This window comes from Helianthus annuus, chromosome 2, assembly GCF_002127325.2.
Source record: "Helianthus annuus cultivar XRQ/B chromosome 2, HanXRQr2.0-SUNRISE, whole genome shotgun sequence".
Classification (NCBI taxonomy): Eukaryota; Viridiplantae; Streptophyta; class Magnoliopsida; order Asterales; family Asteraceae; genus Helianthus; species Helianthus annuus.
In genome coordinates, this window is record NC_035434.2 from 167,702,194 (window position 1) to 167,774,282 (window position 72,089).

The window sequence follows — 72,089 nt, forward strand, 5'->3', positions numbered from 1 at the left end:
AATGTTTTCTTAGTAAAGAAATGAATACCATATGTTAAATCTTTTTTAATGGTAAGAAACGACGTGCCAACTATCGTGACATCGGGCGATGTGGCCAAGGTCGACTACTCGACCGCCGTCAGCCCCTTGGCTCTCCCCAGATGCAAGGAAACCCGACCTCCACACAACAGTAGAATAATCAGTAAAACCTCGCCTTCCATCTAAGTCGAACCGGCGCCACCCATATTCGCTCTTCACCTGGATGCCGTAGAAAATAATGAGGAGAGTGGGAATCAAACCTAGGTCACAAGAAACACCAATTCTTTCCCCAACCACTTCACTACTACCTCATTGGCTACCATATGTTAATTGAATTGGATGTTGTATTGCTGTATATCTTTATCTGCCAAGATGCTTATATATATCTATAAATACGAAACTTACATTTCCTGTACGTGAATATGTTTTAGTAATTTCAAGTTGAATATGTTAAAAAAAAAAATTAAATGTGTGAAAATACATTGACCCGACTCGCCATTTTTCTATTATCTTTTTGTGGTCATGATTACCTCAAAAACCTCATTTTAACTCTTAGTTTTACTAGTTGCAACGATAAGTTATCACTATTTACATGACACGACCAAAACCAAACATTCCGACGTTGAGTTTAGGCACATAAAAGCAGCGAGCAACCGACCCAGTGGAAAAAATGCTGGGCCCGCCACTTATGGCTAAGTTCCGTCGTTCCGACACTGTCACCGCCACCGGATACGTCGACTTATAGTGCCAATGTGTCTAACTTTTGATTTGAACAAGTAGAGATAACAAAACACAATACATAAATAAATTGAATTTTGAAGAAACTTTTCACTATTGTTCATCCTCTATATTTTGGCACTACATTCTTATCTCTATTAAAACTGCATTAATCATGATCTTCACTTCCCATTGTTTAACTACTTACCTACCTCTGACCAGTGGCGGACCCAGAAATTATTTGATGGGGGTGCGGATGAGGTGTTTAACCATATTTTCAAGGGGTGCGGTCAGGTTTTTTGCCTAAAATATACACTAAAATTTTTTTTTCAAGGGGTGCGGCCGCCCACCCTGGCTAAAGGGTAGGTCCGCCCCTGCCTCTGACAGCTTCTATATTCCCACTTTCACTTATAAGTGGACTGGAGGAACAGCATTAGATGATGATGAGGATGCAGTTTGGGTGTGTCTTGGCTGCGGACGTAAAACAATTTGCGAAACCATTTGCTGATCTAAAGTGTTGTTCTCATGTTGCCATCGTCTTTTTAATCTTATAATCTCAACGACAATTGAGCTGCCGCACATGGCAACCCCACACCCTGCAAATGTAGCAAGCAGAATCGACAAAACGGGCTGCACATGAACCTGAACACGCCATGCAAAAGACAACTACATAGTGAGTGTGTTTTCATATGTGTGTGAAAGAAATGGATGGGTGAGCTTTGTGGGATGCTTACCACGGAGTAGAAAATATGCGCAAAGGCTACGACAAAAGCGAACTGAATTGATGCGTATAGCCACACAAATCTTCTTCTAACTGTTAAAAGATTAAAATCTTATCAGAAGATTTACTTGTAACATTTGGTCCGTTTTGCGCATAAAGAGGAGTTGGCGTATTTTTTTTTTGTTGCCCCACGTGGAGACTTCCCAGGAGGTCACCCATCCTGGTACCGGTCTCACTCGAGCATGCTTAAGTGTGTAGTTCGTATTTCATAGGGGTGTAAACAAGCCCAGAGGCTCGAGAGCTACTCGTGATCGGCTCGGTTAAAAGCTCGAACGAGTCGAGCCTTAACGAGCCCGAGTCCGAGCTCGAGCCTGAAATAGAGCTCGTTTAGTTATCGAGCCTGAGCTCGAGCCTGAAATATAAAGCTCGGTTAGGCTCGCGAGCCCAAACGAGCCTAAACAGAATTTTAGTTTTTTATATATATAATATATAATAATGATGATGATAACATTGGTGAGCCGAGCTCGAGCCGAGCTTTGGCTCGCTTAATCGCTGTTGAAATGAGCTCAAGCCGAGCTTTTAGCTCATTTGAGGTTGTTCTCGAAATAGCTTGAGCCGAGCTCGAGCTTTGGGTTTTACTCGTGAGCCGAGCTCGAGCCTAGTCGGGCTCGGGCTCGGCTCGGCTCGTTTACACCCCTAGACTATTTCATCCACAACCATTGCGCCCAAAACGCACTGGTGATATTTGAGGTCCGGTAGATGAACTATGAACACCAAAGATTCACTACTTACCCATGGTTGAAGAGGTCATGGATGAAAGAAGGCCCAAAACACACGAAAACGGAAGAGAGAGCGCGATCGCACTCGTACCCATGTTCCCAACCTACATACAAAATGTGATTTTGTCAACATGCTAATATGCTTTTCAATAATCAGATAATTAGTTTTCTTGCGAGTCTTACGAGAAGCTGCTCAATGAAACAGAAGTATGCCAACATGCTAACGATAACAAGAATCGGCACTTCTTGCCACACCCTATAGACATCACTGCACAATTCAACGTGGACGCGGTTTTAGATCCTGACGCGTTAACTAAACTAAAAAAAAGTTGCAAAGAGTGGAAATCCGAATCATATGATTAACTTGCCCGTATCCGTTTATTTCCACGGGGCTAGATCTACTTGCACCAACGTTTCGGTTTATGACACTGCTCTGTATCCTTAGAAGTGTAACGGGTAGGTTCTCTACGTCTTGATGACACACATCACAAGTCTTGTTACCTTTGATGCTAAACCATTTTACAGCACAGTCTTTATGAGCTAACGCGAGTTCCCCTTTGCAACTGCATTCCATCTTCAAGGTTTCTCCGCCTTCACATAATTCAACTAAACATATCCTACAAACGGCTTCTTCTTCGGGTATGTCTTCGCCATCCTCATCTTCATTGTCTAAAAAATAATACAAAGTTGCTTAAATAAATCAAACAAATCATGTCATGTATGTAAATAGAGTAAAGTACACGGATGCTCCATGTGGTTTACCGAAATTATGGATTTGATCATAGCTTTTCAAAAGTACACAGATGGTCCCTGTGGTTTGCACCTTGTAACACATTTAGTCCCCAACTTTGACAAAATGCGTTAAAAAGTGCAAACGACAAGGACCATCCTTGCACTTTTGGCAAAGTTGGGGACTAACTGCGTTAAAAAGTGCAACCACTAGGACCATCCGTGTACTTTTGGAAAGCTAGGGACCAAATCCAAAATTTTGGTAAACCACATGGACCATCCGTGTACTTTACTCATGTAAATATGAATCAAAGATCCAGGATGTATTAGTTACCCGTGTCATGGGTTGGAGAAGGGGTTGGTAAAACGGTATTAGAATCTTTTACTCGTGGAGTTGAAGGAATCACGCGGAAAAAAGAATCCATTCGCTTGATACTTATATATTCGTTGAGAACTGGAACTGAGCGTGACCGAGCTATATGTCCTTGGACTTTAGTCTACAAACGAACCGCGTGACAAATATTTAAGTCTTTGAACAAAGGAGACTTTGGAGTTGTATCTAGGGCTGCAAACGAACCGAGCGTTCAGCGAACAATTCATGAATTGCTCGATGGGAAGTTCGTCTGTGTCCGTTTGTTTAATATATGAATGAACACGAAGAACACATTTCATTCGTTCAGTTAAATTAAATGAACAAAGATGAACAGAAGCCATGTTTGTTCATTTATGTTCATGAACGTTTGGTAGCGTGTTCGGTTATGTTCGTTTGTGTTCAATATTTCATTAGTGTTTTCAGTTTTTATATTTTATTGAAATACTTCAAATTCCAATAAACAAAAAATTAATAAGTATCAACGTATTTTATATTCAGTTCATGAACGCTTGTTAGTGTTCGTTTGTTTCCATTTGTGTTCATGAATGTTCATTTGCATTAATTGCCAAAATTACACAAACAAACACGAACACATTCATTTCCTCAAGGAACGAACACGAACACAAAATCTCGTTCGGTAAGCGTTCGTGAACACATATATTTTCTGAACAAACGAACACGGACAAGGTCTTGTTCGTGTTCGTTCAATTCGTTTGCAGCCCTAGTTGTATGCATTAGAAACAGACTTTGGGCAATTTTCAACATGTTCAAGACGCATTTTTCTTATTTGGCCCGTTTGAGATAAAACAAAATAGAAAATGACCCCTTTAAAGTAAACAGGTCGAAACTGCCACCTGACCACCTCTACACTCTACGGTCAACACGTAGAACTCAACGGGCCAAAAGTCAACATACCTCCAAATTAAGTGACCCACCAGAATTCCCAAGTACATATCCTTGATCCGATAGCGCAATGGGGGTAACAGGCAAAGAAGACGTCCTCTGGGGCGTAAACATTTTCGTAAGTGACCATGATCTCGGTATTGAACTCTTCTCATGCGTTACCGAAGCCAACGCTGCTGGAACCACATTACCATCAGTCCTTTCTGTATCCGGAACCGTATTCCTGTTCATAAAGTTCAGTTTTGGCAGTAAACTTTTCTTTGAAGATTTGGTTCTTGATGAACTACTAACAGAAGCTGCATTTGTTGTAGTTTCTGGCGGGCTTTGCGTTAGATTGAAGTTTACTTTCTTAGGAGTTGGAGTTGGTGTCGACGCGATCTTGATTTGAACAGATTCTTGAGATGAAGAGGGTTCTGATGTTGTTGTTGTTGTTCTTGATGGTATTTCAAGAAACAGATTTTGTTTTTTCCAGTTTTTCCCATTTGGTGTTTCGGTTGGATCGGTTGATATCTCTTCGTCAACCTGAAACGACGAAAAAATGCATCAGACGATTAAATCGATATATACTCCAAATGATGAGAGTGTTTAGCATTGTGTTATGAACGTATGAACATGAGTTCATGATCATTTTTTATCAGTGTTGTAAAAATCGCGACTAGTCGGCAATTAATCGCTAGTCGGCCAGTAACTAACTGAGTAATTTTTCGTTAATCAGCCAATTAATCGCTAGTCGGGCCTAGTCGGCCTAGTCGGACACCCAAAAATCGGCGATTCCGGCCAAATTCCGGCAAAAAACCTGTATATTCCGGCCATAACCTCTAAATTCCGGCCAATTTCCAACCAAACCCTGTGAATTCTAACAATAATCTTGTATACTTAAAAAAATGAGTTGAGTAAAAGTTAAAACCTAGCTACTTAAAATATATACCGATAAAAATGTGTATATGTATACATAAAACTGAAAATTACATATAAAAAACCCAATCCGATTAATCCCGATTAATCACGAGTAATCCCGAGTAGTCGCTAGTCCCCACCTCACCGGCCGACTAGCGACTAGCGAGTTCTCCAACCTTGGTTTTTATAGTTTAACTATAAATTGTCATTGATCAAGTGTTTGAAGTGAATTTTCTATTAGCAAAATGCAATGAAAACAATGTACAAAAACATCATTGCAATCCTCATATAGCATCCAAATAACTATATTATGAGCACAAAATTTGTTTCTTTATGGGTAACTGTAATTCTTTGGATTTATGATATAACTAAGGTTTTTATTTTCTAAGAAAAACATGAGTTTGAGCTCTTAGTTGTAGTCGATAGAGAAGAAAGCCTATGATGACCTCGATAAAAAGTTTTGGTTATGTCTACGAGTGCAAATGAGCCGAGCCAAGCCAAGCTTGAGCTCAATTAACTTATGAGAGCTCGGCTCGGTTCGAGCTTTGTTTTCAAAGCTCGAGCTCAGCTCGTTAGTAGTTTCTCAAGCTCGAGCCGAGCTTGGCTCAGGCTCGACTCGTTTATTATTAGTTAATATATTAAATAATAAAAATATAAGTAATAGACTGGTTTAGGCTCGAGAGCTCGATAAGTGAAGCTCGGTCTCGTGCAAGTTTACTAAATAAGCTTATTTTTAAGTTCGGGCTCGGCTCGGAAACAATTTTAAATAAACTCGACTCGGCTCGTTTACTAAACAACTTTAAATAAGGGGTAAATGTTATTGTATAATAATAACACTAATATCGCTCTAAAGTTCGACGAGCCCGACGAGCTTCACATTCTAGGCTCGAGCTTGGGCTTGATAAATAAACGAGCTTTGTTTCAGGCTCGAGTAGTTTCAAGCTTTTTCTCGAGCCGCTCGGCTCGTTTGCAATCCTAGTTATTTCACTGCACCCATAAGTAGTTTCATATAATATGGCATGATTCAGTGATTTGAATAAAGAAAAAAAAAACCTAAAGATTTCCGGGCATTGCGGTTAATAAAAAAAAAACACTATCTAGTACATATTCTTGTTTTGTTACAAGTAATATTTTGACTAGGATTATTTGATATCACATAATCATTTTCAAAACGCACCCTAAAGCTAACAACAAGGAAGTCGCCGCTCAGTGGCGGATGTAGTGTTATATTAGCGGTAGCACGGGCTACGGCTCAACCTCGTATTCTTAGTATAAAAATACCCTTCAACTCTGTCTACGTAGTGTAAAATTTTTGTTTTTTTTTTTCAGTTTTATACAAAAAATACCCTTGATCCTATTTTTTTTAATACCCCTAAATTTTTGGGCTAGATTGAATAAGGAAAAAAACCTAAAGATTTCCGGGCATTGCGGCTAATCAAAAAAAAAAAAAGAAAAAAAAAGAAAAAAAGCACTATCTAGTACATATTCTTGTTTTGTTACATATAATATTTTGATTAGGATTATTTGATATCACATAATCACTTTTAAAACGCAATACCAAACGCATCCTAAAGCTAACGACAAGGAAGTCGCCGCTCAGTGGCGGAGGTAGTGTTATATTAGGGGTAGCACGGGCTACGGCTCAACCTAGCATTCGTAGTGTAAAAATATCATTCAACTCCGTCTATGTAAAACTTTTGAAGACGATAACAAGAAAGATAACAAGAAAGTGAATGCTGTTGAAGACGAGGATCCTGAGGACGAAAACTACATATATAACACTACTGAGCGAAAAGTTCGGGGGGGGGGGGTCGGGTGCCCCTCCACGCCCCTTCTATACTTCGCCACTGTGGCTCGGGCTCGGCTCGTTTATTATCTATTAGTTAATATATTAAATAATAAAAATATAAGTAATAGACTCGTTTATGTTCGAGAGCTCGATAAGTGAAGCTCGGTCTCGTGCAAGTTTACTAAATAAGCTTATTTTTAGATTCGGGCTCGGCTCGTAAACAATTTTAAAGAAACTCGACTCGGCTCGTTTACTAAACAACTTTAAATAAGGGGTAAATGTTATTGTATAATAATAACACTAATATCGCTCTAAAGTTCGACGAGCCCGACGAGCTTCACATTCTAGGCTCGAGCTTGGGCTTGATAAATAAACGAGCTTTGTTTCAGGCTCGAGTAGTTTCAAGCTTTTTCTCGAGCCGCTCGGCTCGTTTGCAATCCTAGTTATTTCACTGCACCCATAAGTAGTTTCATATAATATGGCATGATTCAGTGATTTGAATAAAGAAAAAAAAAACCTACAGATTTCTGGGCATTGCGGTTAATAAAGAAAAAACACTATCTAGTACATATTCTTGTTTTGTTACAAGTAATATTTTGACTAGGATTATTTGATATCACATAATCACTTTCAAAACGCACCCTAAAGCTAACAACAAGGAAGTCGCCGCTCAGTGGCGGATGTAGTGTTATATTAGCGGTAGCACGGGCTACGGCTCAACCTCGTATTCTTAGTATAAAAATACCCTTCAACTCTGTCTACGTAGTGTAAAATTTTTGTTTTTTTTTTTTCAGTTTTATACAAAAAATACCCTTGATCCTATTTTTTTTAATACCCCTAAATTTTTGGGCTAGATTGAATAAAGAAAAAAACCTAAAGATTTCCGGGCATTGCGGCTAATCAAAAAAAAAAAAGAAAAAAGAAAAAAGAAAAAAAGCACTATCTAGTACATATTCTTGTTTTGTTACATGTAATATTTTGATTAGGATTATTTGATATCACATAATCACTTTCAAAACGCAATACCAAACGCATCCTAAAGCTAACGACAAGGAAGTCGCCGCTCAGTGGCGGAGGTAGTGTTATATTAGGGGTAGCACGGGCTACGGCTCAACCTAGCATTCGTAGTGTAAAAATATCATTCAACTCCGTCTATGTAAAACTTTTGTTTTTTTTTTTCAGTTTTATACAAAAAATACCCTTGATCCTAATCTTTTTAATACCCCTAAATTTTTGCGCTAGATCCGCCGCTGTCGCCGCTACCTTTTGAAATTCATAAACAACCCACATGTAAAAGCTAGTTTGAATTGCAAAAAGGAAACAACTTTTGGTTCTTTTTGCAGATTTGTTTGACAAATAAATGCAATCCAAATCATTCTACACTAAAATGAGTAATATCAAGCATATCACAACACAAATTTCAAGCTACATAAAGTAATCAATAGGATCCACAAGTGGGATTAAAAGTAAGATTACTTTCTTAATGTAAACAAGGATTAACCTTTTGTACTTGATTTACTCCCACATATCAGGAGCTTTTCACCAAAGATTGTTAGCAAAAAAGTCAAGTATAACATATCTTTCGCATATCTCGCATGAATCACCCTTGTTCTACCGAAGAGGGTTTCGAATTGTAACGTCTTTTGATTATTAAAGTTATGATTTCTTTGTATTTATAAGTGGAAATCATAAGTTGACATAACATGTGTTTGTTTGGTATATGTTGCAAGTGAAGTGCCAACATCATGTGTGTTCTTAAAGCAACCATCATGATTCATGAGGGATATAAGTCTTGAAACCAAAGTTTCAAACTAAATGATGAAAATTAGTTATAAAGATTTCAAAATTTAGAAGAAAAAAAAATTAAAATAATATCAAGAGAAAGAAAGTGTTTTTTGTCCATAGCCACTTTTGATAAAAGCATCAATTTGTTACATATGAGAAATTTCTTTATAAGGAATCTAAAAAGGTAACATGACCTAAAAAAAGACAACAACAAGTACAATTCACATGGCACTGAAATTAAGGAGTGAACCTAACTTCATTGACCTTCCTGCAAGTATATTTTTAAAATTAATAAAAAAATATTAATATGGGCGGAACCAGAAAGGGTTCGGGGTCGGGTAAATTTTTATTAGTTTTTATAGTTTGATCCTTAAATTATCGTCGGTAGAGTATTTAAAACGAATTTTCTATTGTAACCGGATTAAAAAGTTTTGGCTCATGATGCAAGCTTTAGCTTCTTTCATTTATTTATTTAAAAAACATGTATCATCTTTGGGCAAAATGCAATGAAAATAGTGTACAAAAACATCATTTCAATCCTCATAGAACATCCAAATAACCTTATTATGAGCACAAATTTTGCTTCTTTCAGATTATAATCACTATAATCAAACACTTGGCCAGCATGAAGCTTCAAGAAGTTGATATTAGAAACAAACATACCCATACGGCCCCACTGACGACCTCGGTAACCGTAACTTGTCAGATTTATGATATATAAAGTTTTTTTTAGAAAAACATAAGTTTGACACCTCGGTAACCGTTACAATATACCTTATGATGATCCCGATAAAAAAAGTTATAATTCTGTCACCCAGCGTGTGTATGCTAAAAACTTATATAAAGTTTTTTTTCCTTAGAAAAGCATAAATTTAACACATCGGTAACCGTTACTACATACTTTATGATGATCCCGATAAAAAAAAGTTATAATTCTGTCACTGTGTGTATGCTAAAAACTTATATAAAGTTTTTTTCCTTAGAAAAGCATAAGTTTAACACCTCGGTAACCGTTACTACATACCTTACGATGATCCCGATAAAATAAAAGTTATAATTCTGTCACCACTGTATGTATGCTAAAATCGTATAAAGATCATAACTTTAGCAATAATAATCTAGATTAAGAAAGACCCATAAATGATTTCATATAATAAGGCATAATTCAATGATTTGAACAAAGAAAAGACACCAACATCAAGAACATATGAATTAGTAAAACTGTAAGAAAGCAGGATAAAACAGTGAAAACCACCTTGTGAATTGGGATGACAACTTCTTGACTTTGTGATGAGCTTGAATCATGGTCTTGAGCTTGAGCTACAACCATGGTCATGTTATTCTCTTGATCAGAATTCATGTAAAGTTTTGAGATTTTTATTGGACACCAAGAAGTTGAAAACAAATATCTTGAAGAAAAATGGTTAAAGATGAAAGATAAAGAAAGAAAAGGAGGGTCTTTAATGGTTAAAACAAATATCACAGAGATGGTATGGTGGTATCATTTAAATCCTCATTATTTCTCTCACACACAATAAACACAGGAATGGGGACTACTTCAATACTCACATGCTTCTATGTCATGACTTTCTTGACATTAGTCAACATCCCCCCAACCCCCCCCCCCCCCCACACCAAAAAAAAAAACAAAAAAAAAAATTATAATAGAAATTTATATATACTTTTATTTTTCTATTTTATTTTTTTCATTTGTGTGCATTACTCAACTTTGATAATGATGTCACAATAGCTTAGTTGAGAATTCTGTTGTGTTACTTTCTTTTACCTAAACAAAGTTGAAATTGGACTACTTGTTACTTTTGAGTAACATGTGTAATAAGCAAGATTTCACTTTATTTAGTGGTTTTTAATTAATTGTTTTTTTATTTGTTCTTGAAGTTAGAAGTTAGAACAAACACAATTATGTATGTATGATTGACTTAATTAATTTGTAACTTTTCATAAAAAAGTGTTAATAAAAGAATGATAACTTAAATAAGAATTTAATGATATTTGGGACATGTCGGATAACTAATAGACTTTAATTATTATGGTTCATGTTTTGTTATAGTATGTTTTAAGGATTAACGACTTATGGGCTGTTTGGTAGCCTCTGAATGGTCATTAAGAGACTGTCTCTTAATGGAACCATTAAGAATTTTACCAATGAGAAGGTAGAAGAATGTGACATGTGATGATTTACCATTCAGATGTTACCTCTTAACCATTCAGACTTGAGGTTACCTCTTATTCATTCAGAGGTTTTAAACCATTAAGAGGTAGCATCTGAATGGTCATTAAGAGGGTACCAAACAGCCCCTTACTTATTAAGTGACGTTGAAACCGATCTAGTTTTAAACTTCTAGGATTCTAGATTGATTTCCATTTATATTATTGGATATATTTTTTTTTTTACAATGGATAATTGTGCCTCTATATAGATATTATATACTCGGTGCTAGTACAATGATAATGTTCATGAACCGTCCAAAAAAATGTGTCCAACGCTGATGGATAATCACGTAATTGCAAAACTTCTAGTCTCGTAAGCTATTTTTAAACTTTATGACGTATGACGTTTACCCGATATAGTAAAATATTATGATCTAATCCAAAACGGTGTCGGTTAAAGTGTCGAAAGCATCTTACTTGGTTACACAAGTAGCATAAAACGTGTATATTACTTTTTTTTTTTTGTGAATTTCACTAATATATATTATAGGTGATCTACCAACGATATTTTTTCCAAGTGATCAACTAGGTTATAACCCCGTGTATTACACGGGTTAGGGAAATAAAAAATCAAATAGTTAAGAACGAAGATTTGACAATTATAAAACGATATTTTTAAGACGCTTTTCTGATATCCAAACAAAATTTTGTGTCATGTATGATCAAAACTTGTGATGTTCGTCAAGTTTATAAATATAAAAGCATTTGAACCATCGATTAGAAGACAAACTGTATTATCGACTTTCTCACGAGTTTTAACAGTCATGTGAACATACATTTAATAACCTAACTTTTATTTAAATAATAGTGGTCTTAGTTTATTAGTTCTAAAAAAATTGTTGAAATGTCCAGTTAGGCATATAGCAATTAGTCAATTAGATAAACTTATAGCTACAAAATAAATAAATAATTTGTTAAGCAAGAAAATCGTTCCCTCCACCCTCGTTACGAAAATGCTCGGTATTTATTTCAATTATTAAATTATTAAGATATAATTTCTAACCTAGTAATTAATATAAATAAATAATAAGATATTTTAGGAAACTTTATATGTGATTTCTTAAATGTTTGAAGCATATATTAAATTTAATAATTTAAATTAAATGATAATTATCTGCAATTAAGGATTTAAGATATAATTTCTAACCCAGTAATTAATATAAATAAATAATAAGATATTTTATGGAACTTTATCCGTAATTTCTTAAATGTTTGAAACATATATTAAATTTAATAATTTAAAATAAATAATATTTATCTACATTTAAGGAATTTAGATTAATTTATAACTTAGTAATTAGTATATATAAATAATAAGATATTTTATGAAACTTTATCCTTAATTTCTTAAATGTTTGAAACATATATTAAATTTAATAATTTAAATTAAATGATAATTATCTGCAATTAAAGAATTAAGATATAATTTCTTACCTAGTAATTAATATAAATAAATAATAAGATATTTTATGGAACTTTATCAGTAATTTCTTAAATGTTTGAAACATATATTAAATTTAATAATTTAAAATAAATAATAATTATCTACAATTAAGGAATTACGATAAATTTCTAACTTAGTAATTAATATAAATAAATAATAAGATATTTTATGAAACTTTATTCGTAATTTCTTAAATGTTTGAAACATATATTAAATTAATTAATATTAAATAATAATTATCTACAATTAAGGATGGTCTAGAATAATGACAAGTGTCCTTTCATTGGTTTCTTTTATTATAGTAGATAGATTATGTATAGTTGGTTAATAAAAACAAAATTGAGCAACCAAATGAACTATAATCTATCTATTTGTTATCTTGTGATAATAGCTAATGAATATATAAAATTTAGTATATAATTAAGAAAAGAAGTTATGAGAAGAAAAGGTAGAATAAGGACACAAGAAATATATGAATGATAGTGATGGAACTTGGCATGGTGTCATGGTGTTAGAGAACAAATCAATATTGGGATTTTTGTGAATGATTAAAAATTTGATACTAATCGACTGTTTCAGGACAAAGTCAAATCCCATGATAATATAACTATATATTGTGAATGTATGATGTATCATGCACAGATGCACTTGTGCCATGAATACAACGTATGAACCCCAATCACATCCTCTTGGCGAGTCTGTTCGGGATCCAGATCCGGTAAACCTAGAGGTGCATGGGGATGGTACAATGCATGAGGATAATAATTGCATGGGTAATGACAGTGTGGCGGCTGAATTGTCTGGTGGTGGCCCACAAATTCTGGAAGAGAGAAGGAATGCTTTTTTGGATAATAATAAAGTTGTGGGCTCATCTCCTGCAATTGGGCTTGGTAAAAGATCCAGAGAAGTTCGAAGCCCACCATCAACTGGGTCTATGCAAGGACCTCCTATGAGAAATTTCAATCACGACTTTGAGTCTGGGGATACATCCTTCGACCTTAATCGCCCTGTCTCCTCCCCAAGGTGCTCAGTGTCTAGGAGATCGGTTGACAAGGATAACCCTGGGTCGAGATCGCCGCAAGTGGAATCCAATCAGCGGTTTTCGGATAAAAATCTACATAGGGATCAGAGTGGAGCTGTACAGGGAGCAGCGATCCTGGAGGACCTCAGTATTAGGGAGGAGATTCGAGCAACGGTGTCGGTCGGATCAAAGATTGGCATCAATCTGAATGGTTTCGAGGAAGCAACTAAGGTTAGTATTCTTGGAGAAGGTGCTAAAAATTGTGCCCAATGAATTTTCTTTCTATCAATATTAGGGGTATACGGGATTCCCGTAAAAGTGACTGGGTTAGGGGTTTGAAGACGACATACGGGATACATTTTTTAGCTATCCAAGAAACCAAAGTGGATGAATCGGCGAAATTTATGTTTAATTGTTTCTGGGGGCGGTCAGTATATAGATTGGAACTAGTAAATGCAGAGGGTCGATCTGGGGGCCTGGCCTGCCTTTGGAACCCGGCTGTGTTCTCTTGTGATAATGTGGTAAAAAATCGATTCTACCTAATCGTATCGGGCTTTATGTGTCAATCGGGAACTCGAATCAATTTGGTCAATGTATATGCATCTAATGATCCTGGTGTTCGAAGAAGTATCTGGGCAAATCTGGTGGAAATTAAAAACTCCATACAAGGATTGTGGGTATTTATGGGCGACTTCAACGAGGTTAGAGATGTGTCGGAAAGATGTAATTCGGAATTTGTTGCAGCTAATGCGGAGGCTTTCAATCACTTTATTCTGTCAGCGGGTCTTAGCGAATATAATATGGGGGGTGGTAAGTTCACTTATATATCCGATCGTGGAGATAAGTTGAGCAAGTTAGACCGATTCCTTGTCTGTCTAGGTTTTATGGAGAGGTGGCCAACAGCTTCAGTTCAGGTCCTGAACCGTGATGCTTCAGACCATAGACCAATATTACTCTCTACAACACCAACGGATTTCGGGCACATACCGTTTAGATGCTTTAATTCATGGTTGGAGCTTCCGGGTTTTATGGAGATGGTACATCATATTAGTCACAATTTCACTTTCAATGGTCCGGCAGATGTGGCTTTATCAGTAAAGTTGAGATGGCTTAAAAACAACATCAAGGTTTGGCTGAAATGGGAGCGGGAGCGGACCAATGGTGTGTATCTGGAAAAAAAGAATAGGATCCAATGCCTTGAAATAATTGCGGAGGAGAGGGCTTTGGGCGACGAAGAACTTACGGAAAGAGCTGATTGTATCAATGTCGTTTTGGATTTGGATCGACGGAAACAAATGGATGCAAGACAGAAATCTCGGGTTAGGTGGGCAATCGAAGGAGATGAAAATTCAGCCTATTATCACAATATTATAAACTCGAATATTAGTAATAATCGTGTCAATGGCCTTCTCATTGATGGAGTTTGGGTGACTAACCCGGTGGAGATCAAAGAAAATTTTTTCGAGTTCTTTTCTCAACAATTCGTGGAACCTATGTCTTCTAGGCCTCCCATTATTTGCAATCATCTGGCGTCTCTCACAGAATCTGAAGCAAGCTCATTGGTTGCACCGTTTTCTAACCAGGAAATTAAGAAAGCTATCTGGGATTGCGTGGGGGACCGTGCGCCTGGCCCAGACGGTTTCAACTTTAAGTTCATAAAGAGGAATTGGGATCTTTTTCAAAATGACTTTATCAGGATATTTCAGGAATTCTTCACCAAAGAGTCCATTAGCAGATGCTGTACGTCATCCTTTTTGGCTTTGATACCGAAAGTTAAAGACCCGGCTTCTCCTGCGGACTTCCGTCCTATCAGTTTGATCGGTGTTATTAATAAAGCAATTTCTAAAGTGTTGGTTAATCGATTAAAAATGGTTATCGGGAGGCTAATTTCGGAAGAACAATCAGCGTTTTTGGCCGGGAGGAATATTACGGATGGCCCCCTAATCCTGAACGAAGCCATAGCATGGATGAAAAAGGCGAAAAAAACGGGTATGATTTTTAAAGTAGACATTAATAAAGCGTATGACTCGTTAAATTGGAATTTCTTGGAATCCGTGATGATACAAATGAATTTCCCTGTTAAGTGGCGAAAATGGATCATGGCTACTCTTGATTCGGCAAGGGCCTCGGTACTGGTAAATGGGTCACCGACGATGGAATTCAAGTACGCTCGTGGATTACGTCAAGGGGACCCGTTGTCCCCGTTCTTATTTGTTATAGCTATGGAGGCACTCACAGGAATCATGAAAAAGGCTATATCCGAAGGTATTTTCGAAGGCCTTAGGTGCACGAACGACGGTCCACTCCTTTCACATCTTATCTATGCGGACGATGTCATTTTCCTCGGTAAATGGTCATTTGGAAATGCACTAAATCTGCGTAGAATTCTAAGATGTTTTTTCTTGGTCTCGGGCTTAAAAGTGAATCTAGCTAAGTGCTCCGTGTTCGGTGTGGGGATAAATGATGAAGAGGTCGAGTTAATGGCGGATTGTATGAATAGTAAAAAAGGATCGCTTCCGTTCAAACATTTGGGATTGACCGTAGGTGCGAACATGAATCTTATTCGTAACTGGAAATCGGTGATTGATATTTTTAAGTCCCGGTTGTCCATTTGGAAGGCCAAAAGTTTATCTTACGGTGGTCGAATCACATTGATTAAATCAGTGTTGAACTCTTTACCAACGTATTTTTTCTCGTTGTACAAAGCACCGGCGAAGGTAATCGATGAGTTGGAAAGGATTAGAAGATCTTTCTTTTGGAGCGGATCGGATGAAAACTCATACACGAGTTGGATGGCATGGGAAAAGGTTATCGCCCCTATTGAATATGGTGGTCTTGGATTTGGTTCACTCCGTGATGCCAATTTAGCAATGTTGTCGAAATGGTGGTGGCGGTTTAAAACGGATAAAGACGGTCTTTGGAGAAGAGTCATATGGTCGGTTCATCATAGTGAGAGATCATGGTCTCCTATCCCAGCAAGAATTTCCGTTCCCGGTCCGTGGAAACAAATAGTTAGCGTCCAAACGCCCCTTAATTCAGTTGGTATAAGTCTCCCCGATCTCATTTGGTGTGAAGTGGGCTCTGAATCAAAGGCATTGTTTTGGTTGGATTACTGGATTGGTACACAGCCTCTTTATATCATGTTTCCACTTTTATTTGCTCTTGAAGTTGATAAATTGTGTAGAGTTTCACAAAGGGTAGTTTGGGAATCTTGGGGTGCCAGCTTCATGTGGTTATGGAAAAGATCCTTGAATTTAGATGATGAAGTATATGAGCTACAAAACCTTATTGACATGCTTAACCTGTTTCGTCCGCGTGCTGGGCCAGATGTGTGGATATGGAAACCGATGCCTACCTATGGTTTCTCGGTGGCTGCCATAAAAAATGCAGCGGCAACCTTTAACAGGTCCGTTCCCGAATTCTCATTTTTTTGGAATAACTTGGTGCCAAAAAAAGTGGGTATTGTTTCGTGGCGAGCATTGTCAGAACGGTTGCCAACTAAATCGGCATTGGCGGCTCGGAATATAGATATTGGGAGTTCTGGATGTCCACTGTGTAACGAACACTCCGAATCCAGTGAGCATTTATTTGTGGCTTGCCACTTTTCACAGGCAATTTGGCTCGGGATTGCACAATGGTGCAAAATCGCTCCTTTGATCATGTTTAGCCTTAAGGACGTATTGGATATTCGCTACGCTGTCTCGGGGTCGAAGAGAAAAAAGAAGATTATTAATGCCATTTTTCAAGTGGTGATTTGGAGTATTTGGAGGTTGAGAAACGAGGTCATATTCCGACAGGTTGACCCAAACATGTCAAGGGTGATAGAAGAAACAAAATCTATGTCGTACTTGTGGATTAAAAATAGGCAAAAAGCTTCGAGTTGGTCTTGGAATGAGTGGAGGAATTTTAGTTTTGTTATGTAGCTGGCTTGGATTAATTGTGAATTGTATTTGGTGTTTGTAAATTTGGTGTCTAGCATCTTGCTAGTTTGGTAATAAAATTTTTTTTCTGTTGGCCGTTCAAAAAAAAAAAACATCCTCTTATTATTGCAATCACCACTCTCGAGAATACTCTCCATATTTTAATTCTTTGACTGGAGGGTGTGGTTGGAATCCCTAGGGGTTTTATCAGACCACATGCGACACATAGGAGCCACGTCAGCTAAGGTGCTTTATCACGCCCCCTTTAATTTGCAGGATGTAGATAGAACCCCCGTCATCATTACCTAATTATTTATTTATTTATATATTTATTTTTTTAATATAAAATGGCAATTTTAATAACTAGAAAATTAAAAAAAACATAATTTCATTAAAAAAATAAAAACACTACAAAGTCATTAAAAAACACAAGATACTAGAAAAAAACACAGCATACTAGAAAAAAAAAACTACATATATTTTGCCCGAATTTGTGCCTTACGAGCCCCAAAATGACTCGGTCCTCCTCTGGTAGATTTGACAAATCTCTTGCGAGAAAATCCATGTCTTTCTGGATTTGTTTCTCCATTCTCATTTGTTGGTCTTTTTCCCTAATGGATATTATTTTGTTGAGACTTGCCTCGAAGTCGCTCAACTTTGACGGGCCATCCGATGGCGTTGTAGAAGACTTTCCTCGTGTCGCTGCCTTACTTTTATCCCTATCAGTTGGTCGAGGCAACTCTTCTGGTTCTTCAAATTCGTCAACATCGTCGTTTAGATTAATTACTGTACGAGCATCGGACCCTGATGGTTCAGTGGTGGATGTCGATTTGGACCGTTTAGATCTAGGGCGGGTTGGGTCGAACGGTGGTACAAGATGTCACTTGGGAGATTTGCGAAGAAGCTCCCATGTGGTTACCAACGTAAAAACATGCCCATGGTACAATCTATAGTTGTTATGGGCTTGGGTCATGACGTCGACGTCACTCAAACCACTTTTCCTTCTACTACTGTTGACGAGATTAGTATATATGTTGTTGAAATAGGTAACCTTCGTCCTCGTAGCACCCCACTTTCCCGAAAAATAGTCGGGTGTTCGATATTCGCCATGACCCATTGCGGCAAAAAACTTCTCACGTATACGACCCCAAAATACCTTTAAGTCTTGGTCGTTTCCTATAAAAAATATATTTACAAAACAATATGTTTGAATTAAAAATTAAATTTACAAAACTATATGTTTATAAAAGTATGTAAAATTTACCGACAATTTCGTCCTCCGGTACGTCGAGCCATGTTTTTGCCAACTCAAACTCTTCCTTAGGCGACCAAAATTCGACCTTCTTAGTAGCACGTTTTTCGGCCTCATCCTTCTTTTTATGACTTCTCTTTTTTCTAGAAGAGGGTTCGACTTGGGTTTCGGGAACGGATTCGGTTTCGGTTGTGTTTTGGGTTTCGCGTATGTTTTGGGTTTGGGGTATGTTTTGAGGTATGTTTTGGGGTTTGTTTGAGAGAAAAAATGGGGGTTGAGAATAATACCTGAAAAAAAAACGGGCATCGGTGGAGTGGTGGGATGAGGAGAAGTTGGGGTGCTTGGTTGCATTAGATAACATCCAAGCTCACCCGTACGCGGGTCTCGGCGTACCGGTCCTCTTGCTCGTTGTTTTGCAAAGTTTGTCAAAACGGATTGCTCGGGTCCCATGGGTTTGGGTTGTTGGGAAACATTGTAGATAATGGTTTAAAAAAAATATAGAGAATGGTATAAAAAGTTTAGAGAAAGTGAAAGGAATGGAATAAAAAATGTAAGGAATGTTGGGTATTTATAAGGTTAATTTATAAAAAAAGAAAATTATTTTTTTTTTTTAAAAAACAAAAGTTACCGTTCAACAGTCAAATGCCATAACTCCTCCTCGTTCCACGCGATTCCTGCTCGTTATCACCATGGAGCCCAATCTATAGTGTCCCCCATTGAATTGCGTGGCATGGTTGTATAGCGCCTAGGGGCGCTATAGAGGCTGAGTTGGCTTGGGTGGCGCCCCCACACCCTCCGACCTTATAATTAACAAATTCATTTTTTATTTATGAATTACTTTTATAGTTTAATCGGATTGACTGATCAGACTAAAAAACTTCTAATAAGTCGATTTGGTTTGTTATGACTTATGAGTAGCAATTGAACCGGGTCTTCTTTAAGAGAAGTTTTTCGTGTTTGGACGACTGATTTTTGGACTTGTTTTTGTTCGAAGTACTGTGTATGATTCAGTGACTGATATTTAAAGTTCTCTTGAATTATTTAATTTTATGTATGTTTTTAAATTAATTATAATGTAATATGGCTTTTAAGATAAATTAATTATAACGTCAACCGGTTCCTGAGTAGTGAGATCGCTACGGTCAATAAATCAGTATCGCAACATGTTTGATGACATGTAAATAGTTAACTCTTTCATTTAACGAGTTGACGCCACCCGCGCGTTGCGGCGGGACGTTGATTACAAAGTATTTAGTATCAAATGCGAAAATTCTTTTGTATAAGCAACACATTTAATTCTACCTTACCTTATGATTATATTGTTCTCTTCTTTTAGTATCAAAACATTTATTTTATAGTATCAAACATTTATTTCTTTTTCTAAACTGTTGTTGAGTTCTCTTTTTTCTTCTTCTATAACCTTTTTTAAAATATAGTTTTCTAAAACCTATTATTTACCTTCACATTTATCGTTAATTTATATTTTTAGAAATAGTCATTTTATGTATATTATCTCTTAATCCACTCTGATCTATCCGATGTATGTGCTGATAAAAATCACGACGACTCCATATATAAAAACAACAAAGCGAAATATAGAAGAAACAAAAGACAATGAGATTATTTTTGATTAAAATGATCATAACAAAACATCAAAGCTAAATTTGCTAAATTTATGATTAACATTTGAGATGAAATTTCGGCATTGATTCGTTGCAATTCAAAATAGGTTGCATCAACCATGAAAAAGATAGGTAACATTAAAAAGGGCATCTTAGAACCCACCCACTAACTTCAAAACATGTAAAACAAATAATTAAATCAAATGGTGTAATAAAATTCTAGGTTGGGTTTAGCATCTAATGAGCATCATGAATGAAAAAATAGAATGGAAACAATATCCATTGTTTTAAAAACCGGTTTAAACCGGCCGGTTAAACCGGATGTCGGATGCTTGGCCGGCACGAATCTGTAAACTAAGGAAATGGGAAAGAAGTTGTACCGCCGGTAAATTTGGTTATATCGGTTTAAACCGGTATACCGGTACTGGTTCATACCGGGCCAAAGGTCAAATTTTTGAACTTTTAATTTTTAGGTGACAATTTACCTTTTTAGTAAAAGTGTAAAACTTAGCGCCCACAATTGACAATCAACATCGATCAAACTTCTTCCTCTCTCAAAGATAGAAAATCAATGGGTTTTTCAAATTAAGTTCTTCAACTGATCATTCAGGTTTACCTTCTTTTGACTTTTAGTCAATCATTCATGTTGTTAATTGTTATAGTGTTTGTTAATTGCTATATAATGGGTATTTAACCATGAACTTTTGAATAATTTTGACTATGAATTAACTTTTGGAATTTTTTTTATTATGGAATGATGTAGTTTTGGATTATTTTTTATTTGAAATTATATTTTATGGATTTATAGAGTTAATTAGTTAACACGGTTGAACCGCCCGGTACAACCCGGTTCAACCGACTGAACCATTTCTGAGTCTAACCCGGTACGATTAAATTACCAGCTTTTAAAACATTGCCTAAAGCACAACGTGTCCGACAAATGAATGACACATGTTTTCTACACAAAATGTACCAAACAATAACCACATAATGATTACATATGAGATGCTCAAACCCAAAGTAACAAAATGCAGTGCCAATTCACTCTTTGAAGATTCATGAAAACCGAAAAATAAGCAGAAAAGAAACCAAATCATTCAAGCAATAGTTGGCTTTTAATCATGTAAGATATTATATGAGGAAAAAAGAAAACAAATATTGTATTATATAAGTTAGTCATCATAGATTTTAAAACATGAAGTTCAATTAGCGATTGATGGCGTAATCTCTACAGATTCAAGCGAAGGAAAGATTATAAAAGACATACCAATACGGGCTAATTGCGTAGACATCGGTGATTGACTAACATCGCTACAATTGCTTTATCATAAAATTATCATTATGTTGGAATAGAAAAAAAGAATCATTACCAGTTTTCTACTCGAGCATCTATTCTCGTGAGTGTCAAATTAAGCAATAACCTTTGCAGGGGTCATAAAAAAGCAAATACCCACAAATGCACAATATCTCAACACAAAGGCACACTTTCGTTTCCAGCCAAATTAATCAAATTGAAAATTAAATTTGTATTTTAACTTGAGAATTGAAATTTTTTATTAAAAATATATTTTGAAGTCACACTTTCGCTTCCCAATAAAATTAATCAGAATTTCTTAAAAGTCACACTTTTGACTTTTGATCTTCTTCATCTTCACAGCCTTGTACAAAGTCTCCTCGTTTTTTCTTGGTTCCACCAGAGATTATTACAAACGCAATAGTCGGCTTTAATAATCGATTCTACCCCTGTTGTAATCGGACCTCTTTCGATTTTTGTTTTCAACATACGGCTTTGATGGTGTTAACAACAAACCGTAGCCCTAATTTCAAACGTAGGGCTTCAACGATCTGGGTTTTGCCGTCTGCAAATCAACGAAATCATCTCTCCTTCGGAATATCATTTTGGATCCGGTAAGCACTATTTATTTTGCAAATTTGGGTTACCAAAATTGCAATCAATGATCGATGCTATAAATTGGTTCGATTAACATGAAATACGGGTTGGTTGTGAGGGTTGGAAGAACCGAAGATCGAATTAGAAGGTCTGATTCTTTTCTAAAATCCGCTCCAACAACGGAGAGGCTTCGGTCGTGAAGTTAGAATTCGTAACATCAAGGCGTTTATGCATAACGAAAAGGTGCCATAAACCGTATCGACACATCAAATCGTTTTGTTTTAGAAGCGTATCATCGAATGGATCTATATGTTTTAGAGGGAAAAAGTAAAAACACGGCCACAAATTTTATATATAATAGAGATGTCAGTTGTCTATAGAAGCATGCGAGCGGTTACTGAGCGGTTATTTATGGTTGTAGTTCAATTACCTACGTGTACCGTTTCACTTAAAAGACATGTCTCAAGTTGCTGTGTATTTTTGAATGATTCGTTCCCTTTTATGAATTGAAACGGTGTGTATTTTTGAATGATTCGTTGCCTTTTGAACGAAGTGATGCGATGGTTGGGTTGACACACCTTAAGTTACTTTTTGTATAAGAGGGTAATTTGATTTCCTTTTAAGAGGCGGAAAACAAAATTTTGGTCTTATTATATTTTATACCCACAAAACATAAAATAATATTTCTGATAATACTAGATGTAATGAAATAAAAGTTACAAACATAAAAATGGGTGTTATAAAGTTACGTTGTGATACGGCAACGGTAAAGAAAAAATTACGTAAACACTGAAACTGACTTTTATCGGAACCAAAAACCATAAAAATAAATATATGTACCGAAAAATATGTGTATTACAAAATTGAAAGTTTATTTACAATGGTTTAACTACACAAAAGTTGTCTCACGTAACCTAAAAAAGTAAAGTCGTGATATGCTCAAAAGGATATTGACACGTTTTGGCATCAATTGAAAACCATAATAACGGATAGAGGTACCTGTTTCGATAATACCAATATTGTTACCGATGTTTGGTCGGTATCGGTTGGGTAATGATAACAGTATTCGACGTAGTTTATGTTACCTAAAAACGCTATTTATTTTATACAACTCCTTTCAATAAAATTTATATCGGAATCTTGACAAAATAAAATTAAACATAATAGCATACTTTGATTTGTAAAAGTTAACGAACGCATATTGTTTGAAAAAAAAAATAAATGGTAATTGGGATTTTATAAAAAAAAATAATTAAATGGATTAAAAAAAGTTATATTATACATTTTAAAAATGTATATTATATACTAGCTAAAAACTTTAAAATTAACTCAATACTAGGATTACGACCCGCCGCAATGCGGCGGGGATTCTTTAGTTATAACTAAGTCGGTCTAGGACCCGCACATTATGTTAACCCTGTCAAACGGGGAATAAATAGACGATGTAAAACGTTCACCCACACACGCATGTTGCATCGTGTTAACTCGCAAAATTTAGAACGAAACGTAAAAACGTTAAGCCAAAGACACATGTTGCGATGTGTTATGTCACAAAATTTAGAACCAAGAATAAAGCGAAAAATTTGCGGAAGATGAAAACTATAAAGGAACAAAGTTGAAAGTAAAAAACTTATGAGAATAAATTGCAAAAGATAAAAAGTTTTGGGTTAAAACTAAAAAACAAATAGTTTTGGGTTAAAAGTAATTTATGAAATACTTTTGGGTGAAAAGTAAAAAAAAACTCATTTTTTTTGAAAACCCCCTAAAGCCAACGTTACGACAACCATATGCATAACCAGTTTTTCTTTGAAAAACCCACAAAGTACACATCGCGTTGCAGCGGAGCGTAAAACGGTGTCAAATAGTACTAATGTCACACAACCGTCATCGACCACCAACACTGACTCGACCTAGGATATGCGTGTTGCGAAACCTTTCAAACATGGAAAAATAGAGGCAAAAACGTTGAACCACACATGTACGTTACGTCATATTAACTCGAAAAATTTAGAACTATATGTAAAACAGAAATTTGCGAAAGATGAAAAGTATAAGTGACAAAAGTTGTGAAGTTAAATTGCAAATAATGAAAAGTTTTGGGTTAAAGTTAAAAAAACAAATTATATAGGGTTAAAATTGTAAAAGCTAAAACCTTTGGGTTAAAAGTAAAAAGTCAAGTTTTTTTTTGAATAATGTGCAAAGCATAATGTACAACTTGATATGCACCAAAAATTTGCTTCTTTATAAGGGTATAATTTTCGGTGCAATCTATCTATTATACTAAAGCAAAATAATGGTTGACTATTTGACTATGAGGTGGCTATTCTCTTTGGCCAGAGAATTGGGAAATTGGGCGCCATTCTCTCATCTATCTCTCATCCTTCCTTCCTACGCTCACTTTTTTGAAACCGTCTCTTCAATTTGGAAACCTAATAAATTCTCTCAATCAATTAGTTGAAAACCCTAACCAAAAACTTCATCGTCGCTTTCATTTTTGTGGCAATCAGAGGTAACATAGTTGGATTCAAGCGATGGTGGTTTGATATGCCGACCATGATTCATCGCCGCCGATGCTTTCTGATTATCCTACTGGTAAAGTTCACCGATGATGGTGGTTCTGCTTTCTCATTCATCCAATCTTATATGCGTGTTTCTGTCGAATGATTGATTTTGCCTTATGTTTGATGATACTTGGAGTGTTAGGGTTTGTGACGATGTGTGTTGTTGCGTTGGTATCGATTACGATTGATTTGTGAATAGATTTTGATTTTGCGTTGAAGGTTAATCCTTATGTTTGATGATACTTGGAGTGTTAGGGTTTTTTTCTGTCATTAAGGTTTTTATTTCTCGCCTCATTTATTTCTACTCAGAAACCTGGTAATTTGAACCTCTCTGATCAAACTCCTTCAAGTGTCGAAATAAAGATTTTAGTATATTCTAATGACTCCAAAGCTGAGGAGATCCAAAATGAAGGTGCAAGGTTTTTTTTCTGTATATTTGGATCAGTATAAGATGAATTTGGATTGTTATGTATTCTGTGTAATACATATAAGTGTATATGTATTACAATATACTAAAATCTATATTTCGACACCCTGTGCTTTAGTTTTTTATTCATGAAACAAGTATTGCCACTAATTCAATGTTATCCATGTGAAGATTGGAAAGCAATAAGACGGAGAAGGTATACATGATTTAACCAAACCTGCAAGCTAAGGTGAGTGACTTATACTCAGATGTGTAACATATATATATATATATATATTCATGAAACAAGTACAATCACTAATTCAATGTTGATGTTGTTGTGTTTAAGCTATATAGGTCAGAAGTGTTTCGAGATATATCCTCATAGTTTGCTTTCTAATACATTACTTAAAGTTTTTATTTCAAAGTATCTGTTCACAAACTGATTACAGTCTGCAGATTCGGGTTGGTTCCAGACCGGTATAAAAACTGGTTTTTGTTCGGGTTAAAAACTGGTTCCGAATCCCAACCTGATGATTACAATTAACCTCCTTCATCCGTGTGCTAGAAATATGATCAGCATATGGGCTTGGAATAATTGTTTGTTTTTTAACCTTATTTAAAAAACCCGTTGGAAGATTTGGCCATTTTCTCACTTAGTGATGTTGTAACCGTTAAACAAATACTCATGTGGGCCGATTGTTTTAAATTGTGATGGACTCTCATTTTTGACAGTTTAACGAATGAGAAAGCCAAAGCAAGGATTTCAGTTGCAACCGCAGACCTAAAGGGCCTATTTTATAATTTTGGATCCTTTGAGGTATGCTTAGTCCAAATGGAAACAAATAAATGTAGAATACACATGACAGATTAAAGGGAAATATTATTAAATCGTATTAGAGATACCAAACATGTTAACTAGGGTTTAGGTTTAATTAAGTTATTTTCTTAATACTTGGACTCATGTAGTACACGGGGAAACTTTCTATGTTCTTTTGTTATACATAAATAATGGGTAAATAGTGAACAGATGAATAAATTCATTGCAATGGTCTCTAAATTTTTTAATATATGACCAGGAGGCCCTCCCCATATGCGTCATAAATTAATTTATAAGTGGGTTGAAATTGCTTATGATTAAGCTGCTCCCGTGTCTTTTCTAATGGGTAGCATTGATTTTGTGGGACACTACATTAAGTTGGGGTTTATTTTTGCAGCGGTTCCGCTGCAAGAGACCAGAAGTGGTGCAACGTACATCACTTAGAGCTTGGCTGCTGGTATGTGTCTCAGCCTCAGGCGTGCAACTATTGTCTTGACAGCAGTCATTAGTGATGCAACTAACCTTGAGGTTTAAGCTGCTACTCTCTTTTCTATTACAATCTTACTCAAATTTGTACTGTTTTCTATTTATATTTCATGTTGTACGTTAAGTTGTTTTGGCATAATTTATTGTTTTCCATCTAATCTTACTCAAATTTGTACTGTTTTCTATTTATATTTCGCATTGTACTTTAAGTTGTTTTGGCATAACTTATTGTTTTCCATCTTGACATTATTTTTCATCTTTCAAATCATAGTCACATGGATCGCGGTTCGCGGAACGAAAACGGGTACGTAGTTCGTGAAATTTATGATTTTAATGTAGTTTTTTTTATATAAATTTGTGTTTTTTTTTGGTAGTAGATGTTAATTTTAATATATTAATTTGCTAAAAAAAATTAAAAAATAAAAAATTTCGGGTTAAATGGGTCGGGTTTGGGTCAGCCTGAGAATATTTGGGTCGGGTTTGGGTTCATATGTATGACACAATTTTCGGGTTCGGGTTCGTCTAAAATTTTCGGGTTCGAGTCGGGTTGAACCCGCTAACCCACGAACACGACCCGTTCAGCACCCCTAGGTAAGACATATCATATATACATGGTGATGGTGACATATGTGGACCTTTTTTTCTTTTCATACACGTACTATGTATATTTTAAACACATCTATAAATTTTAATATAAAATATAAAAGATAATATATTAACTTTTTTTGTATTGGAACACAATGGAATAAAACTATTCTTAACACCCTAAGACATATCATATATTTATTGTATAATCGATAAACTTCGAAGGATTATGATGATAACTGTAGTGATATATTTTTCTTAAAAGAAACAATAACTCTTTTTAAACTTATATGGCTATACTATTTCTTGAAAGTATTTAATATTTTATAAGAAGTTTAATTCTTTTATATTTTTTTGTTTCCAGCTAGCGGTTACTCATCGGCTGAGCAGTGCTAAGGAAGCTGTTGCGAGCATATCCTACAGTCTTGAAGATCTTGAGTTTCGAAATCAACAAATCGTCTACAGGTCTACTGTTGATTATATAAAGCTACTGGAATCCCTTTCTCTCAAGGTAAGTTACATCATGTTTGCTCCATAGTTGCTAACGCATTAGATTTAGAATTGATTCATGTTGTATTGTTACATGGCTTAAGGATATCATGGCTGCTGATTGGTCTGACAATGTTGCCTCATTTTTGCCCGCTGTGGTAAGGTGTGTATTCACATGGGAAGGCGTAACTTCATTGCTAAGTGGTTGTAATTCCTAATTAGCTTATTAATTATGTTTTCCCTTGAGATTTGTTGTCAAAGTATTAGGTCCTTATCGAAAGTTATAGTTACAACCCAAATTATATTAAAAATCATTCGACACTAATAAAAAAACAATATTTATGCCCGTTTTGAAAACTGTGTTTGTTTCTTTTAATCTTTTGATTCGATTTTTTTACCGATTCCCGAACGAGATTTTGAGTATATTGTCTTATTTGTTTGAAGGTTTTATTAGAATCTTTTGATTAACATTATGTTATAATGCAACCCTTAGATTAAAAGCCAACTAACTCGTGTTTGGTTTTATTCCTCATTAGCTTTTTAAAGATTTTTTGTTAAGTACGCGAGGTATAAGGTCACAATCACCAGTTTGCAGGTTGTGCGAAATAGCAGAGGAGACGTCTGACCATGTTTTGTTACAATGTAGCTTTGCAGTTCAGTTTGGGATCAAGTTATTACCTGGCTTAAACTTTCAGCAGGTTATAAGCCTGATTCAGTCAAAGAAATATTGCGCAATATAAGCAGGTTGTTTCTAACAGTAAACAAGGGAAAGTTTGTTCATGTTGTTTGTCTTTTGACTCTTTGGAGCATTTGGTTGGCAAGTGCGGAAGGTAAAGTTTTTAACAACAGAAATGTATCAATGATCAAGCTGGTTAAGTGCATTAAGGAAACATTCTATTATTGGTATCTTCACATATCAAGCTTCTTGGAGTTATCATAGGGTAAATGGAGACAAGTGTATAGGCTTTGAAGTATGTAGGCTGATTGTATTTCTGTTGTGATTCTGTTGTAGGTTAGTCTTCATAGCATCTTGCTATAGAGTTGTTTAAACTTTTTAGTTTGTTTATAATAAAGTTCAGTTTCACTAAATAAAAGTTGTTAACCCATATTATAACACTTTTGATTAGGGTTGAGCACGGTACCCGTTCGGTACTGAACCGGTACCGAAAAACGAGAAAAGTGGGTACTGATACCGGTATCAAATATACCAGTTCGGTACCGGTATTTACCGGTGTTTTACCCGTAAATACCGTTACTGAAATACAGGGAAAGTGGGTACTGGTACCGAATATACCCGGTACGGTTCCGTACCGGTATTCGGTACCAAATGCTCATCCCTACCTATCCAACAGTTGGACTTTTATTCCCAATGCATGGAACTTGGTTTATTTGATCCATATTAATCTGTATATCTATATATAAAGCAAATGCGATGGAAAAAATGTAATTTTGCCATAGGTACAAGTTTTAAAGCAATATGTATAAACAATGCAAAAGCTTTCCAAAGTTCGCAGTGACCAGCTCCTAATATATTATAATTTATTCGTTAAACAATATCACAAGTGCCATTAATTAACCTAACTTTAAGTTTTTGTTACAGGAAAACCGTGTGCAAATACTGAAGAAAGAAGTAGATCGAGTTGTTTCAATGGCAGAACTTATAGAATACAATTTAGCAGATGTGGATGCGGCTATCTTGGCTGTTAGAGTAGCTCTTGCAAATGGTATGAATTGGGATGATTCAACCCGGATGGTCAAAGAGGAGAAGAAATCTGGAAATCCCGTTGCAGGCCTTATTGACAAATTACATCTTGAAAGAAATTCCATGAGTCTGCTTTTGAGTAACAATCTTGATAAAATGGATGATGATGAAATTACTCAACCCATGGAACAGGTTTTACTTGAAATTTCTATCATCCACATAATCTTTTCTATTACCCACTTTCTATAGCATCTATTACTTAAGTAGCCACTGATTATTAATAGCCCTTATGACGTATATGCGTGAAATTAAGCAAGTTTAAAGTGGGAAAAGTTATATCTTGTGTTGCTAATTAAGCAAAATGAAGACATTTTGATGATAATTTAGGGGAGTTCGTAGGGTTGTGAATTTCTGACACGAACCGAAAACACGACACGAACCTAACATGAAATTCGTGGGTTTAGGTTTAGTCTAAATCTGTTCGGGTCAATTTTTGGTTAAACTCGCAAACCCGTTTAGGTTAACGTGTTGGGTTAGGGTCACCTGGTCGGGCTGACCCGTTTAACACATTTTTATTATATTATATATTTAGATAAAAAGATTACTAATTGATTCCTTCTTATAATATATCTGGATAGTGATTCCTTCTTATATGTGTTTACCAAATATGTGTTTCTTAGACAATGTATCAAACTAATCATTCTTCAAATTATATTATGCAAAAGGCTTTTGTCGTGAACTCATGCCTGTAGGTTAAGTTGTTAAAGATACTATTTGTTTAAAAAATAACTATAAATTACATTTTAATATATTTTAGTGTAATTATCCTAAAAATTACTTCTCTAAATTTGTTTGTTGAAAGAAATTACAAAATTTAGTTCACATTCTCTAATTGACTTTATTTCTGAATGGCGGAAGTATGAATACAGGCAATGCGAGGTGCACGAGATTGTTGACTTTCAATTAAATGTTCACGTTAGTTGATTTTGATACAAGTAATTTAGTTTATTTTAATTAATGTTTTCTAAAATTCTACATGCTTAGAAAAGTTAACATTGCTTTTTCGGTTATACTTAAATTTAAAAATGATTTTTTTTTTTAAATAAGAGCAGTCTTGAATATTAGCAGATCAAACATTGCAGGTATCTGAAAATGGAATTGGTATAAAAGATTAAGTTTAGGGCACCAAACCTACCTTAGGTATCAGGTCAAAAATTGCTTATTTGCTTAGCTTAAAGTCAAATCAAGAACTTTTAATCGAGTTAAATGCCATGAAAACTTAAAGGAGAATGTTAAACAGTTATAAAAGACTAGGGATGTAGACACTAGAGCATATTGAAGATATAATTATTTTTAAGTGCATGGGCCATCAGTTGTACCACTCCCATTGTTTCAAGTCCAAATACAAAGTGAATAGAGTTTTCCACGTACTCAACTCACATATTTGTCTTTTCTCTATTCATGTTAAAATAACAAAATAGGAGTAGAGAAGGATCACTTACCTGGCATCTTCTCTCTATAAAACCCTTTTATAACCCTGAATTTCTTACATGTGCGAAATTCTATGGCCATCCGTTCTGTAGATCAGGTTTGTTTGTTTCTGAGTTGTTAATTTGTTAATTTCTAACTTTTTGTTTGTATTTTGGGTTGACATTGTTTTTTGGAGGTTCGATTATTTCATTTGTCTTTGGTTTGGGTTTTTTTGAAGGTTTGTTTGCTGATGAAGGGGCTTTCCACCGACAATTGTTGATTTGAGCTTTATGTCATTTTGATTTCAGATTTAATTTGTTGTCTCAAAGAATTTGTCACGTATTTTTCAGTTAAGTTTGACTAATTTTCTCCACCTTTTGGGTTGTTGATTACAGTTTTTTACTGTTTTTCTTCAGTAGCTGTTTATTGTTGGCCTTCTGGTTTGGTTCAACGGTTGCCTGGTGAAGTGATCGATGTAGGGCCTTTGACATGAAATTTCAAGATTGAGATTTTACTGTTTTTCTTCAGTAGCTGTTTTTGTCTGGGTTTCTGTTATGAATTGTAGTGTAATTGTTTGTCCTTTTTTTGCTACTTTATTAGCTGCAGGTTCATCAGTTGTTGAAAGTATTTTTCTTTGTGCGTGTTTTTAGGTGTCCAATGTAACATTAATGCAGGTGTGGTTTGTGTGAAGGTGTCTTTGTGTGTATTGTTATTTGTTTGCTTTGTTCTATGTGTTTTTGAAAGAACATAGTCTAATATTGCTTCAGTTTAGATGATGAATACTGTTGCAACGCACTTTCCTGTACATGATTCTACTTTATATTATTTGTGTTTGTTCCTGAAATTATAACCGGCCTCATTTAGTCATTTATGCATTTATGAGTCGCACAACGTTGATCTTGATAAGATATTTCTTTTTTTATAAAACTATTTGATGTAACATAATTACTATTAATTATACCTAAATATGCAACTTGATGCTTTTATATAAAAGTGGGAAAAACGGGTTTGTGATTTAATGTGGACATTTTTTATTAGGTAAGAGTTAACTATTTTTATATAAAACTGGGAAAAGCGGGTTTGTGATTTAAATCCAATTTATTTATTTTTTATGGATTTAATACAACATTTCATTCATTTCAAAAAATTATTTATAGACGTACACATGATAATTAATATGAAATGTAGTCGTTAATTAATTTTTATAAGATATTATTTATCTTAATATTCGAACAAACCTGTAATAAAGTATTTACGTATTAAAGTATAAATTTTTTGTTGTTTAGCCACCCGTGTATTACACGGGGACTTAGACTAGTGTATATTATATATTATATACAGGACTTGTACTCAATGGTCCTGTGCATCACTATTTAGCACCACACATTTTACTGTATATAATGACATAATGTCAACAAATTAACTCAATATTTTCGGTGCAATCTAGAAATATTAGTTTTATAAAATCACTTTTAACTAAGATACTTTAAGAAACTATATATATGAAGGGTTGAGATCCTGTACAAACAGTGCTAATTATAAGAACCGTAAGAACAGATCTGAACCATTGTTAATTTAAATCAAGGGTTGATATTGATTATAAATAAAACTCTTATAATTAAAAATTACTACTAACAAATTAGGGGTAATTTTGTAAAATTGCTAGTCATTTGACCATTTTCTATTAAATACAAATTCCACCAAGGTTTTTTAAACTAAAATAACTTTTATATACTTCATTATTTTTTTTAAAAATATATACCATAAAATCAAGTATTTTTTTATCTTTAATATGAGTACCATATTGCTATACCTTTTTGTATTTATAAAAGTGTTTTTAAAAAAAAGGTGTTTTATATTTGTGCTAATAAGGTGCTGATTATGTGTTAATTACAAAATAATACAAACAAACACCAAAAGTAGATATAATCAGCACATCTGGTGTGCTGATAATGGAGAACGATTGAAGATGTTGTGCTAATGTCGTTTATGTTGATAATGGAGAACGATTCGAGGACGATGTGCTCATAATGAAGAACGATTAATGATGTTGTGCTAATTATATAGTGTTGTGCTGATTATATTTTTTGTAATTATTTTTAATTAGTTATAAATAAATATGGTCAAAAAGTCTAAATTACCCCTAAACTAATTTTTTATTGATGGACACTTGTCAATTATGTATTGGTTCTTATGGTTCTTACAAACTTAAGTGTTTGTATTTGATCCCATTCCTATATATGAAATCCAAGTTTGTTTAAGTAAAAAGTTGGTATAGTTTATTACAATATTCTAATTCATCTAATCATTGATCGACGGTTCATGTTTATAATCTAATACTAATAAAAAAGTATGATTAATGCCACATGGTATTCTTATATTAAAATAAGAGCAACTTAATGACACATGCCATTCTTTCATTCAATTTACTACTCTTATTATTAATTAATTAATTAATTAATACAAAACAATAAAAAAATCCTTAACAACTTAATACTAACAAATACTTAGATAATGGTTATTTACTTTTGACTTATCTAAAATATATAGTTAATTATTAGTAACTCTACTTATAATAAACAATTTCAAATAATGTCAATGTGATAATATTTTCTTATTCTTTAAAATGATTCTTTTACTATATGTTTAAAACATCTATTAAATAAATTATAATTTTATATTATAACAATAAAAATGGTAAAGAATGGGTTAATCCGATATTTGAAAACCGGTTTACTTCCGTACTTTGAAAACACTTTTAATGTTATTAGACTCGTGTAATAAACGGGTTTAAGGATAGAATATCTTCATAATAATTTTGAAGCATGTCTATACTCACTGGATGTCCTAAATGGAGTTATATTTTTAGGCTTGCCAAACCATTGATAATTACCAAAGTTCAGTGTTCCAGTGATGTTATCAAGAAATATTGATCGAAAGAATGGTTTATGTAATGGAAGTCTACTACAGGTTCTATCACTGAGTGACCAGGTTATTGAGATACTCATATTATCCGGAACTAATATTTGCACTTGAATGTTTATCCCTAGATTTCGTTTAATACCGCGAAATAGAAGGATTCCATTTAAATTGAAAAGAAGAAAGTTTTCTCTCGCTTTATGTTTTGTCATGACGATAAATAAAAGTATAGAACAATTTCTAAGTAAAGTTGATGTGTTTGTCAAAGAATCGGTTTTTACACATGACCAATTATTGCGTCATCTATGGTAAAAAATTCACTTATGTAAATTTTTGAAGAGAATATAAATTTAAATAATTTATAAAATTATATCCTTAAACCCGTGTAGCACACGGGTCTAATAATCTAGTATTAAATATTGTTTTGTCTTATATATTAGTTACCTCCATTGACACTTCTATTTATTTACCTATAGACGCATGTTATAACGAAACTTTATATATACGAATTTCCATTACCATATAATGGTTCGTACATACAACTAACTTGATTTTATCACAAAACAGACCCATCTTAATTAGTAATACTGAAAATACCATAATACTCGTGTATTACAAAAGTTGAATACTTAAAAACATGTAATAAACAAATTTATATATTAATAAAAATATGTATTACGTTACATATAACAATGTATAAATAATAATAATTTTTATCATTGTGTATCTTTTAAATATAACTTTTATTTAAAATAGATCTCTAAAATCTCAATTCTGTTTACAAAATTCATTATTTAAGTTGTTCTTTTTCTCTTTATTGGTAAAAAGCCAATTTTTTTGGTATGACATAAATTAGATTTGTTTTTCTTACTAATAATTGTTATGCGAATTTAATTAACAAATAGTATTTGTAAAGTTATGATATAAGTTAAATGTTTATATATGATGAATAAATCTTTCCATTATTAAAGGTTAATTGACTGTGTCACAAATGGGCATAAAATGAAATTAATATATTTCTTAGCTCTATTAAATTGAAAACACATCATAAATCAATATAGCTACAAATCTTAATATTATCTCATCTATAAAACTTCAAAATGTTAAGTTCTCTCTGTCTACCATTTTAAAACCGAGTTCAATAAAATTTTAGTCTTGTTGCGAGATACTCCTCTGGTTAGTTACTCTTTTTTTAGCTTTTATTTATATATTAGAAAAACTCATATATTGATTTTATAGATAATCTCATATATGGATAACCGTTTTTATTTTTTTTCTTTTTGTAATTTAAACTATTTTATTTTAAGAAGTACTAAAAATCAGAGTTTTAAATGCTATAGATCACTTATGTATATATTTTTTAATCATAAATTAGAAATAGATATTAATTATTATATATTATTAATGAATTATCATAAATTAGAATTAGATATTAATTATTATATATTATTATAAAATGAATTAAAGATGAAAATGCCATGTGGCATTAATTAGAAGGATGTTAGAGGAGAAAATGTCATATGGCATTAGAAGTATTATTTTATTAGTATTAGATATTGTTTTGTCTTATATATTAGTTACCTCCATTGACACTTCTATTTATTTACCTATAGACGCATGTTATACACACATGTCAACTATAAAATAACCGAGTTATTAACGCTTTAATATGAAGTATCAGCACGCAAAGCATCAATCACATCATGAATGAACAACGACTATCCTTTTAAATGCAAGAATGAAACGTCTTAATAGATGGTCATGTACTCATGTTTGATGTGTGCCCCTCCCCCACTATCAATCCACAAAGAGCTTGTCAAGTGTGAATTGATCACCTATGTAACAATATAATTTTGTGTGGTACTTACAACACAATCTAAGAGACACACCACATATGGACCCCCTATATGGTTTGTAGCATCTAACAGTTGGAAATTGGATCAAGCAACACAAAACACAATGATTTTACATAATTAATCTTAATCACTACTTACAAACTCTATATATTATTATAATCAAAGACCACACATTACAATGACTCTAAGCCCTTTATTTATACCAAAAAATTGTTGAATAAGTAACCAAAATCTATTCCTACTAAGACTAAATTCATTTACACTAAATTGTCAATGTTTTAAACAATGAGTTAGTCTCGGAAAATCAATAAAACAATTCATGTGTAGTGGTGTGTAAAATAGTGGCGAAGCTTGAAATTTTTTACAGAGGGTTCGAAAAAGTATATACCCAAAAATTTCTATAGAACCGGGGGGTCGAAAACATATATACCCAAAAATTTCTATACGAAAACTACATATAAAACACTACTGGCCGAAAAGTTCGGGGGGTCGGGCGCCCATCCCGGCCCCTTCAAAGCATCGCCCCTGGTGTAAAATAAATGCCCCACCCTTGTTGACATGTGGCATATGGTGCATTATGGAATGTGAAGTGAAAATGTGGTATAGTGGTATAATGCCTCATAACCCCCATAACCCTCATTCAATTATTACCCATTTATATTCTCTAATTTCCTATTGGCCAATTAAATTAGGTTTTTGATTATCAAGCGTTTGAAATGGAACGCCCAACCCATTTTTGGAACAAAAACTCTCCTGGGAGCAGTTGGAGGGCGTGAAAGGATGCTTTTTTTAGGGGAAAACACCAAAAAAAACCTCTTACTCCGGTGATCTTAGTATATAATCAACAAAAAGGTTTACAACTTTTAATCTAAAAGTGATATTTGACTCAATCTTAAAATCTCAATAATTTTTAAAACAAACCCAATCCATTTCCGAAAGTTTAATCCTAAATTACTTAGTTATTTTTAACATTGAAACTAACAAAATAGTAAATTTGTATGTTCGTGATATATCAAACGATAATTCTTTTTGAACAATTTACTTTTTTTCGATTGAAATGGAAGAAATTTAATAAATAGGCAAATCATTGAACAAAAATGCTTTGTTTCTTATTAGTTAAATAATAATATCACTATTAAATTGTTTATATTATCATTTGCAATCAAAATTTGTCACTAGTGCTATGCTTCTTTTCAGTTCGATGCATTGGCCGTACTGGGGAGATACATGAGGAGTTAAATGTAAAATACTCCTAATGTAAATGAATTGAACGTTCAGTAAATAGTTTAGTTCAGTAAACAATTTATAAACCGTTAAGCAGAAAGTTCATTTGTGTTTGTTCTTTTAATTAATGAATGGTTGTGAACAAGAAATATCGTTCGTTTAGTTAATTGAATATAAGGACACCTAATCACACACTAACAGGATCTATATCGCTCAAACACAGAACATACTATGTGCGAAAAGCCAGAAACCATAGTATGATCACAATAAACAGTAGAAGGTGTAGAAATAGAGATAAACACAAAATCTGCACTTGTATTGACTTCACCTTAGAAAGCACACAGTTGTTACCAGGTTGCAAATGCCCCAAAATCTGCAAAACATACCTATACAAACAATATATATAGGCCTAAGGGTCATACCCCGGACACAATATATTGTCCGAGTTTGCCCATGCTAAACACGGACACACATTCATCAGGGAATAACATATTCCCTAATGTATTACAAACACACACACATAAGAGATATACCCGGACATCATCAAAGATTATAACATTCTCTCTGATGTTACACAAAGTGTCCAGTTTAATCTCAAACCCTGACATTCATAAACACTTAACCAAAATACAAAATTCTTCTTAAGTGTTCTCTCCAATGCGTTCATCACTTGTTAGTGCACTTACATTGAACAAACATGAACATAGGTCTTGTCCGTTCATTTATATTTGTGAATGTTCGGTAACGTGTTCATTTATGTTCGATAGCTCCTTAGGGTTTTTAAGTTTTATATTTTGTTTAAATACTTCAAATTCCCATTAATAAAGTATTTAATAAATATCAATGTAGGGAAATGATTATTTGAGAGGAAACTTAAGGGTGAACGGAGTGGGGGCGGTAACCCACTCGGTACCGAACCCAACTCCACCGCCAACCTTTTTACCGATTCGGTGAGAGGGAGGGAAGGGGGCATTTTCGGTGAGTGGTCACCGATTCGGTGAGAGGGAGGGAAGGGGGAGAGAGATGAGTGTGTGGTGGGGTCCATTTATTCTCAACCAATCACACATTTTTCCTTTTTTTTAAATAGTTTACCTAAACCCATTAGGTAAACCACCACCAACGTTTTTTAGCATTAGGTAAACAATTTAGGTGAATTGACGTGACACTGTCTAATTGGGTGAATGAGGAGCTTAGCTATTCCAAATAGGTAACCACTCCCTTCACCCTAATGTGAGAAGGAAAAAAAAAGAGTATAATGGTAAAACTATTTAATGTGAGAAGAAAAAACAAGAAAGAGTATAATGGTAAAACTATATTAGATAGTTTATAACTCATCCCATTAATTACTTTCTCTCTAATTAATTAGGCAAAAACACTTTAGCCTACAAATTTCAAAATTTATCCTACACATACTGAAATTTATCATACATATATCCTACACATATTAAAATTTATCCTATACCTATCAAAATTTATCTTACATGTATCGAAAATTGTTCTTCGCTATAAATTAGATTGTTTTGAAAGAGTTGTCACACCCCGATTTCCACGTGTATCACCGGTGGGCCCGGTGGGGGATTACCGTGACGTAGTTGGCAACAATATAGTCAAACCACACAATTATATAAATGCACAGCGGAAGCTTAAAGATAAATATATACTTCAACCTCTGGTTGTATTATCAAATGTATTACAGAAGTCGAATGTATCCACAGCGGATCAAAATAATAAAATATTGTTCATTCAGATACGGCATCGAGTTTGCGAGACTATTCGTGATGCTTAAGAAGCTAATACCAGCCAATTTCGTATAGTACCTGCACTTAATCTTTTTGGGGAAAATACGTCAGTTTACACTGGTAAATACATTCAACTGACACATTTGAAAATGTTTATTAAAATTGATTTGAATGCACAAGGCACAAACTCTTTTATAACTTGGGAAAATTATTAAAATCTTGTGAACGTATTACATGTTCTTTTATGCGTTCAGTAGCCCGGATCGTGCCGGGTTAAAGATTAATAGACACACCACATTGCGTAAAACCGTAGTATAGAAACCAACGGCTACGTCTTTTAATTAAATGTCGACAATATATACCGGGTGTACGCCTACACCGGGATGTCGAGGTCGTGGCCATTTCGTAAAATGATGCCAAGGATATCCGGGACAACGGTCATTAACCCCCCAAAGGCTTTTAAGAAACAAAACTGTTTAAATGAGCCGATCATAATATTTAATTAACCACCTAAGCGATGGAAGATATGATGCTCAATCAAGCGGTATTATTATACCGTATCCCAAGCCCGTATAGGGGAAATAAGTTAAAAGTATTTACCTTTGCAAGTATATTCCTTAATTTGATTAAATCACCGATAGCTTTTACTGGGGCTCCTAATCTGGAACGAAGGTTTTAATTAACCTCTTAGAATCCTAACGGGTCTTTATATTAGCCGTAGCCTAGACCGGTTGGTTCCGATATATAGATATGGTTTAATCGCGTGAAAGGCGAAAACCGAGAATGGAATGTGATTCTGCCCCAAACAAGTTCAGAGACTTGTTTTATATGGGTTCAATGTTCACACTCTGTATTTTGGGGTAAAAATAATATAGTTTGACCCGTATCGGCTAATTTATGAAAACTAGTTTCATAAGCCGAACCGTGCGCGCAATAGGCGAAACGGTTAACCATGAGAGTCTTACGCTTATTTCCTAAGTCAATATGCCTTAAAGAGGTTGTGGTATCAGTAGGATACCTTCCGTGATGCCCTTATCGAGTTTAAGTTAATATTACGCCCCGTAGGGGCTTTTCGGTCATTTTAAAGACTTTTAAAGAGCTTTTCGAGTTCTACAGGAAATCTGAATTTCCCGAACAGTTTATAAAGTCTAAAATACTTTATTTATTATTTAAAATCAGTGACAACTGGAATCGGGTCAAAAGACCTTGTAGAACTCACGTTTTGGCCGAAAAGGGCATATTCGGTATTTACCGAACCGTAGCCATAACCGCAGGTTATGAGCAAGGTAAAAATTATTAAAAATCTTTAAAATTCCAAAAATATTATTTTATAACAGTGGGTAAAAGTTTTGGTGACGGAAACTTGGTTTAGATAGGGGTTATGCTAATTGCGCCGTTTATTACAAAAGTTTCTTATAAACGCGCTATTTAGCATAACTCTCATTCTAGACCTTGGATTGACGTGAAACTTTAAGGACATGCTTATAATTTAATAAGCAAGGTTATGGTCCGTTCACGTATCCGAAATACTCGCTTTATTTTAATAATGGCGTTACGGTCAACTTTTAGGCGATTAACGGAAATGCGTAAAAGACTCGGACAAATCATGAACCGGTCACAGAGGGTTATACCATCATGTAACCTGGTCCTAAGAGAGTCCTAAGGCATATCTATACCTCACTAAAACGGGTCAGAACTGAAGTCAAAGCAAAAGTCAAACTTTTGCGACATTCGGCTCTGAACCGGGTCAATATAGCAAATGGTCGATTTAAACGAGCGCAATCAAGTTTATATACTTAATATCATGTTTTATGAGTGTCTAAACAGGTTCCATAGCATATATATTACAGATTATGTAAGAATCGCAAAAATAGCTTTCTGTTGACTTTTTACGCATTCGTTTGACTCGACATTTGAGCTAGTTAGAGTGGTGATCAGAGGGAACCCTTTTAGGGGTTTATTACCCACATAAATACCAACTCATAACTACTTTTGATTCGTCATAAGACTGAACCATCACGGATTTATTTTAAAGTCAAACCGTATTTACGACGGTTTGGTTTTTAGCTATTTACTAAGTATAAATCAAACCACAAAGGATTTAATGGACTTACAGAAGTTGAGACTTGATTAGAGAGCAATGAAGAACACTTGAGAGCCTTTAGAATGACCAGAGGAGTGTTGTTGTGTTGTGATGAAACTTATGAGCACAAGAGTTCTATTTATAGCCAAGGAAGGCATCTAAGATCATCACACAACACCCTACAACTGATCATGGATGGATGGCATGTGTCCTAGAGGGTTATGGGTCGAGTAGGGGGCACCCATGACTCTGAGAAACCCATAAATTCGTGTTTTGGCGCTTAAAACAGCCAACAGCCAACAATCTGTCGCTGGGCGTTGCTTACGGACCGTATGGCTTCGGCCTTGCGGTCCGTAAGCCATAGGCGGATCAAATTTAATCATTCACCTCCTTACGGTCCGTAAGGCATGCCCTTTACGGTCCGTAAGGGGTTAAAAATAAATCTTTTTCAAATGATTACCAAATCTTTATAATTAATATCGAATCTTCGGTAATTAATTACCTGACCTTTCGGGTTTGAAGGGGTAACTTTGCGATATGGCCCTTGATTAATTACAGTTAAGGACCTCGCGTTATTTACCCGCATTGTTAAGCCCTCAGTTAAATTTATTTGTTAACCGGAAAGCCTTAAATTTTATTACTGACGCTTTTAAACTTTCTCGTACGAATCTGATCATAACTTTCTCGTTTTAAAATGGAACTTCGCGGAATTTATACAGTATATTCTAGTGAGCGTATAATACTGTTACAAAGCCTTGGGAACGTTAAAGGGTCACTCAGAGGTATAATTAAACATGTTGACACAGTTAACCCCTGTGGTTTGTAATCTCTCACTTTCTTCCGCGTTTCACTCCCGTACGATCTATGATTTATTCGTTTGAAGGTACAAGCATTATTTAGGGTTACTATACAGTATATTTACCCTTGATTGACGTTTATAACCCTCGAATTTATATACTTTCAAGGTTTGTCAATATTAGTCCTTTATTTAATATCAATGCCACGTGTAATCAAATGACACGTGTTAACACATTATTGGACACAAAAATTCGAGGTGTTACATCCTCACCCCCTTAAAATAAATCTCGACCCGAGATTTACTCAAATAAATAAGGGTATTTTTCTTTCATTGTGGCTTCGACTTCCCACGTATATTCGGGACCTCTACGAGCATCCCATTTGACTTTTACAATCGGTACGTGCTTTCTGCGAAGCTTTTTCACCTGTCGATCTTCAATCGACAACGGTTTCTCTACGAATTTTAAGCTCTCATCTATATGCACATCTGTGTGTGGAATCACCAATGATTCATCGGCGAAGCACTTCTTGAGATTGCAGATGTGGAACACATTGTGAATTCCATTGAGCTCTTCAGGCAAATTCAATTTATAGGCGACTGACCCGACACGTTCAATGACCTCAAAAGGTCCTATGTATCTCGGACTCAGTTTGCCTTTCTTGCCGAAACGCATTACCCCCTTCCGGGGTGATACTTTAAGCAACACTTTTTCACCTACATCAAAGTGAAGGTCCTTACGCTTTGGATCAGCGTAGCTTTTCTGCCTATCACGGGCAGCCTTGAGACGTTCCCGGATCTGGACAATCTTGTCCGTTGTCTGGAAAACAATCTCTGGTCCTGATAATTGGACCTCTCCTACTTCCGCCCAACAAACAGGCGATCTACATTTCCTACCGTATAATGCCTCGAAAGGCGCAGCCTTTATGCTGGTATGGTAGCTATTATTGTAGGAGAATTCGATTAGGGGTAGGTTCTTATCCCAGTTACCACCTAAATCGATAGCGCACGCGCGTAGCATGTCCTCTAGTGTTTGAATGGTACGCTCACTCTGACCGTCCGTCTGTGGATGGTAAGCCGTACTGAAGTTCAAACGTGTGCCCAAAGATTGCTGGAAACTCTTCCAGAAGTGAGACGTGTACCTGGTATCCCTGTCGGAGATAATAGTCACAGGTATGCCGTGTAAAGCTACAATCTTATCGACATAAAGTTGGGCTAACATATCGGAGCTATATGTCTCCTTGATGGGTAAGAAATGAGCTGATTTAGTCAGCCTATCGACTATAACCCATATTGTATCGTTTCCTTTCCTGGTATTGGGTAACTTGGTTATGAAGTCCATAGTTACACATTCCCACTTCCACTCGGGAAGCTCAGGCTGTTGTAGCAAGCCAGACGGCTTTTGGTGCTCGGCTTTGACTTGAGTACAAGTCAAGCACTTTGCTACATGGGCGGCCACAGACTTTTTCAAGCCTATCCACCAATAGTTTGCCTTTAAATCTTGATACATCTTGTCAGCTCCAGGATGGACTGAATATTTGGAACTATGGGCTTCCTGGAGGATAACATCTCGTAGTCCTCCATAAATCGGAACCCATATACATCCGTTCAATCTAAGGATTCCATCCTTGCTAAGAGTCAACTGTTCTTCAGTTACTCCTAACTTTTCCTTAGGATAATTAGCTTCCAACACAGCCTCTCGCTGTGTGATGTGTGTAAAATGCAACATATAAATCACATCAATTAAGGCATAAAACTAACCCTTTTTTAGTACTAATGTTGGAAAAAGAGTGTTTTTGTCTTCCTTTTGTATTTTCAGGATGAAATGAGCTCAAAATCACAAAAGAAGCAAAAAGACCACTAATTCTACCATAAATACAAGAAAAGGAACAAAAGTAGACTGCCCGGACCCTCAACGGCACCTCCCAAAGCAAAAAGGAAGAAACAGAGTCTGAACACGCCCCGTGTCCAGCGAACACGGGGGCGTGCCCAGGAAGCAGCAGAAAAGACAAACCAGTAGAAGCTTCCATTGCCCACCACGGGGCCGTGTCCAGCGAGCACGGGGGCGTGGTGAAAGTACAGCAGGCGCATTAATTGTAATTCGCAATTACAATTAATGAGGAGAGAGAGTGTCAGGCGGGCACGGGGCCGTGTCCAGCGGACACGGGGCCGTGTCCAGCCTTCTGTTCAGCCTATAAATAGAGGAGCTTGGCTTCATTCTCTCTGATCCCTTGGCACACCACCTCTCTCACACTTCATCCACCACCCACCACCACCATAACACCATCATCCACCACCATCATCCATTGTCCATCGTAGAGTGTGTGAGTCGTCTCGGGATCCAAGATTGATCGTAAGAGTTCTTGACAATCAAGGCCATGTTTGCCTAAGTCTCTTACATCACTTGGTGAAGACAAGTGTTTAGTATAATACTTTTTATTTTTAATCTTTTGCACTTTTTATTTGGTTTTGTATTAATGACTTTAATAACTAGTTACTTATGTTGAAGGTGATCTTTCCTTATCGTTTGTCCGTGGTGTCTTGGCATTATTTTACTGTCTATATAAAATAAAAGATTTTCACCATTCATATCTCCACGGTCTATATGGAGGTATGTTGGCTACCTGGTCGGGGGTTAAGGGAATGGTTTGGTAAGGGTCTTGCCCTTGTTCAGCGTTTAGAGGTCCTGCTTGGGACCTGGGTCAAATTTAGTAGGATCTCCTTCAATGCCCATAGGTATTGGATGGCGGGGATCCAAACTCTTTGACCCCCTCATAAGTTAACTACTACTAATACTATAACCCGGCTATTTAGGACTGTATCCCTGCTGACTCAGACTACTTAGCCGAGGGTAACGTCACCGCCAAAAGCGGGGCCTACCACAATTTGCATTAATAACTTAATTCATTATCTTTCAATAATCCGACCCTTTAGGATTGTATCCTTGCTGACTCAAACTACTGGGTTGAGGGTAACGTCGCCTTCAAAAGAGGGGCCTACTACAATAACTAAGATAATCTCTTAAACAAGTGCAAAAGTGCGAAAATAATCAAAGGTTATACTAATACACGTGTCGGATCCAAGTGATTCATCTTGTCTATCTGTTTTTATTTTATTTTTATTTTTCAGCATTTAGTTAGTTTTTATTTTTCTTAGTTTAAAATCATTATTCTAACTTTTTGATTTGATTAGACGTTGAGGATAAACCGGTATTAAAAGCTCTTGTGTCCTTGGACGACCTCGGTATCTTACCAACACTATACTACGTCCACGATGGGTGCACTTGCCCATATGGGTGTTTAGTGTTAGTAAATATCGTGTTTTATAAATTTAAAACTTGGCTAAAAGTGTAAAAAGGGCTTAAATATACATCAAATATATAACACACTTCACGCACATCAAGTTTTTGGCGCCGCTGCCGGGGACACAAGGATTTTAAGAAAGTTAGGAATCAACGGCCTAATCATATTTTTATTTTTCTTTAATTTTTTAGGATTTTTTTTCTTAGATTTTTAGCTTCTGCAGAGCTCAACACGGGGCCGTGCCCGCTGAACACGCCCCGTGCTCAATCATTGGAACTGGCAATCCTGTTTTAAGTCAGACAGTAGGCTGAACACGGGGCCGTGTCCACTCAACACGCCCCCGTGCCCAAGATTCAGTTACTGAAAACAGAACCGTTAGATCCCGGCGGTTGGTAATTTCTGACACAAACATGAGTGATAGTGATTCTTTTTACTTTCGGCACTCTTATGGTTTGTGGTGTCGAATATGTGGAGGCGAACATGAGGAATTAAAATGTTTTTTCCTAACTTATAGGCCCCACTATATAGACCCACCGATTCCTTGTAACCTTAAGAGGGGCGAAAGTAAAAATAAGCACTATTTCTCCCTCGAATGCGCCCAGCCAGATATTCTAGGAGAAATGCTCCTTGACGAGCTATTTCAACTAGAAGAACTACTTCTTAATTGGTCAAAAGAACTTAGGAAGGATTTTTTAGATCCATCCCAAGATGATGACCATGAGGGAATGTTGGAACCGCATTCCGACAACCTCGTTGCTCCCGAAAATACCTTCTTACCTAGAAAAGACGCGGACGATAGTCGTCCCTGTGTCGATTGTGCCGTGAAGGACTCCCCATCGACTTCGTTCGATGCATACATAGACCTGAGCGATTCGGCATACACCTTCTTTAACGAGAGCCCGGGAAAGGGTTGGACTTGTCCACCTAGAATGAAAATAGGAATTACCCTCACCGACAACCTCTTTCGTTCTCGCCTTAGTATAGGACAATTAAGGTATCTTAGGCACTATGGGGTTGTTCCAACAAGTCAAGAGCCACCCGATATAGATTAGCTCCTTAGTAAGAAACAAAACTCCATAAAACAGCCTGCCGACACGGGGCCGTGCCCGGTCAACACGCCCCCGTGTTCACTCAGAAGATTCTCTGCTGATTCTGTCAGAATACGGACAAAATGTGTCAGGATTTTCTCTGCACACGGGGCCGTGTCCAGCGGACACGGGGCCGTGTCCAGTGTGCTGTCGTTTTCTTTAAATGCAGCCTGAATCCTGCTCATTTTTGACCACTTCACCAAGCAGAGATTCCTGGGATCTTCACATATACCATCCTAGGTAAGTGCTAAAAGAAGGTTCCTAAGGACCATCTTGTCTTTTCCACTTTTGTTCATTTCTCCTTCTTCCAAAAATTTTTCAAACCTTACCTCCATGGAAGCTTGGAAACCCATGATTCCAACCTTCTATGAAAGGTTTGTAGGAGTTTTTGCCACGGATTCTTGTCTAAAGTTAGTTCTATAACTTTGTTTTAAATTATCTAAGCTTAAAACACAATAAAAGTGTATTAGAATAATTTAAAAACCTGGAGTCGTTAGACAAAAATCCTGCAGATAGCTGAACACGGGGCCGTGCTCACTGAGCACGGGGCCGTGTTCGAGGTACTGTTTTGCAAAAGTTTAGTTATCTTCGGATTATTTCGCAGAAAATGGCCAGCAGAAACAGCGGAACATCTTCAAGAAACAACCGAAATGGAAGGAGGTCGTCTACGGCAGAGGATTCCCTAGTAAACTACGTTTACGCTTTGAGGGAAGCCATAGACGAGATGACGGGAGTAGAAGAAGCTTTGGTGGATCGTATTAATCATCTGACGGTAGGTTTGGAGGGTTGCCTACGAGAAGTAAATCTCCTGCACCAGAGATTAAACCTTCTCGCTTCCCCGCCTTTGGTCCCGGTGATAACCCAAAGGGCGTGGAATGTAGTACCCGAGGTTATCATTCCAGCAGAATGGCACGCCATGCACCAAGTACCTCAACCGAGGGTGGTGCAAGGAATCCCGGTGAGCGTTCCTCCTCGAGACACCGAAGAGAGTGAGGCTACCTTTTACCTCCCTAGGGAGATAGAAGAATGGCTTTGAATGACAACCGAGGAGCCATCGGCTAAAGAAAGTTACTACATCGGGAAGCTATTCCCGAAATTTTCTTAAATAAGTAGAACCCTTATGATAACCTTATGTATCCCCTAGTTATTTAGCTAACTTAATGTAATGTCTCTCTATGATTTGCAATGTTATGATGGTTTTTAAGATTGATGGTTGTTTTGAGAATAAAACACACTCATGGTGGTAATGGATGAAAAAGGGAACGAGAAAAATGGAACCATGCACGAAGAACAGAGCAACCCGACAAAAATCTCCATCACAGAAGGCTCAACACGGGTCGTGCCCAACCAACACGGCCCCGTGCTGAGCCCCTGCAGAAAAATCACCCAGTTCAGGTAACTGGACACGGGCCGTGTTCAGCGGACACGCCCCCGTGTCCAGGCTTCTGTTTCAATTCTGTAATTTTTGTTACTGGCACTTGACCACGGGGCCGTGCCCGGTGAACACGGGGCCGTGTCCAGGATGCCAGTAACATAAATCTTTGCTTTTTAACACACTTTTATACATTCTAATCAACCAAAAATATTATTTTTGGACACATTGAGGACAATGTGTAATTTAAGTGTGGGGGGGATGATAAAACCTTGAAATTTTGCAAAATCCTAAACACAAGCCTTACACAAAACTTTATTGGAACCGCTAAACACCCCAAATTTTTTTCAAAAACTTTTTCATTTTTTTTATTTACTTGTCTTAGATTAAGTTGGGAATAACAAGTTCTAAAAAGGTTATATTTTTACAAGTTTACAACCGATAGCGTCGTGATAAAAAAAAGGAACCAACATAAGAAAATTATGAAACGGCATAACAAGTCTAGTTTAAAATTCGATTATATATGCTTGGTCACATTAAAAACCCATTCCCACAAAAGTGAGTTTTGAGCCTTTATTGAGCATAAAAATACACATATTTAGATTAAATGCTCATTTTTCGTTTCTTGTGTGAATAGCCGCTCGGTCCTTACAAATCTAGAACTTGCCACGACGATACATTCCCGGTCCTTACCAACTTAAACCCAAGTAAGTAAATGATGGAGGCATTAGGACTAACCATTTTTCTTTCAAAACCATTATTTTTCATTTTTTTACCTACCCAAAATCCCCCTAGATAGCCCCTTTGAGCCTAAACCTTTCATTTCATTACCCCAAAACCCTTTTTACCCACCAAAAACCTTTTTATTTATTTTTTTTAGTAACAAGTTCGCTTTTTCGTAAACTCACCTTTTTATGTGACGATCGAAAATATATATATATATATATATATATATATATATATAAATAAATGATGATGAAGTCAAAAACAAACAAAAGCTATAAAAAGCTTGTTTGGAGAAATACTTCAAAATAAAAAGTCACTAAAAATAAGGTACTTCACGAAAACCGACGCTTGTTACGATTTTCGCCCTTTTTACTAACCACTAACCAACCACCCACCTTTAAACCCAAGCCTTCACCCAAAAAGTCCTCTTGATATTTACAAAGGTAAAAAGTTAAAAAGGAGGAGGATTGATTGCTTGGCAAGCCTATGGAAAGACGTAAGTTCCGTGCCGCTCTCGAGTGATTCACTAAAATATACACCTTCGGCCGAGTGTTGAGTGATCTCCCGTGAGGTATGTGAATTTGTATATAAATGGAATTTTAATAAGGCATGCTATGCCCAAATAAGTAATTTATCTTATGAAAAGTTCAAAATAAATCATAACGAATAAGATTGTAAATAAATAAAAATAAAGCCTATAAAAACCTTGGATTCCCGACACTCTAGGACAAGCTAAAAAACTTCTCTTCTACCTATTCCATTTGGGAGTGTAAGCCACATTTAAAGAGTTTTGCTTGAGGACAAGCAAAAGTTCAAGTGTGGGGGTATTTGATGTGTGTAAAATGCAACATATAAATCACATCAATTAAGGCATAAAACTAACCCTTTTTTAGTACTAATGTTGGAAAAAGAGTGTTTTTGTCTTCCTTTTGTATTTTCAGGATGAAATGAGCTCAAAATCACAAAAGAAGCAAAAAGACCACTAATTCTACCATAAATACAAGAAAAGGAACAAAAGTAGACTGCCCGGACCCTCAACGGCACCTCCCAAAGCAAAAAGGAAGAAACAGAGTCTGAACACGCCCCGTGTCCAGCGAACACGGGGGCGTGCCCAGGAAGCAGCAGAAAAGACAAACCAGTAGAAGCTTCCATTGCCCACCACGGGGCCGTGTCCAGCGAGCACGGGGGCGTGGTGAAAGTACAGCAGGCGCATTAATTGTAATTCGCAATTACAATTAATGAGGAGAGAGAGTGTCAGGCGGGCACGGGGCCGTGTCCAGCGGACACGGGGCCGTGTCCAGCCTTCTGTTCAGCCTATAAATAGAGGAGCTTGGCTTCATTCTCTCCCATTCCTTGGCACACCACCTCTCTCACACTTCATCCACCACCCACCACCACCATAACACCATCATCCACCACCATCATCCATTGTCCATCGTAGAGTGTGTGAGTCGTCTCGGGATCCAAGATTGATCGTAAGAGTTCTTGACAATCAAGGCCATGTTTGCCTAAGTCTCTTACATCACTTGGTGAAGACAAGTGTTTAGTATAATACTTTTTATTTTTAATCTTTTGCACTTTTTATTTGGTTTCGTATTAATGACTTTAATAACTAGTTACTTATGTTGAAGGTGATCTTTCCTTATCGTTTGTCCGTGGTGTCTTGGCATTATTTTACTGTCTATATAAAATAAAAGATTTTCACCATTCATATCTCCACGGTCTATATGGAGGTATGTTGGCTACCTGGTCGGGGGTTAAGGGAACGGTTTGGTAAGGGTCTTGCCCTTGTTCAGCGTTTAGAGGTCCTGCTTGGGACCTGGGTCAAATTTAGTAGGATCTCCTTCAATGCCCATAGGTATTGGATGGCGGGGATCCAAACTCTTTGACCCCCTCATAAGTTAACTACTATTAATACTATAACCCGGCTATTTAGGACTGTATCCCTGCTGACTCAGACTACTTAGCCGAGGGTAACGTCACCGCCAAAAGCGGGGCCTACCACAATTTGCATTAATAACTTAATTCATTATCTTTCAATAATCCGACCCTTTAGGATTGTATCCTTGCTGACTCAAACTACTGGGTTGAGGGTAACGTAGCCTTCAAAAGAGGGGCCTACTACAATAACTAAGATAATCTCTTAAACAAGTGCAAAAGTGCGAAAATAATCAAAGGTTATACTAATACACGTGTCGGATCCAAGTGATTCATCTTGTCTATCTGTTTTTATTTTATTTTTATTTTTCAGCATTTAGTTAGTTTTTATTTTTCTTAGTTTAAAATCATTATTCTAACTTTTTGATTTGATTAGACGTTGAGGATAAACCGGTATTAAAAGCTCTTGTGTCCTTGGACGACCTCGGTATCTTACCAACACTATACTACGTCCACGATGGGTGCACTTGCCCATATGTGTGTTTAGTGTTAGTAAATATCGTGTTTTATAAATTTAAAACTTGGCTAAAAGTGTAAAAAGGGCTTAAATATACATCAAATATATAACACACTTCACGCACATCACTGTGCAGCTAATATCCTCTCAATCAAATTGTTCTTGACTTCAATGCTCTTGGCATTGATTCGAATAGGTTTTACCCTTTCTTTCCTGCTCAAGGCATCAGCGACTACATTCGCTTTGCCGGGATGGTACCTGATCTCACAATCATAGTCATTCAAGGTTTCCATCCAACGACGCTGCCTCATGTTCAACTCCTTCTGGTTGAACAGGTGCTGGAGGCTTTTGTGATCAGAATAAATCACAAATTTAATACCATAAAGGTAATGCCTCCACAATTTTAGTGCAAATACAACGGCACCCAACTCCAAGTCATGGGTGGTGTAATTCTTTTCGTGCACCTTTAGTTGTCTTGAAGCATAGGCAATCACCTTGCCCTTCTGCATAAGCACACACCCCATGCCTGTGTGTGATGCATCGCAGTAAACTACGAATTCATCTGTACCTTCAGGTAATGTCAACACAGGTGCGTTGCTTAGCTTCTGCTTCAGAACTTCGAAGGACTCTTGCTGCTTTGGGCCCCAAATAAATTTTTCTTTCTTCTTAGTCAGGGAAGTCAAGGGCGCAGCAATCCTCGAAAAATTCTCGATAAACCTCCTGTAGTATCCTGCTAACCCCAGGAAACTACGAATTTCGGTAGGAGTCTTCGGCTCTTGCCAATTCATGACTGCCTCTACCTTAGCGGGATCCACTTGGATGCCACGCTCACTTACAACGTGACCCAAAAACTGAACCTCTCGTAGCCAAAATTCGCATTTAGAGAATTTGGCGTAGAGTTTCTCACGTTGTAGCAATTCGAGAATGCAACGGAGGTGCTTCTCGTGGTCAGCTTGGCTTTTGGAATATATAAGAATATCGTCGATGAAGACGATGACAAATTTGTCCAAATACGGCTTGCAGACGCGATTCATGAGATCCATGAACGCAGCCGGTGCATTTGTGAGCCCAAAAGGCATCACTAGGAACTCGTAATGACCATAGCGAGTCCTAAATGCTGTCTTATGTACATCTTCATCTCTGACCCTTAGCTGATGATAGCCCGACCTCAAGTTGATTTTTGAGAAGTAGCTTGCTCCTTGCAGCTGATCGAACAGATCGTCGATCCTTGGCAAAGGATATCTATTCTTTATGGTAACTTTGTTTAGCTCTCGGTAATCGATGCACAAACGCATCGATCCGTCCTTCTTCTTTACGAACAGGACAGGTGCTCCCCAGGGAGACGAACTAGGTCTGATAAAACCTTTTGCCAACAGTTCATCCAACTGGGTTCTTAGTTCCTTCATTTCCGTCGGAGCTAGCCTGTAGGGCGCTCTAGCTATAGGAGCTGCTCCTGGTATGATATCTATTCTGAATTCCACTTGTCTATCTAGTGGTAAACCAGGTAGTTCTTCGGGGAAGACCTCGGGATATTCAGAAATGACAGGAAGATCCTCTATCTTCGGCTTAGGCTCTTCAATTATCACTTGAGCCATGTAAATGACACAGCCTCTCTTCAAACATCTAGAAGCTTTGAGCATAGATACATCCTCGGGTAATCCATACTGCGTGTCTCCTCGAATGGTAAGCGATTCACCACTCGGGGTCTTTAGCACTATAAGCCTTTTATTGCAAACGATTTGGGCCTGATTACGGGATAACCAGTCCATGCCTAGAACGATGTCGAAACCCGCTAGATTGAAGGGAAATAGAGATAGAGGAAAAGAATGGTTCTTAATGGACATTTCACATCCCTCTAGAATAGTGGAGACGGTTTCTATCGTGCCGTCTGCTAACTCTACCTCGTATTTCACATCTAGGGTTTTGATAGGCATATTTAATAGTTGGCAAAATTTTTGGTCTACAAAGGATTTATCGGCGCCTGAATCGAAAAGTACTCTTGCAAATATATTATTTACGAGAAAAGTACCTGTAAGCACATTGTCGTTCAGCACAGCCTCCTTTGCATCCATGCGGAAGACTCTCGCATTTGTCTTCTTGGTTTCCTCCGCCTTCCTGGCATTCTTAGGGCAGTTGCTCTTGATATGCCCCTTTTCATTGCAACCGTAGCAGGTTGCATCCTTGATCTTCTTGCAATCCACGGTCTTATGATCCTTGGACTTGCACAGTCCACAGGCAAAAGTCTTTGGCTGAGACTGTGAATTCGACCCAAACCTACATTTCCCAGAGTGGGGTTTCTTGCAGATTTTGCAATTGGGTCTTTCACCAGTTTGCCCATCTTTCTTCGTCTCCGACCCTCTTTTGCCATCACCGTTTCCACGGTGCTTCTTTCCTGACCTTCGTGAGGTATCATCCTCACGTTTCCTCTTCTCAGCCTCCTTGCTCCTTAGCGTCCTCAGACGGACATCATCTAAAGTGAGAGACAAGGAGAGGTCAGTAACTGACCTGAAGGTCGTCGGCCGAGAGGCCTTCACACTCGCCTTTATTGTAACGCCTCGCTTTTCGTAACTTTCCTCATTTAGAAAGTCTATAATGTATTTCTATTTTCAGAAACTTGTAAGCTCTTGTAGTCGTTTTTTTTTTCTTTCGTTTCGTATCATTGTAATCCGAGGCTTTGTTTGTAACAATTTTTTTTTATTTCATACGAACTACGCTTTGTTTATTTCTTGCTTAAACATTTAATCCTGGTATACATTTGATACATACTCGTACCTTGTAAACGCATGCGTAACTTACAATTAATACGTGACCCTAGATATTATTTAAAATCGACCCATATCACGATTTATACCAATTTAATCTGTTTAATTCAACCCTATACAGTGGGTTACTATGTTTGTGTCACTCAATTTGATAAAAGTCATATTATCTAATTTTTTATTGTATAAAAAGATTAATTTGATAATGACCCAATTTTATCAAGATTTGGTTGGACGTATGTGTCTTTTAAATTTAGGTCGTTTAAGTTTTTTTTATTTTTATTTTTTTAATAATATTTCAAATGATAAGATAAGTGTTTAAAATTATCAATGCAATTATCTGTGATAAATATTTAAAATTATCAATGCAGCTGCAAGTCCATTGTGGTTGTTTGCTTTGTTTTTTTTATGCTCATTTCAACATAATATGATAATTGGTAAAGTGGGTTAAATTAGGACAACATTGCATATTAATATCATGTTGATTAAAACAAAAAAATAAATATTTATAAAAAGACTAAAGATGGCAGATGTGTGATCGGACTAAAGCACCCCTTAACTCCTTTTTTTATTTTTATTTTTTTACAAGCAACAACTTAACATTAAATCCCAAGCCCATTTAACTCACACTTAACCTAACTACTTAAAAGAATTGAAGCCCTAATCCTCTTTCATTTTTGGCAGCCACCTCCCATTTTTCCCCCTCTCCCTCTCGATTCCTGCTGAAAACACTCAAAAAAAAAAAAAAAAGAAACAAGGAATCCCTTCTTCACCTCCACATATCCAGTCGTCGGAGGAGCTCCGGTCGGCCACCACCCTAGGGTGGCGACGCACGGCGTCGCGAAGCAGAGAGAGAGAAAGCGACGACGACAATGGCGCTGTTGTCTGCTGCGTTTCCGTCTACGGCGGCGGCAATGACGTTCAGGGCGCGGTTCAGTCGGAACCCGGTCAGACGTGGCTCGGTTCAGTCCAGACTCGGGTTCGGGTTATGGTTGGCTTGAGGTTTGGTTCGGTACACACGTGGTTCAATTTATGACTTCAAAACGAACGGTCAGATTTGGCTTCCGGTCATGGTTCGTGGCTTGGCTCAACTCGGGTTCACGTCGGTTCTGTTCTAGGTCTCGACTCGTTTCGGTATACCTTTTTCCTTGTTCGATTTTCTCATTTAATTCCCTGTTGAAGTCTTATGTTTTGATGTTAAAACAAATCCAAACAAAACAACTAGATCCTAGTAAATCGAGTAATTAGTTTGTCGTTTTTTTTTAATAAAACCAGATGAACTGTTTGAATAACTATAACATGGAACCCATTTCAAATAAACATCATCATGGTGGGTGACGGTTATGTCGGCTGAGTTATTTGGTTGAAGGAAGACAAGTTGCATGTTTTTTTTATATATAACATGGACTTACAAGATCCAACATTAGAATTGAGTTTTAGCCAATTGTGTTTCATAGTCTTATTGAAAGGATTTCTTTAATAGATAATTAATATTTTTTTCTCTATACGTTGAAGTTATCAAGCAAATGCATATATTTATTTTGTTAGGGTTTATTATTGATAAATATATTTTTAATCAGAATATTTACAAAACAAATCTTTTTTTTAAAAAAAAAAAAACTAAACTTAACAATAAATTATATATGTGTAAGAATAAAATAAAAGAATTTAATTATACAAAATCTCACAAACTTATGATTTATTAAACAAACCAAGCATGTTAAATACTTAACGTTTAGCATTTATACCTATTCGCAATGGTAGATAGTCGGGTTAACTCCTAACTTTACAAGAGGTGTAGTATCTTTGATCTCACCTGGATCTATCGGGGTCTAGGATACCCTGGTGACACAAGACGCATCATGCGAATAAATAAACTTAAATAAATAATAACTTTAATTAGTTTTGTTGTGTACGTTATATTTAGTATTTCGCATTTTATTATTGTTAGGGTAGTTCTTCTCGTGTGGATTTCTCTATTTTTCCTCGTGCGTTATTCAAGAAATCTTCATATGCAACCAACGTGAGTATACTCGATCCCCTTTTGCTTTAAACACTTTTGGGATGCAACATGTATTCTATATTAAAACACGTGACACTTGAAACTTATTTGAAACATGCTCTATCCATTTAAACATGAAACATGAAACTTGTGATACTTGAGACTATTTTGTGCTATGTGAACGTTTAATCCCTGTGTGTAGTTCCGCCTTAACAATAGTAGCGCTATAGGAGTAATGCACCTCCCCGTTAGTCTTTGGGGTATTGTTAGGAGGAGACATATCAACCTCCCGTGAAACTTTGGGTTAGGTACTTTAACGCATTGGGAAACTTGGGCTATCACTTGGACTACGTAAACTAGCACGTTGAAACTATTTTATTATGTTCATGTTGGATATGAGTTTTTATTCTATTATGCTATGTAAACAAACTTGTATACTCGCTCTTTGCTTTTGCATTGAAACTCTATTTTAATACATGTTGCAGGTTGACAGTCAAGATGTTGAAGAATCAAGTTAGGATGGACTAGATACCCATTTTAATAATAAACCATGTTTGTTGCAATTTGTCTTTATTTGAATCAATGTATTTGAATTTAGTCATTTATGAAATTTGATTTAATCTATATTGTCACAAATAGTGTTATGATGCTTTTGAGCGATTTGTTCGTCTCATCCCGATGTTTCCGCCATCGGTTGGGGTGTGACAGATTGGTATCAGAGCCATAACTATAGGGAATTAGGAAAAGTAGGAATGCTTTAACCTAGTCTATAGTTTTAGAGCTTTATTCTTATAATTTGCTTGAAACTACTTGCATGCTACCTTATTGCTTTCATTTATTCTCTTTTGACCTTTTGAGCATGATTTGTCACTTATGTGTTAACACTTGACATGCTGTATTTGTTTTATTATGCGTTTCATTGTTTGTCCTTTATTTGTTATTCTTGACATACTTTTTATGTGTTAATAATTGTTTCATTATTCCATTCTTTGTGTGCTATCATGGACATGTTTATACATGTTCGTCTAATCCTTAACATACACTTTTCTCATACATTTTACTCGATTATTCTAAATCCGACAACACTCTTATTATACAAACGAGACAAGTTTACCAAAATAGGCGTGAAACCCACAATTCGGTAAACAACTCTCATCCCGCTTGATTTATTTTTGTTGCACGAAATTACACCATTAAGTTAGGAGTGAAATCCACATCTTAATGGAAATTTCAAATTTCAAATTTCAAATTTCAAATTCAATTTCTAGTGGACCCTCGTTAACGTGTCGAAATTAAATTTTGACCCAACGAGTACCAACCACACTAAGGGTACGAACTCGTCAAGCTAGGGGTGAAACCCGCATCTAGTCGACTAGTCCCACTCCTTGATTTTACATAAATCTCGCCAAGTCTCAAATTTTCGATTGAATTGGGGCATGTAGTAACCGGAAGGGTGAATACCGTTAACCGACTTGTCGGCGAGAGTATACCACCTATTAGGCCAAAGCATGCTCTCAGATTCAAAAGACCTTTCGACCACTTTGGTTAGTCAACGTTCCGTTTTGGAACCATCCAAGTTTCTTTTTATCAGATGTACGCTTTGTTATCTTCGATCTTTTATGATGAAACTCTTTCTTGTCAATTTTGAACCATTTTTAAGATTTCACTTTTGCGCATACATCATACGATTATACATCATTAGCATGCATAATTTCACTTAATTTTAATTACACTTTCGTAACAACGAGTATCATCGAGATAGGAGTGATTTCCTTACCTTGACGATTAACTTCGCTTCTTTTCTCATCTTACAATGACCTCACCAACGGATTTGGGGTGATTCCCTTACCTAGGTGATCGTTACCAATACTTTCTTTAATAGACTATATTACGTAAACACGATCATGTTTATACCTAAATCATTTATCATGTATTTCAAAATGCTTCATTTATTTAGACGTACCTCCTATTCTATAATCTATTTTCACATCGCTCGCATACACAAAAATTTTAAATGTTACCAAAAACGCGTGTTCCTCGATTTCAAAAATTTCACGAAATACTACTGTCAGCCTAATCAGTCTAACAAATCCATTGCCCACGAATTTTGTATTCAACATAACTATTAAAACAAGCTCATCACATACCATTAAACTAGAGATTTTCTATTTTTAATTGAGAATCAAATCAACTTTTTCGCACACACCTATAAAATATTACCAGTATTATTTAAGCATTTACTAAAACTCCTTTTCAAAACCAAGAAAACATTTTTCAACAATCACTAAGCTCGTATACCAACTTCCTTTTTCTAAGGATCAACTTTTCCTCAAGAATCTATAAACTTCAAAACTTTCTAATATAAAAGTTACTTAAAACGATGCAAGCTTGTTAATCCCAAGAACTTTTCAAAACCTCGCTCGATACGCCAATTAAATTCAAAACACGTGGGCAAGGAAACTTCATAAGAACCGACAAATTCTCAACTATGTAAATTCTTTTAAAACCATAATAGCATTTCCATTGTTTTACAAAGTATCCTTTCGCATAATCAAAAGATGTTTTTTTTATATTCTCCTTACATTCACAAACTAGATTTTACATTCCATGACAACTCAATCTATTTTAACTTCACGTTTTGCGCGAACAACTATATATGCATATCATTTTACACGTTTTAGTCAATATCTCACAACAACTTCACGCGTGCCACACGTTCTCTTTTTCTTTCATACTCAAAACTTTTGATCTTTTACGCACATAAACTCGTGTATTTCGATTTATACTATAAACAAAATCATTAATTCCTACTTCCATACTTGTACATTTTATGCCTTCACTTATGTTCACACTTACACATTTATGTTATACTCATGATTCAAAATTCATACGTCTTACGTTTATACATACACTCACAATTATACATTTACATTGTACTTACATTCATGTGTATACCACATTCATATTCATGTTCAGACATTTTATGTTTTCATTTACACTTGTACAACTTTGTTTACACATATATTCATACACATATATTTTATCCATTCTTAAACCTTCATGTTTTACACCTATATTCACGTTCACATCTATGCTCATACATCTTATGTTCACACTGATACTTGTATTCATACTCATACGCTTTGTGTTTATGCTTATACTCATGTTCGTACTCGCATTTATACTCACTTTCATACACGTTATGCTTATACTTGTGCTCACACTCTTGTCATACGTTTTGTGATTATGCTTACATGCGTATTCATATTTAAACTTATACTCTGCTCATGCTTTTTACTCAAAATTTATACTTTCGCACCTATACGCGAGCGAAACCCAAGGGATTCGCTTACAATTGGTCTTATACTATTTGGAACACAAGCATGATTATATGTTACATATCTATACACACGCAATCTTATTTTCAGAATTTATTTATACCTTGATTCATACGCAACTAGTACAAGCTATGCGGATCATGCGACGATTGGTATAATCACGGGTGCACACGGGATTATAGTAATGGGTGTGTAAGAATCATAGAGTGTACTACTGCGTATGGAAAGACACGGGACGTAACATGACACCGAATACGAGACGGGCGTAATATGGTCAAAACATGGTGGATACACCGCTGGTACTTCCTATATATAAGTGTTTTCACCGTGTTACCAAACTTTCGTAAAACGTGCCATGGGAAATTCAGTGTTTTGTAGACTTTTGGACCTAATTCAAACTTTAAGCAACTCACAAACGCACCATATCCGATTATCCACGACGAGACCTCATTCTTAGCATCGCTTTCGTTTATTCTGTACTTATGCTATTCCTATACTCGTATTTGTGTATCAAACTCAATCGTTCGTTTTTATACTCCCCTTATTTTCCATTATTCTTTGTCTTTATACGAACCCCGTTCGCGATCAAGCCTGTTAAAACATTCGAATTCTAAACTAGCTCCTTACTTTTAAAAAAAAAACTACCTTATATTATTTATCTATGTGCAAACACCTGTAGTTGGTCGTTACCTCCAAAACCATTTTATACTCTATTTTTCCTTCTTAAATGTGACACATTTTGTAATACGTCTCTAATCTGAATTACTCTAAACTACTTAAGCTCACCTTATCTTTACACACATACGTACGCATTTTAATATCTCAATCATTTTAGACAAACGAACTCTTTTACAAACTTATCTTTTCACTCTCCAAATTTCAAACTTTTCAAAACGTCTCAAACATTAAAGCCGCAATTTTAAACAATCCCCTTCTGTTTGCCAAAACCCTTTCAAGCCTTCCTTCTGAATAAATTTCGGGACGAAATTTCCTAAAGGAGGGGAGACTGTAACGCCTCGCTTTTCGTAACTTTCCTCATTTAGAAAGTCTATAATGTATTTCTATTTTCAGAAACTTGTAAGCTCTTGTAGTCGTTTTTTTTTCTTTCGTTTCGTATCATTGTAATCCGAGGCTTTGTTTGTAACAATTTTTTTTTATTTCATACGAACTACGCTTTGTTTATTACTTGCTTAAACATTTAATCCTGGTATACATTTGATACATACTCGTACCTTGTAAACGCATGCGTAACTTACAATTAATACGTGACCCTAGATATTATTTAAAATCGACCCATATCACGATTTATACCAATTTAATCTGTTTAATTCAACCCTATACAGTGGGTTACTATGTTTGTGTCACTCAATTTGATAAAAGTCATATTATCTAATTTTTTATTGTATAAAAAGATTAATTTGATAATGACCCAATTTTATCAAGATTTGGTTGGACGTATGTGTCTTTTAAATTTAGGTCGTTTAAGTTTTTTTTATTTTTATTTTTTTAATAATATTTCAAATGATAAGATAAGTGTTTAAAATTATCAATGCAATTATCTGTGATAAATATTTAAAATTATCAATGCAGCTGCAAGTCCATTGTGGTTGTTTGCTTTGTTTTTTTTTATGCTCATTTCAACATAATATGATAATTGGTAAAGTGGGTTAAATTAGGACAACATTGCATATTAATATCATGTTGATTAAAACAAAAAAATAAATATTTATAAAAAGACTAAAGATGGCAGATGTGTGATCGGACTAAAGCACCCCTTAACTCCTTTTTTTATTTTTATTTTTTTACAAGCAACAACTTAACATTAAATCCCAAGCCCATTTAACTCACACTTAACCTAACTACTTAAAAGAATTGAAGCCCTAATCCTCTTTCATTTTTGGCAGCCACCTCCCATTTTTCCCCCTCTCCCTCTCGATTCCTGCTGAAAACACTCAAAAAAAAAAAAAGAAACAAGGAATCCCTTCTTCACCTCCACATATCCAGTCGTCGGAGGAGCTCCGGTCGGCCACCACCCTAGGGTGGCGACGCACGGCGTCGCGAAGCAGAGAGAGAGAAAGCGACGACGACAATGGCGCTGTTGTCTGCTGCGTTTCCGTCTACGGCGGCGGCAATGACGTTCAGGGCGCGGTTCAGTCGGAACCCGGTCAGACGTGGCTCGGTTCAGTCCAGACTCGGGTTCGGGTTATGGTTGGCTTGAGGTTTGGTTCGGTACACACGTGGTTCAATTTATGACTTCAAAACGAACGGTCAGATTTGGCTTCCGGTCATGGTTCGTGGCTTGGCTCAACTCGGGTTCACGTCGGTTCTGTTCTAGGTCTCGACTCGTTTCGGTATACCTTTTTCCTTGTTCGATTTTCTCATTTAATTCCCTGTTGAAGTCTTATGTTTTGATGTTAAAACAAATCCAAACAAAACAACTAGATCCTAGTAAATCGAGTAATTAGTTTGTCGTTTTTTTTTAATAAAACCAGATGAACTGTTTGAATAACTATAACATGGAACCCATTTCAAATAAACATCATCATGGTGGGTGACGGTTATGTCGGCTGAGTTATTTGGTTGAAGGAAGACAAGTTGCATGTTTTTTTTATATATAACATGGACTTACAAGATCCAACATTAGAATTGAGTTTTAGCCAATTGTGTTTCATAGTCTTATTGAAAGGATTTCTTTAATAGATAATTAATATTTTTTTCTCTATACGTTGAAGTTATCAAGCAAATGCATATATTTATTTTGTTAGGGTTTATTATTGATAAATATATTTTTAATCAGAATATTTACAAAACAAATCTTTTTTTAAAAAAAAAAACTAAACTTAACAATAAATTATATATGTGTAAGAATAAAATAAAAGAATTTAATTATACAAAATCTCACAAACTTATGATTTATTAAACAAACCAAGCATGTTAAATACTTAACGTTTAGCATTTATACCTATTCGCAATGGTAGATAGTCGGGTTAACTCCTAACTTTACAAGAGGTGTAGTATCTTTGATCTCACCTGGATCTATCGGGGTCTAGGATACCCTGGTGACACAAGACGCATCATGCGAATAAATAAACTTAAATAAATAATAACTTTAATTAGTTTTGTTGTGTACGTTATATTTAGTATTTCGCATTTTATTATTGTTAGGGTAGTTCTTCTCGTGTGGATTTCTCTATTTTTCCTCGTGCGTTATTCAAGAAATCTTCATATGCAACCAACGTGAGTATACTCGATCCCCTTTTGCTTTAAACACTTTTGGGATGCAACATGTATTCTATATTAAAACACGTGACACTTGAAACTTATTTGAAACATGCTCTATCCATTTAAACATGAAACATGAAACTTGTGATACTTGAGACTATTTTGTGCTATGTGAACGTTTAATCCCTGTGTGTAGTTCCGCCTTAACAATAGTAGCGCTATAGGAGTAATGCACCTCCCCGTTAGTCTTTGGGGTATTGTTAGGAGGAGACATATCAACCTCCCGTGAAACTTTGGGTTAGGTACTTTAACGCATTGGGAAACTTGGGCTATCACTTGGACTACGTAAACTAGCACGTTGAAACTATTTTATTATGTTCATGTTGGATATGAGTTTTTATTCTATTATGCTATGTAAACAAACTTGTATACTCGCTCTTTGCTTTTGCATTGAAACTCTATTTTAATACATGTTGCAGGTTGACAGTCAAGATGTTGAAGAATCAAGTTAGGATGGACTAGATACCCATTTTAATAATAAACCATGTTTGTTGCAATTTGTCTTTATTTGAATCAATGTATTTGAATTTAGTCATTTATGAAATTTGATTTAATCTATATTGTCACAAATAGTGTTATGATGCTTTTGAGCGATTTGTTCGTCTCATCCCGATGTTTCCGCCATCGGTTGGGGTGTGACAGATTGGTATCAGAGCCATAACTATAGGGAATTAGGAAAAGTAGGAATGCTTTAACCTAGTCTATAGTTTTAGAGCTTTATTCTTATAATTTGCTTGAAACTACTTGCATGCTACCTTATTGCTTTCATTTATTCTCTTTTGACCTTTTGAGCATGATTTGTCACTTATGTGTTAACACTTGACATGCTGTATTTGTTTTATTATGCGTTTCATTGTTTGTCCTTTATTTGTTATTCTTGACATACTTTTTATGTGTTAATAATTGTTTCATTATTCCATTCTTTGTGTGCTATCATGGACATGTTTATACATGTTCGTCTAATCCTTAACATACACTTTTCTCATACATTTTACTCGATTATTCTAAATCCGACAACACTCTTATTATACAAACGAGACAAGTTTACCAAAATAGGCGTGAAACCCACAATTCGGTAAACAACTCTCATCCCGCTTGATTTATTTTTGTTGCACGAAATTACACCATTAAGTTAGGAGTGAAATCCACATCTTAATGGAAATTTCAAATTTCAAATTTCAAATTTCAAATTCAATTTCTAGTGGACCCTCGTTAACGTGTCGAAATTAAATTTTGACCCAACGAGTACCAACCACACTAAGGGTACGAACTCGTCAAGCTAGGGGTGAAACCCGCATCTAGTCGACTAGTCCCACTCCTTGATTTTACATAAATCTCGCCAAGTCTCAAATTTTCGATTGAATTGGGGCATGTAGTAACCGGAAGGGTGAATACCGTTAACCGACTTGTCGGCGAGAGTATACCACCTATTAGGCCAAAGCATGCTCTCAGATTCAAAAGACCTTTCGACCACTTTGGTTAGTCAACGTTCCGTTTTGGAACCATCCAAGTTTCTTTTTATCAGATGTACGCTTTGTTATCTTCGATCTTTTATGATGAAACTCTTTCTTGTCAATTTTGAACCATTTTTAAGATTTCACTTTTGCGCATACATCATACGATTATACATCATTAGCATGCATAATTTCACTTAATTTTAATTACACTTTCGTAACAACGAGTATCATCGAGATAGGAGTGATTTCCTTACCTTGACGATTAACTTCGCTTCTTTTCTCATCTTACAATGACCTCACCAACGGATTTGGGGTGATTCCCTTACCTAGGTGATCGTTACCAATACTTTCTTTAATAGACTATATTACGTAAACACGATCATGTTTATACCTAAATCATTTATCATGTATTTCAAAATGCTTCATTTATTTAGACGTACCTCCTATTCTATAATCTATTTTCACATCGCTCGCATACACAAAAATTTTAAATGTTACCAAAAACGCGTGTTCCTCGATTTCAAAAATTTCACGAAATACTACTGTCAGCCTAATCAGTCTAACAAATCCATTGCCCACGAATTTTGTATTCAACATAACTATTAAAACAAGCTCATCACATACCATTAAACTAGAGATTTTCTATTTTTAATTGAGAATCAAATCAACTTTTTCGCACACACCTATAAAATATTACCAGTATTATTTAAGCATTTACTAAAACTCCTTTTCAAAACCAAGAAAACATTTTTCAACAATCACTAAGCTCGTATACCAACTTCCTTTTTCTAAGGATCAACTTTTCCTCAAGAATCTATAAACTTCAAAACTTTCTAATATAAAAGTTACTTAAAACGATGCAAGCTTGTTAATCCCAAGAACTTTTCAAAACCTCGCTCGATACGCCAATTAAATTCAAAACACGTGGGCAAGGAAACTTCATAAGAACCGACAAATTCTCAACTATGTAAATTCTTTTAAAACCATAATAGCATTTCCATTGTTTTACAAAGTATCCTTTCGCATAATCAAAAGATGTTTTTTTTATATTCTCCTTACATTCACAAACTAGATTTTACATTCCATGACAACTCAATCTATTTTAACTTCACGTTTTGCGCGAACAACTATATATGCATATCATTTTACACGTTTTAGTCAATATCTCACAACAACTTCACGCGTGCCACACGTTCTCTTTTTCTTTCATACTCAAAACTTTTGATCTTTTACGCACATAAACTCGTGTATTTCGATTTATACTATAAACAAAATCATTAATTCCTACTTCCATACTTGTACATTTTATGCCTTCACTTATGTTCACACTTACACATTTATGTTATACTCATGATTCAAAATTCATACGTCTTACGTTTATACATACACTCACAATTATACATTTACATTGTACTTACATTCATGTGTATACCACATTCATATTCATGTTCAGACATTTTATGTTTTCATTTACACTTGTACAACTTTGTTTACACATATATTCATACACATATATTTTATCCATTCTTAAACCTTCATGTTTTACACCTATATTCACGTTCACATCTATGCTCATACATCTTATGTTCACACTGATACTTGTATTCATACTCATACGCTTTGTGTTTATGCTTATACTCATGTTCGTACTCGCATTTATACTCACTTTCATACACGTTATGCTTATACTTGTGCTCACACTCTTGTCATACGTTTTGTGATTATGCTTACATGCGTATTCATATTTAAACTTATACTCTGCTCATGCTTTTTACTCAAAATTTATACTTTCGCACCTATACGCGAGCGAAACCCAAGGGATTCGCTTACAATTGGTCTTATACTATTTGGAACACAAGCATGATTATATGTTACATATCTATACACACGCAATCTTATTTTCAGAATTTATTTATACCTTGATTCATACGCAACTAGTACAAGCTATGCGGATCATGCGACGATTGGTATAATCACGGGTGCACACGGGATTATAGTAATGGGTGTGTAAGAATCATAGAGTGTACTACTGCGTATGGAAAGACACGGGACGTAACATGACACCGAATACGAGACGGGCGTAATATGGTCAAAACATGGTGGATACACCGCTGGTACTTCCTATATATAAGTGTTTTCACCGTGTTACCAAACTTTCGTAAAACGTGCCATGGGAAATTCAGTGTTTTGTAGACTTTTGGACCTAATTCAAACTTTAAGCAACTCACAAACGCACCATATCCGATTATCCACGACGAGACCTCATTCTTAGCATCGCTTTCGTTTATTCTGTACTTATGCTATTCCTATACTCGTATTTGTGTATCAAACTCAATCGTTCGTTTTTATACTCCCCTTATTTTCCATTATTCTTTGTCTTTATACGAACCCCGTTCGCGATCAAGCCTGTTAAAACATTCGAATTCTAAACTAGCTCCTTACTTTTAAAAAAAAAACTACCTTATATTATTTATCTATGTGCAAACACCTGTAGTTGGTCGTTACCTCCAAAACCATTTTATACTCTATTTTTCCTTCTTAAATGTGACACATTTTGTAATACGTCTCTAATCTGAATTACTCTAAACTACTTAAGCTCACCTTATCTTTACACACATACGTACGCATTTTAATATCTCAATCATTTTAGACAAACGAACTCTTTTACAAACTTATCTTTTCACTCTCCAAATTTCAAACTTTTCAAAACGTCTCAAACATTAAAGCCGCAATTTTAAACAATCCCCTTCTGTTTGCCAAAACCCTTTCAAGCCTTCCTTCTGAATAAATTTCGGGACGAAATTTCCTAAAGGAGGGGAGACTGTAACGCCTCGCTTTTCGTAACTTTCCTCATTTAGAAAGTCTATAATGTATTTCTATTTTCAGAAACTTGTAAGCTCTTGTAGTCGTTTTTTTTTCTTTCGTTTCGTATCATTGTAATCCGAGGCTTTGTTTGTAACAATTTTTTTTTATTTCATACGAACTACGCTTTGTTTATTACTTGCTTAAACATTTAATCCTGGTATACATTTGATACATACTCGTACCTTGTAAACGCATGCGTAACTTACAATTAATACGTGACCCTAGATATTATTTAAAATCGACCCATATCACGATTTATACCAATTTAATCTGTTTAATTCAACCCTATACAGTGGGTTACTATGTTTGTGTCACTCAATTTGATAAAAGTCATATTATCTAATTTTTTATTGTATAAAAAGATTAATTTGATAATGACCCAATTTTATCAAGATTTGGTTGGACGTATGTGTCTTTTAAATTTAGGTCGTTTAAGTTTTTTTTATTTTTATTTTTTTAATAATATTTCAAATGATAAGATAAGTGTTTAAAATTATCAATGCAATTATCTGTGATAAATATTTAAAATTATCAATGCAGCTGCAAGTCCATTGTGGTTGTTTGCTTTGTTTTTTTTTTATGCTCATTTCAACATAATATGATAATTGGTAAAGTGGGTTAAATTAGGACAACATTGCATATTAATATCATGTTGATTAAAACAAAAAAATAAATATTTATAAAAAGACTAAAGATGGCAGATGTGTGATCGGACTAAAGCACCCCTTAACTCCTTTTTTTATTTTTATTTTTTTACAAGCAACAACTTAACATTAAATCCCAAGCCCATTTAACTCACACTTAACCTAACTACTTAAAAGAATTGAAGCCCTAATCCTCTTTCATTTTTGGCAGCCACCTCCCATTTTTCCCCCTCTCCCTCTCGATTCCTGCTGAAAACACTCAAAAAAAAAAAAAGAAACAAGGAATCCCTTCTTCACCTCCACATATCCAGTCGTCGGAGGAGCTCCGGTCGGCCACCACCCTAGGGTGGCGACGCACGGCGTCGCGAAGCAGAGAGAGAGAAAGCGACGACGACAATGGCGCTGTTGTCTGCTGCGTTTCCGTCTACGGCGGCGGCAATGACGTTCAGGGCGCGGTTCAGTCGGAACCCGGTCAGACGTGGCTCGGTTCAGTCCAGACTCGGGTTCGGGTTATGGTTGGCTTGAGGTTTGGTTCGGTACACACGTGGTTCAATTTATGACTTCAAAACGAACGGTCAGATTTGGCTTCCGGTCATGGTTCGTGGCTTGGCTCAACTCGGGTTCACGTCGGTTCTGTTCTAGGTCTCGACTCGTTTCGGTATACCTTTTTCCTTGTTCGATTTTCTCATTTAATTCCCTGTTGAAGTCTTATGTTTTGATGTTAAAACAAATCCAAACAAAACAACTAGATCCTAGTAAATCGAGTAATTAGTTTGTCGTTTTTTTTTAATAAAACCAGATGAACTGTTTGAATAACTATAACATGGAACCCATTTCAAATAAACATCATCATGGTGGGTGACGGTTATGTCGGCTGAGTTATTTGGTTGAAGGAAGACAAGTTGCATGTTTTTTTTATATATAACATGGACTTACAAGATCCAACATTAGAATTGAGTTTTAGCCAATTGTGTTTCATAGTCTTATTGAAAGGATTTCTTTAATAGATAATTAATATTTTTTTCTCTATACGTTGAAGTTATCAAGCAAATGCATATATTTATTTTGTTAGGGTTTATTATTGATAAATATATTTTTAATCAGAATATTTACAAAACAAATCTTTTTTTAAAAAAAAAACTAAACTTAACAATAAATTATATATGTGTAAGAATAAAATAAAAGAATTTAATTATACAAAATCTCACAAACTTATGATTTATTAAACAAACCAAGCATGTTAAATACTTAACGTTTAGCATTTATACCTATTCGCAATGGTAGATAGTCGGGTTAACTCCTAACTTTACAAGAGGTGTAGTATCTTTGATCTCACCTGGATCTATCGGGGTCTAGGATACCCTGGTGACACAAGACGCATCATGCGAATAAATAAACTTAAATAAATAATAACTTTAATTAGTTTTGTTGTGTACGTTATATTTAGTATTTCGCATTTTATTATTGTTAGGGTAGTTCTTCTCGTGTGGATTTCTCTATTTTTCCTCGTGCGTTATTCAAGAAATCTTCATATGCAACCAACGTGAGTATACTCGATCCCCTTTTGCTTTAAACACTTTTGGGATGCAACATGTATTCTATATTAAAACACGTGACACTTGAAACTTATTTGAAACATGCTCTATCCATTTAAACATGAAACATGAAACTTGTGATACTTGAGACTATTTTGTGCTATGTGAACGTTTAATCCCTGTGTGTAGTTCCGCCTTAACAATAGTAGCGCTATAGGAGTAATGCACCTCCCCGTTAGTCTTTGGGGTATTGTTAGGAGGAGACATATCAACCTCCCGTGAAACTTTGGGTTAGGTACTTTAACGCATTGGGAAACTTGGGCTATCACTTGGACTACGTAAACTAGCACGTTGAAACTATTTTATTATGTTCATGTTGGATATGAGTTTTTATTCTATTATGCTATGTAAACAAACTTGTATACTCGCTCTTTGCTTTTGCATTGAAACTCTATTTTAATACATGTTGCAGGTTGACAGTCAAGATGTTGAAGAATCAAGTTAGGATGGACTAGATACCCATTTTAATAATAAACCATGTTTGTTGCAATTTGTCTTTATTTGAATCAATGTATTTGAATTTAGTCATTTATGAAATTTGATTTAATCTATATTGTCACAAATAGTGTTATGATGCTTTTGAGCGATTTGTTCGTCTCATCCCGATGTTTCCGCCATCGGTTGGGGTGTGACATTTATCGCAGGCTCCAAGCCCCCAATGAAACGGGCGATTCTTCTAGACTCTGGTGTCACAAGGTACGGAACCAGGCGAGACATCGTATTGAAGCTCGTCAAATAAGCCTGGCAGTCCAGGTTCGTCATCACCAGTGACACAAAGTCAGCCTCGATCTTCTCAACCTCATGCTGAGGGCAGTAGTTTTCCTTAATGAGAGTAATAAATTCCTCCCATGTCATCTTGTATAAAGCAGACTTACCTGATGCTTGTACCAACGCTCTCCACCATGCTAGGGCCTCGCCCTTAAATGACTGGGACACAAACTTCACCACATCCTTCTCTGCGCACCCACTGATGTCCACAATAGTGTCCATCTCATCCAGCCAGGTGATACAATCAACAGCACCCTTTTCCCCTGTGAATTCCCGGGGCTTACAAGACACGAAGTGCTTGTAGGTGCAACCCTTGGCACCGGACGCATCAGTATATTCTCGTTCACGATGAATACTATTCTCAGTGGACGAGTGATTATCGTCATCTTTCTTGGGTTTGGAGAGTGGTTTGGATTGTGACTTTGGTTTGGAGGGTGGTTTTGATACGGTTCTGCCTTGGGACTCAGTATATTGACGATCCAGAGCTGCCTGAACAACATTGTCAATTAGAGCCTTTAACTGTGCGCCTGTCAAATGCACTGGCGCATTGTCGTAGTCATCTTTATTTGTATGGCTATTCTCTCCTTTGGGATCCGCCATTGTAACTTGAATCTGTTACAGAAGATAACAAAATTTTATTCAGGAGATTATTATATAATTGTCTTTCATGACAATTTGTCAATCATGGTAACAGAGACCATATTTGGTTAACTTATTACTCATTAAATCTTAGGATTTGAATATATCCTATTTTAGCTATATCAATAATATTGGCGGCATAAAGCCTAATCACGAGGATGTTTTATACTATTAGCCGAGATTTCAGAGAATCAAAGGCATAGAGATTTGAACCGTAGTTCTTTTATCTCTTTCTGACAGGGAGTCATAGACCACCACTGCCTTTTGTCTTTATAAGACAATTTTTACGGCCCATAGGCTCTACACCTCTAATGGATGTTTTAATATGGTTGGCCCGTAGGCACTACATCACTTAATGGATGATTTAATAAGATTTGGCCCGTAGGCACTACATCACTAATGGATGTTTTAATAAGATTGGCCCGTAGGCACTACATCACTAATGGATGTTTTAAATAAGGTTGGCCCGTAGGCACTACATCACTAATGGATGTTTAAATAAGATTGATCACCTTCATTGGTGATTTAACCCACGATTTATAAATCATTTAGTTGGGTTTTGAAATCCTTAAAGGATTATTGTATAAGGATGACGCGCGTGATTTTAACGAATCACATCTGCCATGATTGTTAACATGCTTGCAGCGGTTAACAGGGAATCTGAATCTTTTAATTAAATCCTACCATCTTGGCCGGATCTTAAAAGACACCAGGCTAGGTTTCACTCGTAAGATTCTTTATTTAGGCAGATCAATTTAAAAGGAATGGTTTTGATTTATTTCATACATATTAAAACAAAACTCATAACATACATTCCATAATCTCAAATACAATCACATATTGCCCTAAACGGGTCTTTCAAATAGTACATACCCCCATAGAGGTTTAAAATAAGTGACAAGTCCACGCAGGGACTAACATAAGATAAGTGTCCATGCAAGGACTAAAAGATAAGTCCACGTAGGGACTGAAATACGATAAATGTCCATGTAGGGACTTCTTTTAAAGTAGAAATTACATTAGTACAACTATTAAGGGCTAGTGGTCACGTTTCTTCTTTTTGCCCTTTAGTAGGTTCGCCAAGCCTTTGAGAAATCCTCGGTGGCTCTTTTTCTCTTCCTCGAACTCTCTCTCCACACGATCTAGTCGATGGAGTATCTCTTCCTGTTCAGGAGGAGAGAATCGTGGTTGTGGCGCTTGTTGCGGAACTGGAGGTCTGGGAGGTATTGGATACCCATGAGCTGAGTAGTCCGGTGCTCCCATGTTCCCATGAGCTCCGTCAGGATATCGTGCATTATATCTAGCCAACACCACATATGGGTCGCGCTCATAATTGTAGTTGTACTGTGCTTGTGACGGTTCGAACGGGTTGTAAGCCGTTGGACCCGTGTAAGCAGGGATGGGTTGGTCATACCCAAATGGTGGCGAATTTGGTGCAGCTGGTGCGGAGTTCGCCTCCTGTATAGGACTTGAAGGTCCTTCTTCTTGTAGTGGCGGATAGTGGCTACTACTAGAGTGTCGAGGGGTGCTGAAGTGGATACCCCCTCCTCCTCGTGTGGACATACGGGCATTTGTCCTCCTACGCCTTGGCGGATCAGGCATTACTGGTTGCGCCGGTGGCGGAGGTGGTGGCGTAACTGCCACAAAGCGTGAATCCTCAGAGGGATCCTGTGGATGTCGCGGTTGTTGTGACGTCTGTTGGGGTGGTGTGTAGTACCACTCATGTCGGTCAAACAACGCTTGGAAACTATCAGGTCCCTGATAGGGTGTGCCATGGAAGGATGACCCATCAGAGACTTCTATCGGATGCGTGGGCGTACCACGAGCAGGTTCAGTTGGATCAGTATCTTCATCCATATGGTCTTCGGAGAAGTGATCTTGTGGCCCTAGTATGTAGTCAGCTGGATTAAACTGACCTATGAAGTATGGAGTAGGGTCGTCGTAATTTCGGTGCGATACCGAACGTTGTAGAGGTATGAAGGAAGGTTGTGGGTTGTTGGGATCATTCTCTGAGTTTGGCCCAAAGGAGTGCCGGTATGATGGCGTCGAGCTGTGCGAGGTGGAATGCCTCGCAGGTTCGTAAAGATCTCTTCGTCGTTGGGGTTCTTCGCTCCTTGTCATTGAAGGAGGTCTTGTACCTGACGGTCCAGATTCGTGATCGTGATGCGTCACGATATCTCCTCTGCCTCTTCTTCCTCTTCCTCGAAATATAACAGGTGGCATTTTTCCTGCTTTATAAAACTTTAAATACCAATAATAAAAGAACAAGACAAAATTAGAATAACAATTCGAATTTGTCCTAAGTTCTTGTCTAGACTCAAGTATGTGCAATTGTGTCATTGAGATTAAACACAATAGGATAGTGTTTAATTCACTCAGTGTTGGCTCTGATACCAACCTGTCACACCCCGATTTCCACGTGTACAACCGGTGGGCCCGGTGGGGGATTACCGTGACGTAGTTGGCAACAATATAGTCAAACCACACAATTATATAAATGCACAGCGGAAGCTTAAAGATAAATATATACTTCAACCTCTGGTTGTATTATCAAATGTATTACAGAAGTCGAATGTATCCACAGCGGATCAAAATAATAAAATATTGTTCATTCAGATACGGCATCGA

At 36.1% G+C, this 72,089-nt stretch overlaps 2 protein-coding genes across 12 annotated transcripts; one reads left to right on the forward strand and one right to left on the reverse strand.

The window, feature by feature from the left end:
• Positions 1-801: 801 nt before the first annotated feature.
• Positions 802-10,253, reverse strand: LOC110927065. Of its 2 annotated transcripts, XM_035985502.1 has the most exons (9): positions 9,967-10,253; positions 4,253-4,762; positions 3,299-3,461; positions 2,604-2,904; positions 2,419-2,503; positions 2,249-2,339; positions 1,470-1,549; positions 1,114-1,377; positions 802-949 (listed from the first exon to the last, which is right to left on the reverse strand). In XM_035985502.1, exons 1-8 carry the CDS (start codon positions 10,069-10,071, stop codon positions 1,144-1,146), a joined length of 1,569 nt encoding a protein of 522 aa, XP_035841395.1. In that variant the 5' UTR covers positions 10,072-10,253; the 3' UTR covers positions 802-949; positions 1,114-1,143. The 2 variants fall into 2 exon arrangements, with proteins under 2 accessions (XP_035841395.1, XP_022026350.1); XM_022170658.2 differs by having other exon boundaries at positions 802-1,377.
• Positions 10,254-24,411: 14,158 nt separating this feature from the next.
• On the forward strand, positions 24,412-31,302 carry LOC110927064. Of its 10 annotated transcripts, none has more exons than XR_002585491.2 (9): positions 24,412-24,685; positions 25,253-25,310; positions 25,796-25,880; positions 26,278-26,408; positions 26,638-26,670; positions 27,316-27,462; positions 27,545-28,452; positions 29,041-29,334; positions 30,851-31,302. XR_002585491.2 is itself a non-coding variant. In XM_035985504.1 (8 exons), the coding sequence occupies exons 4-8, from the start codon at positions 26,340-26,342 to the stop codon at positions 28,378-28,380; spliced, it is 594 nt and encodes a 197-aa protein (XP_035841397.1). In that variant the 5' UTR covers positions 24,412-24,685; positions 25,253-25,310; positions 25,796-25,880; positions 26,278-26,339; the 3' UTR covers positions 28,381-31,302. The 10 variants fall into 10 exon arrangements, 1 of the variants encoding a protein (XP_035841397.1); XR_002585493.2 differs by having other exon boundaries at positions 31,029-31,302; XR_002585492.2 differs by having other exon boundaries at positions 27,545-27,603; positions 28,087-28,452; positions 29,041-31,302.
• Positions 31,303-72,089: the final 40,787 nt, after the last annotated feature.

What these genes read in the sequence shown, in the direction of transcription:
- LOC110927065 (XM_035985502.1), bottom strand. Translation starts at nt 10,071, where the DNA reads ATGAATTCTGATCAAGAGAATAACATGACCATGGTTGTAGCTCAAGCT. An exon ending in TTCTCCAACCCATGACACGG is followed by an intron (nt 2,905 to 3,298) that starts GTAACTAATACA and finishes ATTATTTTTTAG; the next exon opens with ACAATGAAGATGAGGATGGC. An exon ending in CGCATATTTTCTACTCCGTG is followed by an intron (nt 1,378 to 1,469) that starts GTAAGCATCCCA and finishes TGGCGTGTTCAG; the next exon opens with GTTCATGTGCAGCCCGTTTT.
- LOC110927064 (XM_035985504.1), top strand. Translation starts at nt 26,340, where the DNA reads ATGTGTCTCAGCCTCAGGCGTGCAACTATTGTCTTGACAGCAGTCATT. An exon ending in GTGATGCAACTAACCTTGAG is followed by an intron (nt 26,409 to 26,637) that starts GTTTAAGCTGCT and finishes TTCAAATCATAG; the next exon opens with TCACATGGATCGCGGTTCGC. An exon ending in GGTTCGCGGAACGAAAACGG is followed by an intron (nt 26,671 to 27,315) that starts GTACGTAGTTCG and finishes TTTTGTTTCCAG; the next exon opens with CTAGCGGTTACTCATCGGCT.